The sequence below is a fragment of the Nerophis ophidion genome, linkage group LG09 (genome assembly GCF_033978795.1).
Source record: "Nerophis ophidion isolate RoL-2023_Sa linkage group LG09, RoL_Noph_v1.0, whole genome shotgun sequence".
NCBI classification, from domain to species: Eukaryota; Metazoa; Chordata; class Actinopteri; order Syngnathiformes; family Syngnathidae; genus Nerophis; species Nerophis ophidion.
Window position 1 is genome coordinate 47,032,412 of NC_084619.1, and position 72,089 is coordinate 47,104,500.

General features: G+C 41.6%; 1 protein-coding gene across 5 annotated transcripts; it reads left to right on the top strand.

Annotated features, from left to right (window-relative positions):
• Positions 1–9,253: 9,253 nt before the first annotated feature.
• Positions 9,254–57,892, top strand: si:ch211-195b21.5 (uncharacterized). Of its 5 annotated transcripts, XM_061911076.1 has the most exons (12): positions 9,254–9,628; positions 24,386–24,504; positions 24,599–25,157; positions 31,499–32,072; positions 32,425–32,492; positions 32,682–32,778; positions 32,874–32,992; positions 54,723–56,568; positions 56,669–56,734; positions 56,824–56,943; positions 57,265–57,384; positions 57,591–57,892. In XM_061911076.1, the coding sequence occupies exons 1-12, from the start codon at positions 9,431–9,433 to the stop codon at positions 57,809–57,811; spliced, it is 4,107 nt and encodes a 1,368-aa protein (XP_061767060.1). In that variant the 5' UTR covers positions 9,254–9,430; the 3' UTR covers positions 57,812–57,892. The 5 variants fall into 5 exon arrangements, with proteins under 5 accessions (XP_061767060.1, XP_061767061.1, XP_061767064.1 ...); XM_061911080.1 differs by lacking the exons at positions 54,723–56,568; positions 56,669–56,734; positions 56,824–56,943; positions 57,265–57,384; positions 57,591–57,892 and adding an exon at positions 35,766–36,674 and having other exon boundaries at positions 9,258–9,628; XM_061911077.1 differs by lacking the exons at positions 24,386–24,504; positions 24,599–25,157; positions 31,499–32,072; ... (1 more) ...; positions 32,682–32,778; positions 32,874–32,992.
• Positions 57,893–72,089: the final 14,197 nt, after the last annotated feature.

Here is a 72,089-nt window from a genome sequence, read left to right on the forward strand (position 1 = left end):
AGATCGACCGCTAAATTGAGAGCTTTGCCTTCCGACTCAGCTCCTTCTTCACCACAACGGATCGATACAACGTCCGCATTACAGAAAACACTGCACCGATCCGCCTGGCGATCTCACGATCCACTCTTCCTCCACTCCTGAACAAGACTCCTAGGTACTTGAACTCCTCCACTTGGGGCAGGGTCTCCTCCCCAACCCGGAGATGGCACTCCACCCTTTTCCGGGCGAGAACCATGGACTCGGACTTGGAGGTGCTGATTCTCATTCCGGTCGCTTCACACTCAGCTGCGAACCGATCCAGTGAGAGCTGAAAATCCCTGCCAGATGAAGCCATCAGGACCACATCATTTGCAAAAAGCAGAGACCTAATCCCGCGGCCATCAAACCGGAACCCCTCAACGCCTTGACTGCGCCAAGAAATTCTGTCCATAAAAGTTATGAACAGAATCGGTGACAAAGGACAGCCTTGGCGGAGTCCAACCCTCACTGGAAACGTGTCCGACTTACTGCCAGCAATGAGGACCAAGCTCTGACACTGATCGTACAGGGAGCGGACAGCCACCATAAGACAGTCCGGTACCCCATACTCTCTGAGCACTCCCCACAGGACTTCCCGAGGGACACGGTCAAATGCCTTCTCCAAGTCCACAAAGCTGAGTTGGACAAACTCCCATGCACCCTCAAGAACCCTGCCGAGAGTATAGAGCTGGTCCACAGTTCCACGACCAGGACGAAAACCACACTGTTCCTCCTGAATCTGAGGTTCGACTATCCGGCGTAGCCTCCTCTCCAGTACACCAGAATAAACCTTACCGGGAAGGCTGAAGAGTGTGATCCCACAATAGTTGGAACTCACCCTCCGGTCCCCCTTCTTAAAGAGAGGGACCACCACCCCGGTCTGCCAATCCAGAGGTACCGCCCCTGATGTCCACGCGATGCTGCAGAGTCTTGTCAACCAAGACAGCCCCACAGCATCCAGAGCCTTAAGGAACTCTGGGCGGATCTCATCCACCCCCGGGGCCTTGCCACCGAGGAGATTTTTAACTACCTCAGCAACCTCAGCCCCAGAAATAGGAGAGCCCACCACAGAGTCCCCAGGACCTGCTTCCTCATAGGAAGACGTGTTGGTGGGATTGAGGAGGTCTTCGAAGTATTCCTTCCACCTATCCACAACAACCGCAGTAAGTTGAGGTCAGCAGAACACCATCCGCACCATACACGGTGTTGACAGTGCACTGCTTCCCCTTCCTGAGGCGGCGGACGGTGGTCCAGAATCGCTCCGAATCCGCCCAGAAGTCGTTTTCCATGGCTTCCCCAAACTCCTCCCATGTCCGAGTTTTTGCCTCCGTGACCACTGAAGCTGCACACCGCTTGGACCGTCAGTACCTGTCCACTGCCTCCGGAGTCCTATGAGCCAAAAGAACCCAATAGGACTCCTTCTTCAGCTTGACGGCATCCCTCATCGCCGGTGTCCACCAACAGGTTCGAGGATTTCTGCCCCGACAGGCACAGGCCACAGCTCCAATCAGCCGCCTCAACAATAGAGTTGCGGAACATGGTCCACTCGGACTCAATGTCCAGCACCTCCCTCGTGACATGTTCAAAGTTCTTCTGGAGGTTCGGAATTGAAGCTTTCTCTGACAGGAGACTCTGCCAGACGTTCCTAGCAAACCCTCACAATGCGTTTGGGCCTGCCAGGTCTAACAGGCATACTCCCCACCATCGCAGCCAACTCACCACCAGGTGGTGATGGGTAGAAAGCTCCGCCCCTCTCTTCACTCGAGTGTCCAAAACATGAGGCCGCAAATCCAATGACACAACTACAAAGTCGATCATGGAACTGCGGCCTAGTGTGTCCTGGTGCCAAGTGGACATATGGACACCCTTATGCTTGAACATGGTGTTTGTTATGGACAAACTGTGACGAGCACAAAAGTCCGATAACAAAACACCACTCGGGTTCAGATCCGGGCGGCCATTTTTCCCAATCACGCCTCTCCAGGTTTCACTGTCGTTGCCAACATGAGCGTTGATGTCCCCCAGCAGAACAAGGGAATCACCCGTAGGAACACTCCCTCAAGTGTACCCGAAAAGGGTGGGTACTCTGAACTGTTGTTTGGTGCATAAGCACAAACAACAGTCAGGACCCGTCCCCCCCACCCGAAGGCGGAGGGAAGCTACCCTTTCGTCTACTGGGTTGAACTCCAACGTGCAGCCTTTGAGCCGGGGGAGCGACAAGAATTGCCACACCAGCCCGTCGCGTCTCACTCCCGGCCACGCCAGAGTGGAAGAGAGTCCATCCCGTTTCAAGAGAAGTGGTTCCAGAGCCCTTGCTGTCCGTAGAAGTTAGTCCGACTACATCCAGCCGGAATTTCTCTACTTCGTGCACTAGCTCAGGCTCCTTCCCCCCCAGTGACGTGACGTTCCACGTCCCAAGAGCTAGCTTATGTAGCCGAGGATCGGATCGCCAAGAGCCCTGCCTTCGGCTGCTGCCCAGCTCACATCGCACCCGACCTCTATGGTTCCTGCTTTGGGTGGTGAGCCCATTGGAGGGGTGACCCACGTTGCCTCTTCGGGCTGTGCCATGAGAACAGGCCCGGCCACCAGGCGCTCGCCATCGTGCCCCACCTCCGGGCCTGGCTCCAGAGGGGGGCCCCGGTGACCCGCGTCCGGGCGAGGGAAATCTGGGTCCATGCTTTTTCTTCTTCATAGAGGTCTTCGAGCTGCTCTTTGTCTGATGTAAATAATCAAATGTATTTCTAATATATATACTTGGTCTTATGCAATATGAACTCACTATATTCTCTGCTCGCTGCAATATCCTAGTAAGTCAGACTTACACTGTTTCAATGTCCATTTCTCTAATGATGCAATTGTTGATGACTGAAGTGCTGATATCAACCAAACCCTCCTCATTCTACCCCCCGGATTGTAAATAATGTAAATAATTCAATGTATATACTCTGATGATTAACTTGTGTGATGACTGTATTATGATGATAGTATATATTTGTACCGTGAATTGATTAACGTGGACCCCGACTTAAACAAGTTAAAAAACGTATTCGGGTGTTTCCATTTAGTGGTCAATTGTACTGAATATGTACTTTACTGTGCAATCTACTAATAAAAGTTTCAATCAATTAATCAATAAAAAAGAAGAAAAAAATTATGGTAGATAACTGCAAGATCATCCATCCATCCATCCATTTTCTGCCGCTTATTCCCTTTGGGGTCGCGGGGGGCGCTGGTATCTTTCTCAGCTACAATCGGGCGGAAGGCGGGGTACAACCTGGACAAGTCGCCACCTCATCACAGGGCCAACACAGATAGACAACATTCACACTCACATTCACACACTGGGGCCAATTTAGTGTTGCCAATCAACCTATCCCCAGGTGCATGTCTTTGGAAGTGGGAGGAAGCTGGAGTACCCAGATGGAACCCATTCATGGGGGGAACATGCAAACTCCACACAGAAAGATCCCGAGCCCAGGATTGAACCCACAACTACTCAGGACTTTCGTATTGTGAGGCAGACGCCCAAACCCCTCTTACCCCGTGAAGCCTGCAAGATCATATATAAACTGAAATCAGATCAAGACATGAACGATATTAGTTTAATGACACTGGTTAAGGGGTTAAGAAGGACATTGGAGAGGTGGAGATGGCGAAGGTGCTCATGGACGGACGGCTTTTGATTAAATGTCAAAATGGAGAGCAAAAGAACAAAGCAATGCGATTGCAAAAGCTGTGCAATAAGATAATAAAGGGAAAAATCAAAGTGGGAGAACGAAAAGGGGGCAAGAGGAGTCGTAACAGGAATCCCGAGCGGTGAAAATTTAGATGATTTGAAATGTGAAATAAAAGGGGGAACTGTCACAATGATGAAGAGAATGATGGCATTTAGAAACGGAGAAAAGACGGAAAGCGAATCTCTGCTAGAGCAGTTTGTCCAGGAAGTCCTCCAGGAAATGAAAATGATTGGGTTTTTAAGCTTCTACGTTAGAGCTTACGTCCCACCCCCAGTACGGTGTTTCAAGTGCTAAGATGAGATGTGGAAGGTGTGGAGAGGAGCATGAGTATGGACAATGTGGAATTCATGAACAGGTCAAGTGTTGTAACTGTGTAACTATGATCACACAGCAGCGTATGGGGGCTGTGTCATAAGGAAACAGGCAACCGGAGTACAGCAAATCAGAGTAGAAAGAAATATTACATACGCAGAGGCAGTTAAAGTAAGAAATCAAGAAAGTGGAGAAAAGACAGTAGTGAGAATAGTTCAAGTAATAAAAAACAAGAGGCAGCAAATACAGGAATTTCCATGGACAAACTAGTTGAGTGAAGTGAAGTGAATTATATTTATATAGCGCTTTTTACTCAAGTGACTCAAAGCGCTTTACATAGTGAAACCCAATATCTAAGTTACAATTAAACCAGTGAGGGTGGCACTGGGAGCAGGTGGGTAAAGTGTCTTGCCCAAGGACACAACGGCATTGACTAGGAAGGCGGAAGCGGGGATCGAACCTGCAACCCTCAAGTTGCTGGCACGGCCGCTCTACCAACCAAGCTATACCGCCCCATGGCATTACGTAATCAACTGAACAGAACGGGCAAGAAATAAGACTGAGAAGATCAAAAATAATCGTCAACGCAGCAGCAAAGTTTTTACATGTAAAAGAACTATCTTGGAACAGGTGCAAGGTGAACTCCAGAGAGTAGATGAGACGAAGTCATGTTACCACAATCCAACGCCATGTAAATTGTTCAGTGGAATGCTAGAAGTTTAATAGCAAACATACAGGAATTAAAGGGATTTATTAATAATATGAAAACTAAACCATATATAATATGTATTTAAGAAACATGGCTGAAGCCAAAATTTAACTTTAAAATAAAATAATATATAACAAAACGTAAAGGAGGAGGATGTTCCATATTCATTAAAGAAAACATGCATTATACAAAAGTAAAAGTAACGCAAGAACTAGAAATAGTAGGGGTAGAAGTATGGAATAATAAAGAAAGGTACAAAGTGCTAAACTTCTATAATCCATGCAAGAAATTACAAATACATCAACTAGAAACAATAGTCGAGCACTGGAGTGGCAATATCATTTGGTGTGGTGACTTTAATGCACATAGCACAGTGTAGGGTGAAAGGGATAACCGGAATGAGGGAAACATTGGAAGTATTTTTGTAGGAAAAAGAATGGGTGTGTGTGAATGATGGATCAGGAACAAGGTTAGATGTAGTTATAGGTAAAGAAACAGCAATAGATTTAACACTGGTGTCACAAGGGTTAGCAGGAAAGGTGGAGTGGGCAGTAAATAAAGACAGCAATATAGGAAGTGATCACGACCCAATTTTCATTCACATAAACATAAACCAAAGGACAGAAAGCACTAAGAAAGAAGGAAGATGGAAGTATAGTCATGGTGATTGGGGTCAAATGGCTATAAATCAAGCTATTGAAAAACTAAATACAGATATTACAACGTGCATAATGGAAGCAGCCAAACAAAGAAGTAAGATAGTGCCATGGTGGACACAAGCGTGCACAGACACAATAAAAGAACGGAATAGAGCATTTAGAATATAAAGAAGAACACATAATTTTCAAGATATAATCCAGTATAAAATGCACCAAGGTAAAGTAAGTTACGTTATTAAAAAGACAAGAAAACACTATTGGAGAATATTTTGTGAAACACTAAATATAACTATTCCTTTAGGCCAAATGTGGGGAATGATCAAGAAAATGTCAGGGATCAAAAATTAACATAAAAATCATGTGATGAAAGATGGGACACCGTGTGTGGTTGAAAATAAAGAAAAAGCAGAACTTTTAGCAAAAACATTTGTTAAAGTGCACAGTAATGATAATTTGAGAAATGTAGAAAAAGTAATGAGAGAAGAAACAATTAGTTTAAATATTGGGGAAATGATGGAAGATAACGATAATGGCTTAAGCAACACTATAGATATGACATTTCATTTGAATGGAATGGTTCGAATATTTAAAAAGGCTAAAAATACAACCCCAGGAAAAGACCATGTGAGTTATCAGATGATCCAAAACTTAGGTAGCGTACGGGAGCCTATAAAGGACTGTATATTTCACCTTAGGGGAATGACTCCAATTATTTAATTTTTATTTACGAATCTAATCTAAGAGAGAGTGAGAGGAGACGGCTTATAAAGTTCAACAATTTACTGTACACCCAAATAAAAATACAATAATCAGACATTAATTACACTCATACACTCTTCCCCACTCACACGCTACCTCCCCAATAGAACAACCCACATTAATCCAATCACACAACACACACACACACAGTCCAACCTGGGCCCCTTGGCTGGGCCAGAAGATTGTCCGTTGCGGTCCTGGTGAATCGGTGGTGCATTTAGAGGTAGTGAGTTGCAACTGCTGGATGCAAAGGGGGCGTTGGAGAGGGGGGACACCTCCCGTTGTGAAGTAGAGATGAGGGGGGGAAAGCACGCCTCAGTTAGTCCAGTCTGGAGCGAGAGTAGAACCAGCCTCGTCCTGGGTCACCTCTCTGTCGACTGGTCCGTAAGCGCGTGCAATGGACACGCCGACCTCGGGTGTCCACGTCCCTCGCAGCGATGTAGTAACAATAGCACGCAACTAAACTCGCTATATGTCTAACACTCGCTCTCCAAACAATACAGTCACAGGGGAGAGGGTCTATATAAACAAACTTAGGTAACGTGACTAAACTTGCCGTTAGTTAAGTCACGGTGCAGCACACAAACACCAGTGCGAGCTGCGGTTAGCTTCCTAGCCGTTAGCATGCACTTCACATACACTAGCAACGTGAAGCGCCCAAACGTCCTAAACTTAAACAAGTATAAATGGTACACGGTCACTTATCACTCTGAACTAATAATAATCCTACTGTGGTTTCTTTCCCATCGAAACATAGTAAATAGAAATAATAATAATCCCTTAACAGAAATTATCTCCTAAATGGAGAACTTAAAGAAACAATTACACAAACATGCAAACCTTCAGAACAGGTAGCATCGGCAAAGAAGTGGTCTTGAAATTATATAATAGGACAGTGGTTCTCAACCTTTTTTTCAGTGATGTACCCCCTGTGAACAATTTTTTAATTTAAGTACCCCCTAATCAGAGCAAAGCATTTTTGGTTGAAAAAAATAGATAAAGAAGTAAAACACAGCACCATGTAGTCAGTTTTTGATTTATTAAATTGTATAACAGTGCAAAATATTGCTCATTTGTAGTCGTCTTTCTTGAGCTATTTGGAAAAAAAGATGTAAAAATAACTAAAAACTTGTTGAAAAATGAACAAGTGGTTCAATTATAAATAAAGATTTCTACACATAGAAGTAATCATCAACTTAAAGTTCCCTCTTTGGGGATTGTAATAGAGATCCATCTGGATTAATGAACTTAATTCTAAACATTTCTTCACAAAAAAATAAATATTTATAATCAATATTTATGGAACATGTCCACAAAAATTTTAGCTGTCAACACTGAAAGGCCTACTGAAATGAGATTTTCTTATTTAAACGGGAATAGCAGGTCCATTCTATGTGTCATACTTGATCATTTCGCGATATTGTCATATTTTTGCTGAAAGGATTTAGTAAAGAACATCGATGATAAAGTTCGCAACTTTTGGTCGCTAATAGAAAAGCCCTGCCTTTACCGGAAGTATGTGCGCGTGACGTCACGAGTTGCAGGACTCCACACATATTCACATTGTTTATACTGGGAGCCAGCAGCAGTAAGAGCAATTCGGACTGAGAAAGCGACAATTTCCCCATTAATTTGAGCGAGGATGACAGATTCGTGAATTAGGGTATTAATAGTGAAGGACTAGAAAAAAAAATAATAATAAAAGCGAAAGCTCCGGGCAGCGGCAGTGCGAGCGTTTCAGATGTAATTAGACACATTTAGTAGGATAATTCTGGAAGATCCTTTATCTGCTTATTGTTTTAATAGTGTTTTAGTGAGATTTTAAAGAATGTAAAGACATACCTCAAAGTCGGATGGCTGCGGTGAACACGCAGTGTCTCAGAAAGAAGCCGAGGAGCCTAGCTCACAGCTGTTTTTTTTGACAGCTGCTGCAGGACGACAAATAATCCACTGATGTCTACGGTAAGATATATATCACAATTTCCCCATCCAAAAACATGCTGGTTGACGTAGAGAAAACATGTTCGCCTGACCGCTCTGCTTCACAACAAACAAAGAAACACCGGCAGTGTCTCGGTGCTAAAGACAGCTGCAATCCACCGCTTTTCACCAACGGCATTGTTCTTTATAGTCTCCATTATTAAATGGACAGATTGCAAAAGATTCAGCAACACAGATGTCCAAAATACTGTGTAATTCTGTGATTAAAGCAGACGACTTTTAGCCGTGAGTGGTGCAGCGCTAATATTTCCTTACAGTCCGTGACGTCATGCGTACGCGTCATCATTCCGCGACGTTTTCAACAAGAAACTCGCGGGAAATTTAAAATTGCAATTTAGGAAACTAAAAAGGCCGTATTGGCATGTGATGCATGCTTGGGCTTCACGATGGCAGAGGGGTTAGTGCATCTGCCTCACAATGCGAAGGTCCTGCAGTCTTGGGTTCAATCCCAGGCTCGGGATCTTTCTGTGGGGAGTTTGCATGTTCTCCCTGTGAATGCGTGGGTTCCCTCTGGGTACTCCGGCTTCCTCCCACCTCCAAAGACATGCACCAGGGGATAGGTTGATTGGTAACACTAAATTGGCTCTAGTGTGTGAATGTGAGTGTGAATGTTGTCTGTCTATCTGTGTTGGCCCTGCGATGAGGTGGCGACTTGTCCAGGGTGTACTCCGCCTTTTGCCCGATTGTAGCTGAGATGGGCGCCAGCGCCCCTCGCGACCCCAAAAGGGAATAAGCGGTAGAAAATGGATGGATGTCATGTGTTGCAATGTTAATATTTCATCATTGATATATAAACTATCAGACTGCGTGGTCGGTAGTAGTGGGTTTCAGTAGGCCTTGAATATTGCATTGTTGCATTTCTTTTCGCAGTTTATGAACTTACATTCATATTTTGTTGAAGTATTATTCAATAAAATATTTATTAAAAAAATGTTAATTGTTGCTTTTTTTTTTAGAATATTTAAAAAAAAAATCTCACAACTGGGTTAAATAAAAGAATATAGAGTAGAGATCCACCTCGGTCCACACTCCGTTCAGTAGGTGGCGGTAATGAACACCACAAGGTTGCTTGCCAACCACCATTAAACAAAAGAAGAAGAAGGGTCTTTTCATTCTGTCTGACTGGCCTAACAGCTTCGTCATAACACCTTTACGTTACGTTGGATTTAAACTTTATATTCGGTTATGTTTTCCGGTTCCTGGTCTTTCATTAGATTTATTTGACACACACGAGCATGTACCGTCCCGGTCAGCCAGCTGGCGTCCCGCGGCCTTTCGGGGTACCTCAACATCACAACAGCCTGTACAATGCCGGGGCTCCTTGTCTGCCTCCGGGACATTTTCCTCCTGCACCGTGTGGAACATTTTCGTCCTCGCCTATGCCGGGGAATCCATTTCTACTCAACAGCCCTCCAGGACCTCATCCAGTCAATGTACGTTCACAACTCGTAAGCTAATGCGAGCAGCACAAGGCTGCAGAGCGGGGCTTTTTCTACTGAATCGTTTGGAGTCAATAGTTCCATAAATCTTAGGACTTTGGAGCTGGTCTTCTTTTTTTGTTTTTACGCAGCTTCTAAAGGGACATGGATGTTTTGCGAGATTTCGCAAAAAAAAGTTGTTTCCTATGTCAGTGAACCAGAAGTAAAACAGACACAGCGATAGTGAACCGGAAACGAAACAGACACAGCGATGGAAGAGCGGGAGAATGCGGTAGCCTACACATCATCTGTGTGCTGTTGTGGAACCATGATACGATTTGATGTTTTTATATGTTAGGCCGATTCTCAAATAGAAATCAATAAACGTATCCCACGGATGATGGGTAGGCTGCTCCATTGCCGTGTCCATAGACATCTTATAAGTAGACGCAGCATCGAGCGCTACTGGCGCTGACGAGACGCGGGGCCGCCATCTTGGAGTGGTGATCCGCTCCAATCAGTGCAATTCATCTAGCACAGGGGTCACCAATGCGGTGCCCGCGGGCACCAGGTAGCCTGTAAGGACCAGATGAGGCGCCCGCTGGCCTGTTCTAAAATAGCTCAAATAGTGTTACAATATGATTGTTACGTTGATACTCCAAAATATTAATACATGTTGCAGGGGGGAACATTTTGAGTGAGACACATAATACTGCTCTAACCGTCCACTCTTTATGGTTGGGAATATAACAGACTAGAGTGAAACAAATAGCAGCACTTACCAGTGACCTGCCTCTATTTATTTTTTTATTTTTTATTTATTAGCAAGCTGGTCTTGCTTTGGTCGACATGTTTAATTCTAAGAGAGACAAAACTGAAATAGAATTTGAAAATCCAAGAAAATATTTTAAAGACTTGGTCTTCACTTGTTTAAATTTCATTCATTTATTTTTTAAATTTGCTTCTCATAACTTTCAGTAAGAAAATTTTAGAGAAAAAATACAACCTTAAAAATGATTTTAGTATTTTTAAACACATATACCTTTTTACCTTTTAAATTCCTTCCTCTTTCCTTCCTCTTCTTTCCTGACTATTTAAAACGATGTTCAAGCAAATTAATTTTTTTTATTGTAAAGAATAATAAATACATTTGAATTTAATTATTTATTTTAGCTTCTGTTTTTACGACAAAGAATATTTGTGAAATATTTTTAAACTTATTATGATTAAAATTCAAAACAATTCTGGCAGATCTAGAAAATCTTTAGAATGAACTTTAAAATCTAACTTCAAAGTCTTTTGAATTTCTTTTCAAATTGTTGTTCTGGAACATCTAGAAGAAATAATGATTTGTCTTTGTTAGAAATAAAGCTTGGTCCAATTTGTTATACATTCTAGCAAAATGCAGATTGGGTTTTAACCTATTTAAAACATGTCATCAAAATTCTAAAATTAATCCTAATCAGGAAAAAATACTATTGATGTTCCATAAATTTTGTATTTTAAAGAGTCGAAATTAAAGATAAACTATGTTTCAAAATTAAATTTTCATTTTTTTCCTGTTTTCTCCTCTTTTAAACCGTTCAATTAAGTGTTTTTTTCATCATTTATTCTCTACAAAAAACCTTCCGTGAAAGGAAAAAAAATTACGTCGGAATGACTGACAGAAATACCAATTTTATATATATATATTAGGGGTGGGCAAATTTATGCTTTAATTACGAGTTAATTCATCAATCTATTAACGCCGACAATTATTTTATCGCACATTTGCGTATGTTGTTTACATGCTTTTATTTTGTTAACACCTTTTCTTAACAAGATGGCATCGCCCGGACGGGCTTCGGCGTCGAGGAGCTCTTGGTAAAGATGGAACATTTGGCAAAAATACCGGACAATTCTGCAAATTTCATGGCTTACAGCGAGGTCACTCCGGGATCACTTACGACCGCCAGACAATTCTGAATGTGGATAGACTGAATGACGCGTGCTTGCTAGACCGGCTAGCTAGCATGGGAATACTTTGCCGGCTACATCCAGCGGCCTTTGAAGCAGCGGAGTATATGTGTTGTCCGTCTATTTATGAATAATGCAGACGAGGAGTGTTGGCTGAGTTCTTAACGTTTACTTTCAGAGCGTGCATATCACAACATACAAGATGCCGTCATGGCGACACACAACCTTTCCCGGGCTACCGCGCATGCTCGTCACTCCTGTTGCATGCTGGGTAGGGTAGTTCTTTTTTTCCCTGGCTCATAACGTCACAATATAGTACCATGTATATGATGCGTTCAATTTATCAAAGCACCAAGCAAACAATCGGAAAATTCCCATCATATCATTTCCTAGATATGGTCATAATTATTTTAAGTGCACTACGCAGAATAAACACAACATTATTAATATTGCTACTACAGATAATTTGATCAAAAATTCCCTAAAACAGCCCACTACCTATAATATAGGTTTTTTAAACATAAGATCCCTGATAAAAAAAATGTTTCTGCTGTTACCTCAGAAATTGCCTGTTCAGATGTTATGATTGTGGCTCAGATATTTGTATGTAGATTATATTTATTTTCCATAACAAACAGGATAACTTAAATACCCTGGCAGTGGTAGCAATAAGCTCAAATGTTTGTATTTACATTTTTTGAGTTGATTTTCATAAAATATGCTATTTAACTACTACTGTTTAACAAGGACTGATTTAAATTGTGTTTGCACAACAAATGTTTTGGCACTTTTGTTCATGTGGGAGAATATTCCAATAAAGGTGCACTACACACTACTTTTGAATTCATTATTGGGCTTTGCGTATACAATGCAGTTAATCGCGATTAATCGGAGAAATAGTGCGATTAACTTCGATAAAAAATTTTAATCGTTGCCCAGCCCTAATATATATATATATATGTGTGTGTGTGTATTTATTAAAGGTAAATTGAGCAAATTGGCTATTTCTGGCATTTTTTAAATTGTGTTCAACTGGTAGCCCATGGCATTAATCAGTACCCAAGAAGTAGCTCTTGGTTTCATAAAGGTTGGTGACCCCTGATCTAGCAGGAGCAATGAACTGCCAGCACATTCGATTAACCTTACCTCACTGAATACCACTGATTTTCACACGGGTTTTTGTCTTACAAGTAGCTATGATAAAGGACACATGTTATGGCATGTTTTACTATTAATAGTTTGCCTAAAGACTTACTGAAATGAGATTTTCTTATTTAAACGGGAATAGCTGGTCCATTCTATGTGTCATACTTGATCATTTCGCGATATTGCCATATTTTTGCTTAAAGGATTTAGTAGAGAACATCGACGATAAAGTTCACAACTTTTGGTCGCTAATAGAAAAGCCCTGCTTTTACCGGAAATATGTGCGCGTGACGTCACAAGTTGCAGGGCTCCACACATATTCACATTGTTTATAATGGGAGCCAGCAGCAGCAAGAGCAATTCGGACCGAGAAAGCGACAATTTCCCCATTAATTTAAGCGAGGATGAAAGATTTGTGAATTAAGATATTGATAGTGAAGGACTACAAAAAAAGAAAAAAAAGCGACATCTCCGGGCGGCGGCAGTGTGAGCGTTTCAGATGTAATTAAACACATTTACTAGGATAATTCTGGAAGATCCCTTATCTGCTTATTGTTTTAATAGTGTTTTAGTGAGATTCTAAAGACATACCTCGAGGTCGGGTGGCTGCGGTGAACACGCAGTGTCTCTGAGAGAAGCTAAGCTCACAGCTGCCTTTTTTGACAGCTACTGCAGGAGGAAGTCCCATAATCCACTGATTTCTCCGGTAAGACTTAATATCACAATTTTCTCATCCAAAGACATGCTGGTTGACGTAGAAAAAACATGTTCGCTTGACCGCTCTGCTTCACGACAAACAAAGAAACACCGGCTGTGTCTCGGTGCTAAAGACAGCTGCAATCCACCACTTTCCACCAAAAGCATTGTTCTTTATAGTCTCCATTATTAAATGAACAAATTGCAAAAGATTCAGCAACACAGATGTCCAAAATACTGTGTAATTATGCCATGAACAGAGACGACTTTTAGCCGTGTTTGGTGCCTCGCTAATGTCCCCTTTAACACGTGACGTCACGTGTATGCGTCATCATTCCACGCCGTTTTCAACAAGAAACTCGCGGGAAATTTAAAATTGCAATTTAGTAAACTAAAAAGGCTGTGTTGGCATGTGTTGCAATGTTAATATTTCCTCATTGATATATAAACCATCAGACTGCGTGGTCGGCAGTAGTGGGTTTCAATAGGCCTTTAACAGTAATATAACATTCTTATATGCTATAAGTGACCAGACATGAGAGATCAAAACTGGGAATATAATCCCAGAGAAGGGGGAAACACAGTCAGATATTTTTAAATTCAAGAAAAAATATGATTAGGTTATATATACATGCATATATCCTACATAAACAATGTATGAAGACATTAGATATCTATATATCTTAGGGACCTATAGACTGTATCTCTGTTGCTGCAGCAGCAAATAGTTTATTCTGTTTTGACACTTTGTATTGATATTTTGTATTACATTCTTCCCTTAAATGATAATGTTTACAGTGATTGTTTCACATGTATTTTTTATGTATCTCGCTTTGGATAAAAGTGTCTGCCAAATACTTAAACATAAACATATACAAACACCTGAAGGTCTTTATATCAGCTAAAACCGCCAATCTGTTTCACTGGATTCAGAATAAAACCAAATTGTGTCTTACCCAACAATGTTAGTATTTGAATATTGTTACTTGAAGACTTATTCCTGGTTACAATTATACTGTTAAGAAAATGTTGTCTTATACTTTGCTTAAAATGAGAATGCATCATAATCAGTACTGTTGAAGATCTTTGCTCCTTCTCATCCATCCATCATCTTCCGCTTATCCGAGGTCGGGTCGCGGGGGCAACAGCCTAAGCAGGGAAACCCAGACTTCCCTCTCCCCAGCCACTTCGTCTAGCTCTTCCCGGGGGATCCCGAGGCGTTCCCAGGCCAGCCGGGAGACATAGTCTTCCCAACGTGTCCTGGGTCTTCCCGGTGGCCTCCTACCGGTTGGACGTGCCCTAAACACATCCCTAGGGAGGCGTTCGGGCGGCATCCTGACCAGATGCCCGAACCACCTCATCTGGCTCCTCTCGATGTGAAGGAGCAGCGGCTTTACTTTGAGTTCCTCCCGGATGGCAGAGCTTCTCACCCTATCTCTAAGGGAGAGCCCCGCGACACGGCGGAGGAAACTCATTTCGGCCGCTTGTACCCGTGATCTTATCCTTTCGATCATGACCCAAAGCTCATGACCATAGGTGAGGATGGGAATGTAGATCGACCGGTAAATTGAGAGCTTTGCCTTCCGGCTCAGCTCCTTCTTTACCACAATGGATCGGTACAACGTCCGCATTACTGAAGACGCCGCACCGATCCGCCTGTCGATCTCACGATCCACTCTTCCCTACTCGTGAACAAGACTCCTAGGTACTTGAACTCCTCCACTTGGGGCAGGGTCTCCTCCCCAACCCGGAGATGGCATTCCACCCTTTTCCGGGCGAGAACCATGGAAGGTGCTGATTCTCATTCCGGTTGCTTCACACTCGACTGCGAACCGATCCAGCGAGAGCTGAAGATCCCGGTCAGATGAAGCCATCAGGACCACATCATCTGCAAAAAGCAGAGACCTAATCCTGCGGTTACCAAACCGGAACCCCTCAACGCCTTGACTGCGCGTAGAAATTCTGTCCATAAAAGTTATGAACAGAATCGGCGACAGGACAGCCTTTGCGGAGTCCAACCCTCACTGGAAATGTGTTCGACTTACTGCCGGCAATGCGGACCAAGCTCTGGCATTGATCGTACAGGGAACGGACCGCCACAATAAGACAGTCCGATACCCCATACTCTCTGAGCACTCCCCACAGGATTTCCCGAGGGACACGGTCGAATGCTTTCTCCAAGTCCACAAAGCACATGTAGACTGGTTGGGCAAACTCCCATGCACCCTCAAGAACCCTGCCGAGAGTATAGAGCTGGTCCACAGTTCCACGACCAGGACGAAAACCACACTGTTCCTCCTGAATCCGAGGTTCGACTATCCGGCGTAGCCTCCTCTCCAGTACACCTGAATAAACCTTACCGGGAAGGCTGAGGAGTGTGATCCCACGACGGTTGGAACACACCTTCCGGTCCCCCTTCTTAAAGAGAGGAACCACCACCCCGGTCTGCCAATCCAGAGGTACAGCCCCCGATGTCCACGCGATGCTGCAAAGTTTTGTCAACCAAGACAGCCCCACAGAGCCTTAAGGAACTCCGGGCTGGTCTCGACCACCCCTGGCGCCTTGCCACCGAGGAGCTTTTTTACTACCTCAGCGACCTCAGCCCCAGAAATAGGAGAGTCCACCACAGAGTCCCCAGGCACTTTTTCCTCATAGGAAGACGTGTTGGTGGGATTGAGGAGGTCTTCGAAGTATTCCTTCCACCTATCCACAACATCCGCAGTTGAGGTCAGCAGAACACCATCCGCACCATACACTGTGTTGATAGTGCACTGCTTCCCCTTCCTGAGGCGGCGGACGGTGGTCCAGAATCGGTTCGAAGCCGTCCGGAAGTCGTTTTCCATGGCTTCCCCGAACCCCTCCCATGTCCGAGTTTTTGCCTCCGCGACCGCTGAAGCTGCACACTGCTTGGCCTGTCGGTACCTGTCCACTGCCTCCGGAGTCCTATGAGCCAAAAGGACCCGATAGGACTCCTTCTTCAGCTTGACGGCATCCCTCACCGCTGGTGTCCACCAAGGGGTTTTAGGATTGCCGCCCCGACAGGCACCAACTACCTTGCGGCCACAGCTCCGATCTGCCGCCTCGACAATAGAGGTGCGGAACATGGTCCACTCGGACTCATTGTCCAGCACCTCCCTCGTCACATGTTCAAAGTTCTTCCGGAGGTGGGAATTGAAACTTTGTCTGATAGGAGACTCTGCCAGACGTTCCCAGCAGACCCTCACAATGCGTTTGGGCCTCCCACGTCATTCCGGCATCCTCCCCCACCATCGCAGCCAACTCACCACAAGGTGGTGATCGGTAGAAAGCTCCGCCCCTCTCTTCACCCGAGTGTCCAAAACATAAGGCCGCAAATCCGATGACACAACTACAAAGTTGATCATGGAACTGCGGCCTAGGTTGTCCTGGTGCCAAGTGCACATATGGACACCCTTATGTTTGAACATGGTGTTTGTTATGGACAAACTGTGACGAGCACAAAAGTCCAATAACAAAACACCACTCGGGTTCAGATCCGGGCGGCCATTCTTCCCAATCACGCCTCTCCAGGTTTCACTGTCGTTGCCAACGCGAGCGTTGAAGTCTCCCAGTAGGACAAGGGAATCACCCGGGGGAGCACTTTCCAGTACTCCCTCGAGTGTTCCCAAAAAAGGGTGGGTACTCTGAACTGCTGTTTGGTGCATAAGCACAAACAACAGTCAGGACCCGTCCCCCCACCCGAAGGCGGAGGGAGGCTACCCTTTCGTCCACCGGGTTGAACTCCAAGGTACAGGCTTTGAGCCGGGGGGAAACAAGAATTGCCACCCCAGCCCGTCGCCTCTCACTGCCGGCAACGCCAGAGTGGAAGAGGGTCCAATCCCTCTCGAGAGAAGTGGTTCCAGAGCCCTTACTGTGCGTCGAAGTGAGTCCGACTATATCCAGCCGGAATTTCTCGACTTCGCGCACTAGCTCAGGCTCTTTCCCCCCCAGTGACGTGACGTTCCACGTCCCAAGAGCTAGCTTCTGTAGCCGAGGATCGGACCGCCAAGTGCCCTGCCTTCGGCTGCCGCCCAGCTCACATTGCACCCGACCTCTATGGCCCCTGCTATGGGTGGTGAGCCCATTGGAGGGGTGACCCACGTTGCCTCTTCGGGCTGTGCCCGGCCGGGCCCCATGGGAACAGGCCCGGCCACCAGGCGCTCGCCATCGTGCCCCACCTCCGGGCCTGGCTCCAGAGGGGGGCCCCGGTGACCCGCGTCCGGGCAAGGGAAATCTGGGTCCATGCTTTTTCTTCTTCATAGAGGTCTTCGAGCTGCTCTTTGTCTGATCCCTCACCTAGAACCTGTTTGCCTTGGGAGACCCTACCAGGGGGCTTTATTCACCCGGACAACATAGTTCCTAGGATCATTGGGACACGCAAACTCCTCTACCACGATAAGGTTGCAGCTCAACTCCGTGGTAATATTATTTTCACAAAATACAACCAATAGTACGTTAATGTTATATCTTTCTTGTGAACAGTTATCCCCAGATTCCTCTTTTTAACAGTCCGCTCATTTGAGCAGGAAAACGCTGAACACCAGCTCGGCATCTTTGTTTTCTACCTGTCATCTGTCAGTTTAGGCTGCTCGCCGGCTCCTCATCCCCACTTCAAGATGGCGGCCTAATTCCTCGCGTCACAGCAGCCAATGCTACGTCTACTTATAAAATGTCTATGGGAGCCTACCCATCATCTGTGCTCTCTTGTGGGACCATAATTCGATTTCATGTCTTTATATGTTGGGACAGTACTAAAAGAGAAATCAATCAACTTCTCCCACGTAAGATGGGTAGGCTCCTCCATTGCTGTGTCTGTTTCACTTCTGGTTCACCATTGTTGTGTCTGTTTTACTTCCGGTTCACGACATAGAAAAAATCCTTTTGTGAGATCTCCCAAAAAGTATTGCAAGATCTCCCGAAAAGTATTGCGAGATCTCCCAAAAAGTATTACGAGATCTCCCAAAAAGTATTGCGAGATCTCGCAAAACATTTTTTTCCCTCCATGACCCTTAAGGGGCTCTGTAGTTTTTTACTGATCTGTATTGTGTTTTTTAATTCACCAATTGATTAACATAGTCTGTCTAACTTACTCAAATTAAAATGCAGTGGTACCTCAACTTACCTACATGACCGAGATAATTTAAAACACACCTATCTCAAATCAGCCCTGTGCATTGAAATAAATTCAATCCATACTTGGTCCTCCCAAATCACCACCATTTTAGTACGCATGTAGTATGTTTTTTCAAAAGAAAAACAAACTTTTAGAAAACAAATGTTGTTTGAAAAACATTACAATAACATGCACTACAAACAAATGCAGTAGATTTCTGAACTAATTTAATGTTGGTCATATTGTAAAAATATTGTTCAGTTTTTAACTTGCAAAGCAGACTTTAGTAGGTGTCTTCTAAAGTTAAAGTCCCAACAATAGTCACACACTAGGTGTGGTGAAATTATCCCTTGCATTTGACCCATCCACCTTTTTCACCCCATGGGAGGGGAATAGTGAGCAGTGGTGGCCGCACTCAGGAATCATTTTGGTGATTTAACCCCCATTGCCAACCCTTGATGCTGGGTGCCAAGCAGGGAGGTAATGTGTCCCGTTTTTATCATCTTTGGAATGATTAGGGGTTTGAACTCAAAACCTTCCAGTCTTAAGGCGTACACTAACCACAAGGCCACTGAGCAGCTCTACAGGTGCTTCTCTCTCATGTAGCAATGGGGAGTAGGAAAGCGTTCTGAATTTTGCACACAGATGTCTGAGTGGCGAACCGGAGAGGTCAGAGTTGACAGAAAACGATATGTATGTTTGTGTACCAAAGGTAGAGCTGGGCGATATATCGATATACGCGATACATATTGCGGGTTTGTCTTTGTGCGATTTAGAAAATGACTATATCGCGATATCCGAGTATACGTTCTCACGTAATTGTTTTTAGCTGCGGGCATTACACTACAGGCTCTTCCCACTCCTTCTTGTGTCTCCTTCTCACAGAGTGTAAGCGCACCTTCTCACACACGTAAAATGCTGTCACGTCATCTTGTCACATACGTATACGCCCTTGCAAAGCAGAGATAGCAGACTGGCTAACGTTAGCTGTGATGCTAGCGAAGCCGTGCGAGTGGTAATAGGATAGAAAGAAAGTGCGAATCTGGTAACAAATGAAGGAAGAATTAATTCCCAAGAAAAACAGCACAGGAATATGTCAAATAGACAACTTTAATTTGTCAAGTGTGGGGCACAAGCGTTGCTACCAAAAGCAGCATTACTGCTAATATGTAGCATCATTTGAAAAGTCACCTGCTAATAACTGTTTAATAAATACAGTTTTGGTCAATTGACATAATTGTGATTTCCTTCTCTGTTTGAAAGTAGCACCATGGCACATAGCACCAACCACCCACACCCCCTCCCCCCTCCGTGCGTCTGTTGAGGGGGCGGGGGTGTTTAATAGGCATGTGATTTTTCCGTCTAAAGTCGGAATTCCTTTTTTTTTAATCTCGGTGGAAAAAAAAGATCTTAATGTTTTTCCGTTTTTTTTCCCGACCCTAAGTCAAGATTCGTTTACTTGCCGATTCGTCTTTTGTAATCGAGACGTAGCTTATATTACGCCGTAGTTGATTGGTCGATATGTTCCTTGTGACCAATCAGGACATCTGTTATGAATTATGACGTCAGTACCGCCATTTTCCAAATGTAAACGATGTCGGCTCTCGAGAGAAAGGACGCTTCACGCGTAAAAGAAATTGATAAACATGTCAAAAATAAGTACTACCAGCACCGACAACGCTCCCGACCGGATCGTTAGCTGGCCGGGGCTATAGTCCTGGGCTCGGGCTCCGGTGGCATGCCCGTGCCCATAAACCTCTTCGCGACTTGGGCGATAGATCGCTCGTCCCCGAACTGTGTGCCGAAGTAAGGTGGACATTACAGTGGACACTACAACCTGAAATGTGGACATTTAATGTTCCATAATGTTAGATAAACAACGCCCTCAGTCATTACGGTCAAGCAGTGTATGTATTTTTGCCTTAATGCTAACTGTTAAGCTAACTAGCCGGTTGGCTAACGCAAAAAAGCCAAAAGCAAATATTACTGGTGTTTGATTTCAAGGCAAAATAGTTTAACAACACTTGATAATCACGGAAAAAATATACGCGTTAACAAGCGACGTATCTCTTGAATGAAATGGCCATGTGTTTGTCGTATATGTAACGACTGGTTAGTTACATGCCAACATCCTCCTCAGCCAGCTCTGCCTCAACACCAACCAAAACAGCAAGCGCCACAACTCCACTCAGGCCCCCTGATTCTCAAAAAAAGAGGTGTCAAGTCGGTCCAAGCAGTAAGGAGAGAAGTACAAACGTATTGTGCTTCAACTGCAAGAAATATCTCTGCAAAGAACACACTAAAAGTGTCACTTTTTGCCACACTTGCATGTAAACACACACACATACACATGCAAGTTCTTGCACACACAGACTTTTACTCAGATTTTGTTTTTTATTAGTTTTGGAACCAGTAATCTATTTCTATTGGTTTGATTTGCTTGATTAGTTGTTGTATGTTCGATGTTGAAATTCTGTTGCTTTAAAAAATACTTTTTAGCCTTTTTCTTGAAGTAAATATATATTGGTCGAACTTGACCCGTAACACCATGGATGTCACTATAGTTAAAATTATTAAAGTGAAAAAATAAATAAAACAAATGTATTTAAGAGATGTGTTCTAATACCCCTCAGTAATATTCAGGTAACACAAACATTTTTTTATTTATTCGATTCTCTTGAGGTTCGTTTTACCATTTTTTAAAATTGAAATCGAGGGGTATACTGACAAAAAAAGGCCCAATGGCCCACACCAGAAATATTAAAACCAATATTTTCATGGATAAGGAAGCCTAACAAGGTAACCAAGAGATGAGAAACAAATTGGATGATAGATAATTGTTTTTAGTGTATTTTACAGTTGATTTAAGACATGGGTCAAAACCGACCCGTTAACATAAGAGATGGTAACAGAAAGCTAACACAAGAGGAAGGTTAAATGAGTCCACTTTCTATATCTAATCTCTGGATGTGTGGGTGGTTGAACTGACCGCCGTAAGTCAATCACTTTAGTTTTACTGGTGTTCAAATGCAGGTGATTACGTGCACTGCAAGTATTTAGTATATTTTTAATTGTATTATTTAAAAGAACAAAGATGTTCAATGAATCCAATATTATATATTGTATATACTGATTTAATGGTTGTTTGTTGAAAAATAGATGAGAAGAGGACATTGAAAAAATAATTGTTTATTGAACCGCAGTGGCAATATTGTGGGGGAAATAAAATCACAATTTGATTATTTTCCAAAATAATTTAAGCTTTAATCAGCACCCCCGATGTTCAGGGTATGTTCTATTAATGATGTTTTCATGTCTTTAAACACTAACATTTTTTCTTCAAAGGGTGCTCTTTTTGTTAATTTTAGCATGTTAAATTGGTGAAAAACCAGGAGCTTGTCCCCCCCACCAGGGCGCCGCCCTGGACCTGGCTGGGGGCCTTTGTCCCCCAGACCGCCGGAATTTTTTTCAGTCTTTTTCATTGTGGTCAAATCACATGCCTGATAATATAGCCTGGAATAGTCATGAATGCAAGGGATTCTGGGTAATTGTTATGTTGTGTTACTGTGAAGATGTTCTCCCGAAATGTGTTTGTCATTCTTGTTTGGTGTGGGTTCACAGTGTGGCGCATATTCGTAAGAGTGTTAAAGTTGTTTAAATTACAACCTTCAGTGTAACCTGTATGGCTGTTGTCTATATGCCTAATCTCGTACGTGTGACAATAGAAGCAGCGAGATGCATGCATCCGGCCGGCACGCAGATAGCATGGTGTAAAGGCGGGCAATGACATGTTGTAGAGGACATTAAAAGTAAAGCCATCACGGCCCGCCCTCAATATTGTAGTCCGAGTGAAAATCGGAGAATGTTAACCTCGGGTGATGTCCGGGAGAGGCACCAAAATCCGGAAACCCTCCGAAACAATCGGGGGGGTTGGCGATTATGCACATTGCAGCTGAGCCACGTCAGAGTGGCCAAAGAGCTGCATGCGGCTCCGAAGCCGCGGGTTGCCGACCCCTGTACTATGCAAATTTGCGTCCCTGGAAATGCGTCTAATTTTGAGAAGCTCGCCAAAAGGTCGAAACATAATTGCTGAAATGCTCAGTATTTGTATAATTGTTCAATCAGACATTCTGCCTCTTATCTATACCTTTCTGTTTAAGTCAAAATAGCTCTAATAGTTATGAACGTTGGAGACCCTCCTCTACATGATAAGACTACTCTGCTATTTTGAAGGACATATTGCTAAAAACCTGAATTAAAGACATAACAGATAACAGCGTCAGCAGTGAACAAGTGTGAAAAGTCAAGCTCTTTAAAAAAATGATTGTAATTTTGTCCCGTGCGTAGAAAGACAATAGTGGCTCTTACCTGGTTAAAATAAATAGAGTTTAATTTTACTATATGCCGAATGCTATAAAAGCTGTGGGCTGAAAATGGACACTCTTTGGGCCGCGCTGTGGCAATGCGACACGTTAAGTTACATTAAGGGGAAACCCTGAATATAAATCACCATAATATTTTTTTCTTACAATTATATACACCCTCATATGTCACTTGTCTTTTCTCTCATATTTTATAAAACATACCGGTATACTGTATTTTATATATAAAAATACAAGACAATTAAAAAACAAAACAAAAAAATATTCTCAGTGGCAGCCCTTTTTTTCAACCGTGAATACCAAATTCATGTCGACGCATATAAATTTAGAGATGGCATCTGTAATATCTCTTTGTCTGCAGGATTCCTTGACATAAACTCAACTCTGTTAGGCTTGTTTGGTGTATTTTTCTTTTCATCACCTCAGGGTTTGAGGTAATATATTATTTTGTCACATTTTGACGCTGTATATGTGGTGTTCTTCATGCCATGTCCTCAAGTGATTAAAAAATAGTAGATGTCTTCAAGTCTCTCAGAAATTGTTGGCGGCATGTTTTAAAGATTACCCTTCCTAAATCTTTCCTCATTTCGGCACCAATACCTCTTCGGGTTTTGTTGTTTTATCTTCCATTGTGGTTTCCACTTTTGCAGTGCTGTTTCCATCCGTACTCCTCCCTGCTGTAGCCCTAAAGTTCTGTCAAGTGATTTAAAAATGCTACCAGAAAGTAGCATCGTTGCTGCAGTTACATTTTCCGCAGCCCAGACGTAAAATTACTGCATAAAAATAAATAATTACTTGTACATTGCCCAATAGACATTTTATGACGCATTCAAACTGTAACGACTTGCTGGTGGTAATGTTTCATGTTTGTGTGGTTTTCATTTGATGTTCATTTTTCCCATGGTTGCAAACACACCATCTGTGCCTGACACCAGATTGTCGGAGAATGAGGATGTGTTGTTCTGTGTCTCAGAAAGCACAGAGACAAAAGTGTTTGTACGTAGGTAAAACCTGTCTGATTTGGGCCGGTTGTTATGCAATTGACAATAAAAGTTAAAAAATAGTCTTTGCGTTACTTTTTCTGTAGCCTACAATACATTGTGTTACTTTAATTTGTTTTCATGTAAAACAAAAAACCCAATTAATTTTCAAGTTGTGGCGGCTAGGATTTCTGCGCCATGATTAGTGACATGTATTGTAATATCGCACTGCACTACTTAAGTTTGTTGTTGGCACTATTGCGAGCCATGAGTACTGCTATCCGTAGGCTGCACCGTATTTGTTTACTGAGCAGAGGCATGTTACGTGAGATATCGGTACACTTCTACACTGAACCAAATGTTCTGCCTCAAAAACTCCCGTTACGAATGAAAGTACCATTTTATCCTAATTTTACATGGCAATTAATATAGTATAAACATTGCTTGAGTATCACCATTCATGCATTGTGAATATTCTCAGCCCCACTGTAGCAGCTTCCCCATGGACCCTAATACAGCGATTTCTGCAGGAGGCAGCCAGCCGCTTGCCTCTCCAACGCCATGGAATCCCCCTCTTGCCGAACATCGACCAGACAACAGGTATGTGTTAATACGCATTTGATTTAAGTCCAATTTGGAACATTCTTAACGATGTTCTTCTTGATTTTGCTGTTGATTGGTTGCGTCTTTTCAGTGCTCGTGCTGGTGAAGAGTTCTTGAGATGTATTGCCCAAAATAAACCTCTTCCCGACTACCTTAAAGGAAACATGGCCTGCAACCTGGCAGATGCGTTAAAGTCGGCAAATATCCTAAAAGAGGCTGTCAAATCAGATCGTGTTTATCAGAAGCATTTGACCAGAAGCAAAAGCCGGAGCAGAAGTCGAAGCCGTGGCCGTAGCCGTGGAAAATCTCGATGCAAGAGTCGTGGACGAAGCCGAAGCAAAGGAAGGAGTAAAAGTTGTGTTCGTGGTAAAAGTCGTGCAAGAAGCAGAAGTCGAAGCCGAAGCAAGAAAAATCGGGCAAGGAGCAAAAGCAGACATAGGCGGTCAACGTCACAAAGTAGCAGTAGCAGCAAGAAACAGCATGACAAAGACAACAAACAGGAAAGGAGTTCCAAGCACAGCAATGGTGGTGCTAGTTGTAGTAATAGTCTCCAAAGCAATAGTTTGTTGGAGGGACTAAAACTGGTCATGAACAACAAAGACCTGGAAGAGCGGCTGCCCACTCTCAAAGATGCAGTCCTCACAATTCAGGTACATATTGTCTTTCTTTTGTTTATTTTACATTTGTAGTTTCATCTGTTATACTGTACAGGCCACACCCAGAGTCACATGCTTTTTCACTATGTATGCCTATTCAATGCGACCATGCTTTTAGCTACTAATCCTTTCCAAGCAAAACCAAATCATGAGAAATCCGAAGCAAGTTTTCCCATCATAAATATTGTACATTTAAAAAAAAGACTTAAAAATATGACCTCAAAATATATTATAAAGATTGTTTATAGTATTCCATGCAGAAAGCAATGTGCAATGCTTATAAATGATGAATGAACTGCATACATGAACATTTAACATAGCTTTAACCTTTATTGAAGACTCCTAGCGATCAGAGGACACAGCTAGCTATGGATGGTACGTTCTAGAGTTGTCCAGATAGCAATATTTTGGTACCGGTGGTACTTTTAGATACTTTTCAAAACAAAGAGGACCTTAAAAAAGTTTAATGTTTGGCTTCATTTTAACACCACAATCTTGCGATACATTAAACATATGGTTGTTATTGCACTCAAAGAACAATTTAAGAAAGATTAAAATATGAATTAAAAAGCATTAAACACTTTAGGCTTTTCTTGTTGCACTAAAAGAACAATTTACAAGTGTATGTATTACATATAGCCTGCCATAATCTATGATTAGGTTAGAATAGAATATAAAGCTTTACTGACATTATATTAAATGATTTATGGTTGCCACTCTTTGTCTGTGCATTAGGAAAAAAAACATCCATCGATCCATTTTCTACAGCTTGTCCCTTTTGGGGTCGCTGGCGCCTATCTCATCTGCATTCGGGTGGTAGGCGCGTACACCCTGGACGAGTTGCCACCTCATCGTCGGGTCAACACAGATAGACAGACAACATTCACACTCACAATCATTAGTAAATACTAAAAACAATACTGTGGCTGATTCTACACAGATAAGACATGTAATAGGTAAAACACATTTTTAAAATTAAAACACAAATTGTATGAATTTGTTACAAAATTCAGTCATTCCACTTGCTTTAGTTTGCGCTACATGGGCGATTTTAACTGCTAATATTTGGCATCAAGCCACACACCTGTCTACGTATCTGTATGGGCAAAACAGGGAAGATAAAACAAATTTTGCAAGTCAAATGGCTATACAGTCTTTCCACCTTTGGCGAGGCATGGTTTGAAGCACAGCTTTCAGCGTGGCGCTTCCGTGTTAAAAGGGTCACCTTGGTCGATAATTTTGAAGCCCGAATACGTCCATCCATATTGCGCTTCACACACCCTCTTTATTAACCAGAAAAATTGCCCATATTTGCCATTTTTGTTCGCCATGCTGTTTTTTCTTGTGTTCTCTGTGAGTGTGCGTGTGCTGATACATTAAGCATGCTCCTCAGCTCTGTACTTTTTCACCGCACGACAGCATGCGGATGAAAAAAAGCACCGGTATTTTTCAAAAGCAGTATAGTACCGTTTTCAATTCTTTACTACTGCGGTATTTTATGAGTACCGGTATACCATACAACTTTAGTACGTTCACAATTGAATTGGTACAGTACCAATTACCGGTACTTGGGAATCGATATCGGTATACTACGTTCCCAATTTTTGGTACTTTGGTGTGTGTTAATGTTTGTGATTTAAATAAATAAAGCAATGTATTACGACATTTAAAAATGAACTAAATAATAGATATTGTCCAGTTGGTATATTTTGTTTCGTTATCACATTTCTGAGTCTCATTTGCAAGTACGACATTAAGTTGCAATTCCAGTTGAGAGTCCAAGACGATCGATGGCACTAGTGCATACCATATTTTCCAGACTACAGAGCGCACCGGTATATAGGCCGCACCCACTAAATCTAAAAAAAAATATGCATTCATCCATCCATCCATTTTCTACCGCTTGTTCCCTTTGGGGTCGCAGGGGGCGCTGGTGCCTATCTCAGTTACAATCGGATGGAAGGCGTCGTACACCCTGGACAAGTCGCCACCTCATCGCAGGGCCAACATAGATAGACAGACAACATTCACACTCACATTCACACACTAGGGCCAATTTAGTGTTGCCAATCAACCTATCCCCAGGTGCATGTCTTTGGAAGTGGGAGGAAGCCGGAGTACCCGGAGGGAACCCACACATTCACGGGGAGGACATGCAAACTCCACACAGAAAGATACCGAGCCCGGGATTGAACCATGACTACTCAGGACCTCCGTATTGTGAGGCAGACACACTAACCCCTCTTCCACCGTAAAGTCCATACATACGTTGTGAAATGAGTTATTTACACAGAAATGTTCTGTAAATGTTTATTTTTATACCTTAAATGTTTCCATGCGGTGGCATGCGACTGATCAAACAAAAGACAAGTTATCGTCATGGAGCCACTAGCTGCGGAAGCTTTCTCTCTAATCAGCTAAACAGACTCAATAACTCCACACATTCACGGGGAGGACATGCAAACTCCACACAGAAAGATACCGAGCCCGGGATTGAACCATGACTACTCAGGACCTCCGTATTGTGAGGCAGACACACTAACCCCTCTTCCACCGTAAAGTCCATACATACGTTGTGAAATGAGTTATTTACACAGAAATGTTCTGTAAATGTTTATTTTTATACCTTAAATGTTTCCATGCGGTGGCATGCGACTGATCAAACAAAAGACAAGTTATCGTCATGGAGCCACTAGCTGCGGAAGCTTTCTCTCTAATCAGCTAAACAGACTCAATAACTCCACTGTCATGTATTGATGAATTTATTGAGGAAACTGAAACAATACAAAAATAATGCTGTTATAAGTGTTAATAACACTAACCTAAACACTCGTAAATGTGTTAGCATATTAGCTAATGCTAACGTCGCTTGCTTGATTACGTTACAATAGCACGTACAAATATGCATGGAAGCACGCCTACAAACATCCCACATGGGCCGGTTTAGTAAGTACAAACAGCTTTAGTTATATTGTAAAACTTACAAACGATGCTTTGACTGATGAATGAAGAATCCATAGGAGTAGAACTCTATGGACGGCTAGAAGACACCACAGCACTTCTACTTCCAGTTAAAATGGAAGGACACTGCGGCACCCGCAGAGAGCGAACTCGTCCAAAAGATGGAACCAGAGCAGAAACAATAACACACCTTTTCAGTGTAGTTTCTTTTTGTTTTTTAAAACTATTTACATTATAGTTGTCAGCAAAGAAAAATCCATAAATTAGCCACACAGTTTTCTAAGTTGCAGAGTTCACAGTGTCGGAAAAAGTAGTGGCTTATAGTCCAAAATTCACAGTAGTTCGTAGTGTTTTGGCTAATCAGTTCAGTCTTTGCTAAAAAAAAATGTTTTTGCGCTCTAAACAGTTTAAATAATTAGGGCTGTCAATGTTAACGCATGTGAATAATTAAAATTAATTATCGCATTATAAAATATGAATGAAGTTTAATCACATTCGGGTTAAGGCGATGAGACGCGGCCAATTTTGCTTCCAAACAGAACTTTAGATAAAACTGATTTATTTTAATATTATTGTTTTTTGTTTAGTTTTTTTGACTTTTAATGAATGAAATAAAAACTAATTAATTATTCTTTTAGGGAACATGCATATTAGGTTGATTGGCAACAATAAATTGACCCTCGTGTGTCAATGTTGTCTATATATGTTGGCCCTGCAATGAGGTGGTGACTTGTCCAGGGTGTACCCCGCCTTCCGCTTGAATACAGCTGAAATAGGCTACAGCACCCACCGCGACTCCAAAAGGGACACGCGGTAGAAAATGGATGGATGGATGAGGTAACTTGTTGGTATTGCAGCAACAAACGTTCTGATCATCAGTGCACATCAAGTTTAAAAGACCATCTTAAAGCAAAACACGCACTTGAAGATGGCGCCGATAGCACGAGTGCTAGCTACATTACAACAAGCAGAGGACAACGCTACTCTGGCGGTTTACCTGCGTCAGTCATTTAGTATTAAACCTCCTGTAGCCCATGGAAACACGTTAATCCGATCGCGTACGGTTTTTGAAAAGTCAGCCTAACACATTTGGATTATGTGATTAGAAACCTCTGGAGGGTGCTGTGCAGTAGGAGATGACCCTTAGTATCACAAATGCAGCCCTCGAATTATAACTTTTTAAGGTTAAGGCAAGTTTTGCCTGAAGGGATGGCTCGTATTTAGTGCACCAAGGCAAGTTGGAAGGGCACAAGGGCAAACATTTTCTTTTGAAGCAGGGGCTCCAAAGCACACACACGTATATATATATATATATATATATATATATATATATATATATATATATATATATATGTGTGTGAATGTGAGTGTGAATGTTGTCTGTCTATCTGTGTTGGCCCTGCGATGAGGTGGCGACTTGTACAGGGTGTACCCCGCCTTCCGCCCGATTGTAGCTGAGATAGGCGCCAGCGCCCCCCGCGACCCCAAAAAAAGGGAATAAGCGGTAGAAAATGGATGGATGGATATATATATATATATATATATATATATATATATATACACATATATACATATATACCGTGGGGCAAAAAAGTATTTAGTCAACCACCGATTGTGCAAGTTCTCCCACTTAAAATGATGACAGAGGTCTGTAATTTTCATCATAGGTACACTTCAACTGTGAGAGACAGAATGTGAAAAAAAATCCAGGAATTCACATTGTCACAATGTTCTTAAAGCAACCGCAGCACATACATATATATATATACAACATATCCCCCTTTTTTAACTTTTGTTTTTCTTTCCTTGTAAACAAAGCAAAATCACACTGTATATGTGTTATCTGTCTAATTATAAAGAATGCAGACGAGGCGTGTTGGCTGAGTTCTTGACGTTTACTGCTGGGTGACGACATGCAACAACACTTTTCGGGGCTACCGCGCATTCTTGTCACTCCCGTTGCATGCTGGGTAGTGTAGTTGTTATATTCCCTAGCTCATAAAGAAGTGATGTTAACTCAATAAAGTGTATTTCTTTTTTTAGCTTTAACTTTTCATATTTTAGCATTGTAACCACATTTGCAAACAACTTTTCTCTTCATAGAATTTTCTTTCAATAAAGAAATTTAGTGCAAAAATGTCAAAACATCATAACAAACAGTTATGTCAAATAGTAGCAAAAGTGCACTTTTTGGATAGCTGTATTATTTTCAGTTTTGTGCCCAAAGGACCTATTTTATTTAACACTATATTATTATTTATACACCTATAGTGATCACAGAGACAGGTTGTTTTTGTGTTACTGTATATATTTGTTTTTCTGAAAAATCCCACTTAATATACTTTGGGCAACAACAGTCAATATTTATTTATTTTATTTTATTTATTTTTTTTAGGGGGGTAACAGTCAATATTTGTTAGATTTTATTTTTTTCTTATATAATAAAAGTGAGCTTTTGTTAGACCAAATGTTGTTTTTTTCCACGTTCAACAACCTATATGGACTCGATAAGAGAATCAATAAGGAATCTGTTAGATAAGAGGATTCGATAATAGGCTCGAACCGGATAATTTCTTATCAAATATCATCCCTAGTTATGATTTTGGTTTACAGAGTAAAGAACTAAAATATAAGGTTTTGGGGATTGTTTTCTCTAAACGCATACCATCCATCCATCCATCCAGTAATTTTCTACCGCTTGTCCATTTTTGTGGTCGCGGAAAGTGCTGGACCCTATCCCAGCTGTACTTGGTTCAAATCAGTTTAAAAAAATGCTGTTTCTCAGAAAAGTTAACAGTTTAACTTTTAATAATGTAAATACCTCACAAACTTATGTTTAGCTTCACTGACTTCAAAGATATTTTCTGGGTGAAGGTTTAATAGCTAGCAACTAGTCTATTGTGTATACTGCTTTCCACTCGAGTGGATTTGGATAGACTGCAACCCCCCACGACGTTGAGTGGGACTAGTGCTAAAGAGCTTATGTTTACGCAAGGTTTTGATTGTGTGTTTGTTAGCAACATAACTCAAACAATTATGTATTTATTTTGCAGAATTTTCAGGAAATCTAAAAAAAAAAAAAAAAAAAAAAAACTTCTCTCACTTACATGAACACACTTGACTTCCTGCCTATGCCGTCCAAAAGTGTGTGCCTTTAAAGACAAACGTATGTTTTTGCATCTGGGCAATAGGCCTAAATTTAGAGATAAGTATGTGTTCATGTGGCCATGGCCTAAAACTGAAAACTTTTTTATCAGTTTCCTGCTAAGTGTTGGCATCAATCAAGATGTAGTGAAAAAAACACATCTTGACCTCTGCTTATATAATTCCGCAAATGTGATGCATGTTTTAAGGAAAATGTTTTCTATCTACAGGCCTCTGATAAACGCCAAGAAATGCAACATCACAAAATGGAGACTTCAACGTCGTCAGAAAATGAGAGCATGGTCCTGCCTCATGACAGAGTAGGCAGTGACTTCTCCTGGCTTCAGCCCCAAAGTCAGATGTCGACAAGAGCTGATGAATATGAAGACGAGGAGTCTTTCTTGTATGGGAATGAAGACGCAACAGACAAAATTTCTGCCACTCTCCCAACTGGAGACTTGGTCAAACCAGACGGTGACAAAATGAAGAGCTGCAATCTGGGTAGCGAATGGCATTTTGGGAATAAATCAAATTTCAGTATTTCGGGTGGTCAGCTATACCCGAGCCAAGCCTTTCCTTCTCTGGACAACAAAGAATGTGAAAAGCTAAAAAATATATTAAAAGGTTTGCACAAAACAGAAAGTAATAATTCAACGGAAAAAACTGCCTGCCACACTGAAGGAAAACCGTTGATTTCTGCGCAAACTCTCAGTTCAGTCCCATTGGTCGCTCTCTCTGGATTACCACCTCAGCACAAACACAATCTGCGCCAAGCTTTCAAGTCTTTACAGTCACTCATTAAAGGTGAGAGGATTTATGGAAACAGCTACTCATCTTATTCATTGGTACCTACCTCATGTACTTTATACAATTGAAAAAACAACAGGCTAAAGTGTGACTAGGAATGTTGTTTTATACTTAGGAAATTGTTTATAGAGAATTTGCTTTCTTCGTGCTGGTGAAATTATGAATATTTTTTTATTTTTCTCGTTAATTTTTGACTTTTTTTCCTCAGGTAGTGAAAAATAAATTTTTGTGCCGTCTGGCCATGAGGGTGGACTAAATCTGTTAAAGGCTGTTGCCACCTGATTCGTTATATTTGCCTTATTATGATTTTTATTGTTGACTTAGAAGATTTTGTGTTTACCTTTTCTAGTAACCAGAGAGAAACGGGAAAAGAGCGAAGAGGTTGGAACATCTCAGTCATCCTGTACTCAACACAAGGTACAGGATTTTTTACACCTTGATGATAATCGGTCACTAAAAATAACCCTCGGGCTCAACAGTACCTTTCTTAAAAAAAAAAAAAAAAGAGAAACAAATAGTGCTTGTTTGCACACAACCAAACAGGTGCACTAAACAATGCAACTTTATATCGGTGGTTTGATCTAACTTGTTACCTTCTTTTTCCAGTCTGATGAGGAAACCGAAAGGAACAAAGTGAAACAAAGCAAAATACATCAAGTTGAAGTGTTGATGAGAGAAGTCGGGACATTCTTCAAAGAGGACGGTAAAGTATTTTTCTAAGGTCTACTCTTTAGCACACTATCAAATTGATTCATGTCATTCAGTCACTCCTTGGTTTGTCTTGTTTATTTGCTGCAGGATTTGGTTTCCTTTCACCAGTGATTGGTTTTTACTGCCAGATGTGTGAGGAGTTCATCGGCGATTTGAATGATGCTGAAAGTCACGCAGCCGCCCACTGCCAACGAAACATCGGCCGTGTGAGTCCCTTTACCATCGCAATTAGGGGCGCCTTGATACGTTTTCACTTTCAATACTACACCGAAATTGCAGCTTTAATGGATTTTTTGCCCATGTGTGATCGGTATCCATTTTTTTATGTCAGGATGAACAGTCCAATTTAGTCTATTTGTTTTTCAAATCCAACCCAGGTCTCTTTTGTATGTGAATTAGGGATGCCATGGTATGAAAATGTCTTACCACGGTTATCATCATTATCGCTGTATATTTGAATGTGCTAAAAATTTTCTAAAAATATTTATACTGAAATCAATCATTAAACAAGTTTTATTTAAAAAACACAACTCATTCAAAATGATTTCCTTTGCAGGAGAAACATTATTGTATATAAAAACACTGTTTCATTGACCTCAAGTAGAAATTGAATATGCATATAGCAACAAAAGAATTATAAGCAAAGTAATATGGAAGAAAAAAGTAACAACATAAATAACTACAATAAATGTGAAAATTGTGCAAGATAGCAATTTATGGACATAAGAGATTCAAAAATAAAACATTAGGTAAAAATGTTGAAAGATGGCACCTGATGGCCATAAGACATAACTGCACTTTGAGTCCATACGCCTCTTTGATCAAGAGAAATTATTCAAACCGATAACAATGGTAGGTATGAAAAACACTAAACTATTTCCTATTAATGTGGAGGGGGGGGTGGCCTGTGGGCCTGCTGCGGAACCGGGTGTGCCAGGACCGGCCTCAAAGACAGCGACAGGTGCGTATATGGCCCAGGTGGGCCTTGTTATCTAATCACCATCTAATTTCTAGATTAGATTTCCTCTAATTGCCTTTATTAGCAGCAGCCGGGATGAGACACGTTGTTAGAGCTGGAGGGAGAGCGAGAAAGACGCAGAAACCGAAAAGCATTTGCTGGAAAGCAAAACACATACACGTCATGGAAATTAAGTGTTGTAACTCTGATCTGGGCTCCCCTGCCATTGTGTGGTGGTCTGCAGAACCCACTGGAGGGCAACCTCCACAATTAATATCTGCAATTGATTCATGATTGGTAATAGTTTTTTTGCGTCACTTTGTTACCACAATAATTTATAAAGTTAAGCTCATGGCAAAGTAAATTGAATGACGCAGACATGTTTTTTACTGCATACTTTCTAATGTACTTCTGTCTTGAAGGCTTATGTAAATATAATTATTTGATACTGGTTTGTATTAACAAATGTGCTGTTTTAGACCGCAATGTTGTTCAATTAAGGACACTTGCTACAAATGCTGACAGGCCAACTTGTACACAATCAAAGCGCTCCCTTCTAAGCTGCCACTCCCAACAAGTGGCGCTAGCGCTGCCGCCCAAATTGGAAGGAACACTGTACCTTAACATTTGGTCCAGAAGCCGTGTGGCCATGGATGCATACTGTAGTACTACTAAAATTTCAAAAATTCTGGCAGGTCTGCAAATAGCTAGCTTGTGTGCTTAACTGTTATATAGCTGCTAGCTTCGAGTAACCAGTACAGTTCCAATACAGCCAGTAAGTGTTCTACACACTCCCTAAGGCGATAGTGATGATGATGAAGTTAACAATTCTAAAACACACTTTTCATAGAAATTACTCATTAGGCTCTCACATTTTGTGTTGACAATAGCGGTCGACCAGGTATTTCAATATCAACTTAAAGGGAAACTGCTATTTTTAGGAAATATTGCCAATCGTTCACAATCTATATGGGAGACAAGAACACGTCTTTTTTTTTTTTAGGATTTTGAAGAAGCTTGGAAGATGCAACTAATTGGAGTCACTGTTGTAACCTTCAAAGCCCTCTAAAACAACTTCAAAACCCTCCATTAATGTTTTATATACACACTGCTAGTCTATATATAATATAATAACCGGCATGTTCATAACAATGTGTAATATGTACAATATTCCCTGTATTTTGGTCATTTTAATCATTGCCTGAACAGATTTCTTCCACGCATTTCTGTTTCTATAGCAGCACCCGTACGACTTCTTACAACAAGTGTCTGTCCTAGTTCTGGAAACATACGCGAGTATTTGTTCTTACCTTGTTAGATTTGGTAACAGACAAAGAAGATGACTATTTTTGGTCAAATGATGATTCACAACCTTATCTTTTTTAAGCTTAATATACTGAGGATGAACTGTTGCTTATAGAAGCCAGCACAAAGGAAGGGTGAAATGTTGGAGCAGACTGAAGCCGAGAGAGTGAAGTTGGCTTGACTCGAAACTGTAAATGTGGAACTTGACATAAATGAAGTGCTTACCCAAATAAACTGGAAAAACATCCCCGGCCAGCTTGACCAAACGTACAACTGTCCATCGAGTGAGTCACACTTTAAATATTTATCATGATACGCACAGCATACCATGCGGTTTATTACGCTACAGCACATACGCTCTTACAATAACAATGTTGCTAGAGCTTGGTTATTATACAGCTTACAGCTTTGAATGCATTTTTATAGTGATTTAGAGGTAAAATTGATTGCCCCTATTAGCTGCATTTCTAGCTACCAGGAACAAGCTCATTTTAGTTCGAACTTTTGTCTTGTCTCTCATAATGATTGGGAACAATATTAAAAATTCCCCCCAAAAAAGTGCAGTTCCCCTTTAAGAGAACTATTTTTAGTAATAAGAACACGGTGGACCAAGACTTGATGAATTGATCCACATTGACGAGTTGTCAACATAAAGTGTACAATACAGAAACGATTCATAGTAGTAACCTTTAAATTTTTGTTTGTGTCTTTGGCAGAAAACGCAGGCGAATAAACATAGCGAAGATGCTAAACAGCGCTTAAGTCTGAAAGACAACAGGGGCCACAGTGGTTCTGAAAGAGGAGACAGAGGGAAGGACAGAATCAAAAAGGAGGATGATTACATTGCTCATAGGCATGAGCAGAAGAATCCTATGTGGGAGGAGATCAAGAAGGAGAGGATGCTCATTACTGTCTCTCGTTGTGTTACATCGCCAAATGTAGAGGAGCAGAACAAGGATCTGCGTGTTGAAAGCCATGCCAAAGTTAGGGAGGACATGAGAAGTATAGGAATATCCAGTGAGAAAAAGCTAAAAGATGCAAAGGAAAAACATGAAAGTAGCGACGACAGCCACGATGACAAACAAAAGGTTTTAAAAGAAAAGTCACACAAAAAGAAAAAGGACAAAAAGAATAAGAAAAAGAAAAATAAGTCGTAAGTTATGTGTCAGAGGTTTTGTTATTCCTTTTAAGAATTTACAATATCCTTTTTATGTTAAAAATCAGCAACTTGTTTTTGTTGGCTTGTTTACTAGATTAGGAGATACATCTACGATTGTAGCTGATAGGCACCAGCGCCCCCCGCTACCCCAAAGGGAATAAGCGGTAGAAAATGGATTGATGGATGGAGATACAGTACATCAGCTGTGTGGGTATTGATTAGTCAGGTATGAAAGAGTGCAAGGCAAACAGCCATCACTTTGATGTCTGAACTTCCTGTAAAAAGATGAATCATCATTATTGTAAATACCAACAATAACCAACATTGTAACATAAGTCCAAAAAGAGAAAAATAATTATAGGTCACCTTTAAACAACATAAACAGATCTCTAAGCTCAGTGTATCGTAAATTCAAATACTGTATATTCCTCCCTGTAAATAAACCGTTTTTCACAAGTTTTAGTGACCTGTGTTTCAGATTTTGTCATCCTTTGCTGAACCTTCCATGTATATATCAGAAGACAAAATGTTTTATATTTTGAATTGTTTTGCCTTTGGTGTCCACATTGGGGTCATATCGTTTTTGAAAAGATCAGTCGTGTACTCACTTCTCTAATAAAAAAATATAACATGTTATTTTCTTTTGCAGTGCACTTCTGCTAACCCCTGCATCTTTTTTCATATGTCAACCTGGATTTTCAGTTTTTCAGATGTTTCTGTTCATACAATCCACAAACTCCACAATGATTACAAGGAATGCTGTCATATACAATAAACAAAGGGACTTCTAGATTACAAACAAGTTTGTTTTGCGATCAAACTTATTTACCAGCGAGCAGTCAACCTCTAAACTATCTAGGGGGGACTCTGTGGGTGGTCACAGCGAGGTGTGAGAGGCAGGCATTTATTTTACTATGTTTCTTTATTTAAAAAAAAAGAAATAAAATACACAAGCTTCCTTAAAGAGGAACATTATCACAATTTCAGAAGGGTTAAAACTCATAAAAATCAGTTCCCAGTGTCTTATTTTATTTTTTGAAGTTTCTTTTCGAAGTTTTACCCATCACGCAATATCCCGAAAAAACTGCTTTAAAGTGGGGAAAGACAAGGAAACAATGTTCCCCCAAAAAGAGCCTAATTAGGCCCCATAGTATCCAAAAACCAACCATTTCCCCCCTGAGTCCCAGAGAACCCTGAATAGTATGCACGCACAAATTCCTAGCAAAAAGTCAAGTGAACAACACAGCAAAATTTTCATTTCTTGCCTGTGGAAATGGTTCCAACATTTATTTTGAAAGAAGGTATTAGAGTTCTTGGGATAGTCTCGTCATAAAAGGAAAGAAATGCAGAGAAAGGTTGCTGCTCATTTGAATCTGTCGCTCTCATTGAGTGAGGTAGAGTCAACACGATCAGGTCTACAGTGACCACTTGGTCAATGTCTGTATGAATTTAAAAATGTTTACGATTTATTTACTTTTCTTAACCTCCATGCACTGTAGTACTTTGGAATGTGTGTTTAATTGGTTTTTCAATGCAATTTACACCTTGAAAGATGTGTATTGTTAAACAATGTCGCCCTTTGAAATGAATGAAAATCTATTTAATTGGTGCACAATTTTAACATGTAACATGCCGTTTAGAATTGAAGGCCTACTGAAATGAAAATTTCTTATTTAAACGGGGATAGCAGGTCCATTCTATGTGTCTAACTTGATCATTTCGCGATATTACCATATTTTTGTTGAAAAGATTTAGCAAAGAACATCGACGATAACGTTCGCAACTTTTGGTCGCTAATAAAAAAGCCCTGCCTTTACTAGAAGTAGCAGACGATGATGTCACCGGTGTGAGGGCTCCTCACATTGTTTATAATGTGAGCCTCCAGCATCAAGAGCTATTCAGACCGAGAAAGCGACAATTTCCCCATTAATTTGAGTGTGAATGAAAGATTTGTGGATGAGGATATTGATAGTGAAGGACTAGAAGAAAAAAAATAAAGTAAAAAAAAAAGGCGATTGCATTGGGAGCGATTCAGATGTTTTTAAACCCATTTACTAGGATAATTCTGGGAAATCCCTTATTTTCTATTGTGTTGCTAGTGTTTTAGTGAGTTAAATAGTACCTGATAGTCAGAGGGGTGTGTCCACGGGTGTGTTGACGCCAGTCTCTGAGGGAAGTCACGGCAGCTGCATGGACTGCGCAAGCTCCGCTGATCTCCGGTAAGAGGCGACTTTTTACCACAATTTTCTCACCGAAACCTGCCGGTTGACAAGTGGTCGGGAACCATGTTCGCTTGACCGCTGTGATCTGTAGTAAAGCTTCACCTCCGGGAATTTTAAACAAGGAAACACCGTGTGTTTCTGTGACTAAAGGATAAAGCTTCCTACCTCCATCTTTCTACTTTGACTTCTCCATTATTAATTGAACAAATTGCAAAAGATTTAGCAACACAGATGTCAAAAATACTGTGTAATTGCGCGGTGAAAAGACACGACTTTTAGCTGCAAGTGGTGCTGGCTAATATGTCCCCTCCAACCAATAACGTCACAAACACGCGTCATCATACACGTCATCATTCCGCGGCGTTTTCAAATTGTAATTTAGTAAACTATTGGCATGTGTTACAATGTTAATATTTCATCATTGATATATAAACTATCAGACTGCGTGGTCGATAGTAGTGGGTTTCAGTAGGCCTTTAAAAATAAAGTTTTAGATAAGAAATATTGTACGAAAAACAATACAATAGAATGTAGTGCAAACAACTATAGTTTTATGTTGTAATATACAAAGCGCGGCAATTGCGTTGGACAGTCCGACTATCAGCAGCTTCTCCATATTTTAATAAATAAATGTCCGTTGTTTACATTTTTTTTACCACGTTTTTGCTGTTATATCCTTTGTTGACTCATTCTGCCTCATTATGGTGCCAATCAGCTTCGTAGTGATAAGCTCATACTGCTTTGCCTAGTCTACACGCACACCTCAATAGTGTTTTGGATGATGAATATCATTCAGTTTTTATCCTTCTCTCTCACTTTTGTCCTTCCCGATGTTGAAAAAACAATTATGTCTTGCTAGTGAATGCGTGGGTTCCCTCCGGGTACTCCGGCTTCCTCCCACTTCCAAAGACATGCACCTGGGGATAGGTTGATATGCAACACTAAATTGGCCCTAGTGTGTGAATGTGAGTGTGAATGTTGTCTGTCTATCTGTGTTGGCCCTGTGATGAGGTGGCGACTTGTCCAGGGTGTACCCCGCCTTCCGCCCGATTGTAGCTGAGATAGGCGCCAGCGCCCCCCGCGACCTCAAACAGGGATTAAGCGGTAGAAAATGGATGGATGGATGGATAGTTATTAGCTAACTGTTAGCTAATGTCAGTGAGTAAAACAGGATGTTTTGGTCTGATTTTACAGGGTCTACTGTGACACTCCCCATGCCAATTAGCAGAGGTGTGAACTCGAGTCACATGACTTAGGACTTGAGTCAGACTCGAGTCATGAATTTGATGACTTTATAGTTGACTTGACAAAATGTAAAGAGACTTGCAACTCAACTTAGACTTTAACATCAATGACTTGTGACTTCACTTGGACTTTAGCCTTTTGACTTGACAAGACTTGCTACTTTCCCCGAAACTCAAAGATTAAAAAGTTATTCAGGAGTGCTCCGTATTTTTCATTGTGTACGCGTGTGTCTGTCAGCTTGTGTGCTGTCTGTACAATATCCAATCAAATTAGATCCACGTTGTTTTCATCCCACAGCATTCATCCAATCAAATTGCAGGACAACCAATGATGAAGCGCTGTCAAACAATGCGTCTGCGAGTAAAAATTATGCCAAAAATAGTTTTGTTCAGGTATTAAAACTACGTGTTGGTCAAAAAAAAAACTAATTGCAGTGTGCAAAACATGCGGTCGAAAATTACAGAGACGCAACAATTTACAACTTCGTTCGACATTTGAAGTTGCACAAAAAACGATAAGTTTTGAATGTAAGATAATGTTTATTGGCTAAGTAACGTAACTTTTATTTGCTGTGTGGTTAAATCAGTGAGGCTGTAAACTCACTGATAACGTTATAACCTTAGACAAAAGTAGACGTAGCATCGAGCGCTACAGCCTACTGGCGCTGACGAGACGCGGGGCCGCCATCTTGGAGTGGTGATCCGCTCCACTCAGTGCAATTCATTTGGCAGGAGCAATGAACTGTCAGCGCATTTAATTAATCTTACCTCACTGAATACCACTGATTTTCACGCATTCGGCGTGTTTTAATATATAATATTCTTATATGCTATAAGTGACCAGACGTCCGATATCAAAACTGGGAATATAATCCCAGAGAAGGGGGAAAAAACGGTCAGCTCTTTTTAAATTCAAGAGACAATAAGATTAAGTTATATGTACATGCATATATCCTACATAAACAATGTATGAATACATTAGATATCTATATATCTTAGGGACCAATAGACTGTATCTCTGTTGCTGCAGCAGCAGAGAGTTTACTCTGTCTTGACACTTTGTATTGATAGTGTATTACATTCTTCCCTCAAATGATAATGTTTACAGTGATTGTTTTGTATGTGTTTTTTATGTATGTCGCTTTGGATAAAAGCGTCTGAAAGTCTTAATATCAGCTAAAACCACCAATCTGTTTCACTGGATTCAGAATAAAACCAAATTATGTACGTCTTACCCAACAATGTTAGTATTTGAATATTGTTACTTGAAGACTTATTCCTAGTTACAAATTATACTGTTAAGAAAGTATTGTCTTATACTTTACCTAAAATGAGAATGCATCATAATCAATGGCGGCTGGTGAATTTTGTTTTAAATAGGGCTGAAAGTTTGTAAACCAAAGCTTTTAGGGCCAATGCTGCATCTACTTATAAGATGCCTATGGTTATAACGTCATTGCAAACACGACAATCTGTTGATTCCACTGTAGTTCGCTACCTTATTCATACTTTTTGTCAAGTGATTTTTTTAAGCAGGGTTGCATGAAGTACCTACACATAACGTTACGTTAGTGAATGTATTACACACAGTAACGTAACGTTAGACGGCGGTCAGCAGCACCGCGTATTTTAGCCACCTACAAAAAGACGAATAAACGTTAGTTAAAATGTATACTATATTAAGAATATGTGTACATATGTTAAGGGCCATGACATCTAAAAAGTACAACTCTGTTCATTGTTATGTTCATGTATTTCTGTTTTTCATGTGTTCGCACATATCAACAGTGTGAGATGAGATCAATGAGATAAGGTAAGAACAGGATTGAAACTGCTGTGGAACTAGTTACTATGAAATATGCCATGGAAATACAATGTTAATATTTTTGTGCAAATAAGTACAGTTGCACTTGTTTTTTCAACTGTACTTGTTTTTTCCAATGTGTTTATTCTGTAAATGAAAGAGTTGAATGTTTAAAATGACTGGTTAATAGGGCTATTATGAAGTGCAATGTCAGCACTATTTTTTTTCTTCCTACAATTTCAAATGCACGTGTTTCAATAAATAAATACAGCATTTGAAAAGCATTCACAATCTGTGTAAATAAATTAGTCTTTGGTTAAAAGGACTTGAAAGGACTCGAAACTCAAACTGCAGGACTTGGGACTTGACTCCGGACTTGCCTGTCTTGACTTGGGACTTGAGGGAAAAGACATGAGACTTGGTCCCACCTCTGCCAATTAGCAGGGGGAATGCTCGTAATCATTGAGAAGTTGACACATGCTTAAAATAAATATATTTTTAGGAAAGCCTATGTATATGAGACAACCAACCCCAAGATCTAGGGTCATTGTTTTTACAGTGCGTTACTGTAAATGGAAAAATGGTGCCACTTTTTTTCTTTTTACAGTGAAATTCTGGCGACCAAGCTGCCAGTTTTTGACGGTAAAATCAACAATCAATTTTTTTTTATTTTGCGGTGTACAGTAGGGATGGGAATTGATAAGATGTATTCCGGTTCCGATTCCGCTTTCAGTTGTGCTTAACAATTTGGTTCTATATTGGTTCTCTTATCAATTCTTATTTTGGGGAAAAAAAAAAAAAAGGTGGATTAGCATCAATTCTGCTTACCGGTAGTTTACAGGTAACATGACCTTACAAAGAATACAGTGAAATCTTAAAAGGCACATACGTAACATTTTAGAAAACAAATATAAGAAATAAATAATCTTATGTAGAAGTAAAAACTAATAAATCATCAAATTACAGCATTTAGTAAACTGTGATATAAACGCATTATATGCAAATTGTATGTAATTGCCAATCTTTTATTTGTTATAATTTTTATGATAATGGTTTACAGTGTATGAAATCTTAGAAAATGTGGGGTTTCATAAAGGCTTGATATATCTCACTATGCATGTGATCAGTTAAGATCACGTGTTAGTTTCACATTTGAAATTGAATTGCTGACATGAATGGACTTTTACACAATATTCTCCTTTTTTATGTTTCACCTGTATATGATGTAAATTAATGAGTGAAAATCTGGTTGGCATACTTGCCAACCTTGAGACCTCCGATTTCGGCAGATGGGGGGCGGGGGCGTGGTTAAGAGGGGAGGAGTATATTTACAGCTCGAATTCACTAAGTCAAGTATTTCATATATATATATATATATATGAAATACTTGACTTAGTATATATATATATATATATATATATATATATATATATATATATATATATATGAAATACTTGACTTAGTGAATTCGAGCTGTAAATATACTCCTCCCCTCTTAACCACGCCCCCGCCCCCCATCTCCCGAAATCGTGGTTAAGTGGGGAGGAGTATATTTACAGCTCGAATTCACTAAGTCAAGTATTTCATATATATATACATATATATATTTACAGCTCGAATTCACTAAGTCAAGTATTTCATGGCTTCACGGTGGCAGAGGGGTTAGTGCGTCTGCCTCACAATACGAAGGTCCTGCAGTCCTGGGTTCAAATCCAGGCTCGGGATCTTTCTGTGTGGAGTTTGCATGTTCTCCCCGTGAATGCGTGGGTTCCCTCCGGGTACTCCGGCTTCCTCCCACCTCCAAAGACATGCACCTGGGGATAGGTTGATTGGCAACACTAAATGGTCCCTAGTGTGTGAATGTGAGTGTGAATGTTGTCTGTCTATCTGTGTTGGCCCTGTGATGAGGTGGCGACTTGTCCAGGGTGTACCCCGCCTTCCGCCCGATTGTAGCTGAGATAGGCGCCAGCGCCCCCCGCGACCCCGAAAGGGAATAAGCGGTAGAAAATGGATGGATGGATGGATATATATATATATATATATATATATATGAAATACTTGACTTAGTGAATTCGAGCTGTAAATATACTCCTCCCCTCTTAACCACGCCCCCGCCCCCCATCTCCCGAAATCGGAGGTCTCAGTATGTATATATATATATATAGATATATATATATATATATATATATATATATATATATATATATACTGTGTATGTATAAGAGAAATACTTGAATTTCAGTGTTCATTTATTCATACATATACACACACATAAAACTCATCTACTCATTGTTGAGTTAAAGGTTGAATTGCCCATCCTTGTTCTATTCTCTGTCACTACTTTTCCAACCATGCTGAACACCCTCTCTGATGATGCATTGCTGTGCGGCACGCACAAAAGTGCTTTCGTCAAATGCACTAGAGTCTGGAATCTTCCATCTCTCCCTAGCATGGCCCAAAGGCTATTCAGGTCCAATCGCAGTTACGGCTTGGAACTTTCAAGCGTATTTCTTCATCTTACTCGTCGTCGGCGTCGCCATGGCTGTATCTTCCTCGTTCTTCTGCTTCGTCTCCTTGTTGTGTGCACAGTTGTGCACTGCACTCTCTAAAAGCCCTGTATGTTATTGTCACATATGCATGTACAGTAGATGGCACTATTTTCCTGTCTATGAGTGTCACAACATTGCTGTTCATGGCAGACGAACTGCTTTACGGTAGACGAAATCGTGACTGCTGTTGTTGTGTGTTGTTACCGCGCTGGGGGCACATTAAGGAAACTGCCTAACAATAAACCCACATAGGAAACCAAGAACTCGCCCTTGATTGGTCCGATCCGGTGGCCATGTACTGCTTGCCTGTGTATCGGCTGGGGACATCTCTGCGCTGCTGATCCGCCTCCGCTTGGGATGTTTTCCTGCTGGCTCCGCTGTGAACGGGACTCTCGCGACTGTGTTGGATCCGCTTTGGACTGGACTCTCGCGACTGTGTTGGATCCATTATGGATTGAACTTTCACAGTATCATGTTAGACCCGCCCGACATCCATTGCTTTCCTCCTCTCCAAGGTTCTCATAGTCATCATTGTCACCGACGTCCCACTGGGTGTGAGTTTTCCTTGCCCTTATGTGGGCCTACCGAGGATGTCGTAGTGGTTTGTGTTGTGGTTTGTGCAGCCCTTTGAGACACTAGTGATTTAGGGCTATATAAGTAAACATTGATTGATTATTCTACAGTTATAACGTCATTGGGCAGGCACGCTGTTCATATTGTGGGAAAGCGGACGTGAAAACAGGCTGTAGACACGTCACTCAGGTTCGCATGGAGCTGGAGGGGGAGTGGCCTCCAGCTCCGCCTGATTTTCGGGAGAAAATTTGTCCCGGGAGGTTTTCGGGAGAGGCGCTTAATTTTGGGAGTCTCCCGAAAAATCCGGGAGGGTTGGAAAGGAAGCTGGTTGGAGGAAAACATGGAGCTTTTCTCTGACTACAATTGAATATTCCATCCATCCATCCATGTCATACCGCTTGTCCCTCACGTGGTTGCGGGGGGTGCTGGAGCGTATCCCAGCTGCCCTCGGGCGGAAGGTTGGGTAAAGTTAAAGGTCCAATGATTGTCACACACACTCGGTGTGGTGAAATGTGTCGTCTGCATTTGACCCATCCCTATGTTCACCCCCTGGGAGGTGAAGGGAGCAGTGAGCAGCAGCGTGCGCCACGCTCAGTAATCATTTAGTGGTACACCCTGGACAGGTCGCCACCTCCTTGCCGGGCCAACACAGATAGACAACATGCACACACTAGGGCCAATTTAGTGTTTCCAATCAAGTGACCTACAGAAAAAAAGCAGTCATTTTGCCCCCTAAGCGAGAGTGAACCTCCCCCTGTAAAAGGTCACCGCCCCCATCCCATAGAAAAGTCTATATGCAGCATTACACAGTTAATAATTATATATTTAGTTAGATAGATAGTACTTTATTGATTCCTTCAATAGAGTTCATTCAGGAAAATTAAAAATTCCAGCAGCAGTGTACAGAGTTCAGATCAACTTTGACATCTCAAGACAAAAAATGTTGTCTGTCTATCTGTGTTGGCCCTGCGATGAGGTGGCAACTTGTCCAGGGTGTACTCTGCCTTCCACCCGATTGGAGCTGAGATAGGCACCAGCGCCCCCCGCGCCCCAAAAGGGAATAAGCGGTAGAAATGGATGGATGGAAGACAAAAAAATGCAATCTGAAGAATAAATGTAAACAATTTCCCTAACAATAATGATTTAACTCCTACAAATGTAGTGGAAGTGACATGGAGGAACAATTGGGGGAATACATGAGCCATCCATCCATCCATTCCTACCACATTCTCTAAATTCTCTCTCCATTAACTAAATGTCTGTGGAAGTATTGGTGATGAAAACTTCTTCCATCATCTCTTAGGAATGTGAAGTCTTGATAAGGTCCTCGGCTAAGTAATTCAGTTCTTAATGTACTGGTTAAATGGCGTGGCCAGTCAGAAGGATCAACGGGTGCAGCTTTGGTAGATTCACATGCATCTGTTGAAGCTGGGGATGTTTTCTTCAGGTTGTTGGATTCTAAGATTGAGTCTACTGCTACTGCTTTATCATTCTATAGGAAAGTTAATAACACAATAAGAACTTTGAATGTAGATGTAATAATATTGATTATTTTGGTTGAATTACAAGATCAACATTTTCAACTTTGACCGTTTTGAGTGTTCACTATCCCCTGTTAATATACTGAGTGTATATATAATGGTATACTCTAATTATATAGCAAAGTATATATAATATGGGCTTCACGATGGAAGAGGGGTTAGTGCGTCTGCCTCACAATACGAAGGTCCTGAGTAGTCTGGGATTCAATCCTGGGCTCGGGATCTTTCTGTGTGGAGTTTGCATGTTCTCCCCATGAATGCGTGGGTTCCCTCCGGGTACTCCGGCTTCCTCCCACCTCTAAAGACATGCACCTGGGGATAGGTTGATTGTCAACACTAAAATTGGCCCTAGTGTGTGAATGTTGTCTGTCTATCTGTGTTGGCCCTGTGATGAGGTGGCGACTTGTCCAGGGTGTACCCGGCCTTCCGCCCGATTGTAGCTGAGATAGGCGTCAGCGCCCCCCGCCACCCCACAAGGGAATAAGCAGTAAAAAATAGATGGATGGAGTATATATATAATATACATATATGAGTATAATAAAATGCCATTTTGCAACACATAATAAATGTATCATGGCATAAACTAGTCCTTTTTCCAGTAATGGAGTTATAGTAACTATACTTACCTATTGCTAGGTAACAGATAACAGCACTGGAAGCTACTTTAGTATGTGGATGCAAGCAAATATACATTATTAATAGCCGTTATTTTCTCTTGCAGAATGTTACTAGTAATAAATAACTTTAATTGTTCATTTCAATGCAGCCAAAGCAAGACAACTATTTCAGATTATTAAACTAAGGTGTCCTGGAATTATTTAAAAAGTATTGTGGCAAAAATTGGTCTGATATTGATTTAGATGTATTACCGTTGAACATCCATCCATCCATTTCTACCGCTTGTCCCTTTCGAGGTTGCAGGGAGTGCTGGAGCCTATCTCAGTTACATTCTGGTGGTAGGCGGGGTACACGCTGGGCAAGTCGCCACCTCATTGCAGGGCCAACACCGAAACAGACAACATTCACACTCACATTAACACACTAGGGCCAATTTAGTGTTGCCACTCAACCTATCAGTCAATCAATCAATCAATCAATGTTTACGTATATAGCCCTAAATCACTAGTGTCTCAAAGGGTTGCACAAACCACAACACAAACCACAAGGTGGGAGGAAGCCAGAGTACGCAGAGGGAACCCACGTATGTATATAGTTGAAAACGGATTGTTACTACAGTCTTTTACAAATAACGAACACTCACATGCATCTACATGTTGAGTCTGTCTCTTACCAGAAAATGTGCTGCTCCTGCTTGCAGTATGAATAGATGCTGTAGTGTCAAATACTAATTGGCACAAATGTCATCTCTGCATGCATTGTAACTTTAAAGTACTTTTTCTGAAATTATACAAATATTACATTCATATTGTAATTGGTGATAAATTAAACATAGAAAATGGAAAGAAAGTGTCTTGCAATCATATTACAGAACTGAAAAATGTACATGTTTCTTCACAGTTTCAGGTGAACACAGTGCCTGTGTTTTCTCCTCCTCCTTTCTTCGCTTTATAGCCAGCTCCGTAAAACTTTGATACCCACCTTTTCATCCTAAAAGATTATCAGTCAGATAAAATTTCTCTAATTGCCTTCTTCAATCGCGATGTTTCATGACAACGCCCTCCACAGGCAGTAGCAGAAGTAGATCAGTCAGGTTCATGGTGCAAATAGCAGCACGTCCTAGGTCATAGTTTTAATATTTTTTTTATTGCTAATATAAGCTATGTTTTGTTAGTACCTGTTGTTGTATTTGCGACAGACGACTGCTGCTGCCTGGTATGAGGTCAGTGCAATTAAAAAAATGTGACATTTAAAATTATAGCATGCTGTTAAAATGTTTTCGCATAGTGTTTGTATGTCCTTCTCTTGATGAAATAGCAGCCTTGCAATTATTAAAAGTAGCGCTGTTGCAATCTCTTGTAAAAAGACTTTCTGCCACCATGGGGGTCATGTTACTTTTCATTACGTCATTACTGCGCATGTTGCGTAATGACGTCATCCCTGCTCACAACAATTATAAAGTAATCCATCCATCCATCTTCTTCCGCTTATCCGAGGTCGGGTCGCGGGGGCAGCAGCCTAAGCAGGGAAGCCCAGACTTCCCTCTCCCCAGCCACTTCGTCCAGCTCTTCCCGGGGGATCCCGAGGCTTTTCCAGGCTTGCCGGGAGAGATAGCCTTCCCAACGTGTCCTGGGTCTTCCCCGTGGCCTCCTACCGCTCGGATGTGCCTGTAACACCTCCCTTGGGAGGCGTTCGGGAGGCATCCTGACCAGATGTCCGAACCAGCTCATCTGGCTCCTCTCGATGTGGAGGAGCAGCAGCTTTACTTTGAGTTCCTCCTGGATGACAGAGCTACTCACCCTAGCTCTAAGGGAGAGCCCCACTACCCGGCAGAGGAAACTCATTCCGGCCGCTTGTACCCGTGATCTTATCCTTTCGGTCATGACCCAAAGCTCGTGACCATAGGTGAGGATGGGAACGTAGATCGACCGGTAAATTGAGAGCTTTGCCTTCCAGCTCAGCTCCTTCTTCACCACAACGGATCGATACAGTGTCCGCATTACTGAAGACGCCGTACCGATCCGCCTGTCGATCTCACGATCCACTCTTCCCTCACTTGTGAACAAGACTCCGAGGTACTTGAACTCCTCCACTTGTGTCAAGATGTCCTCCCAAACCCGGATATGGCACTCCACCCTTTTCCGGGCGAGAACCATGGACTCGGACTTGGAGGTGTTTATTCTCATCCCAGCCGCTTCACACTCGGCTGCGAACCGATCCAGTGAGAGCTGAAGATCTTGGCCAGATGAAGCCATCAGCCACCAAACCAGATACCCTCAACGCCCTGACTGCTTCTGTCCATAAAAGTTATGAACAAAGGGCAGCCTTGGGGGAGTCCAACCCTTACTGGAAACGAGTCCGACTTACAAGATGTGGATCAAGCTCTGACACTGATTATACAGGGAGCGAACCGCCACAATAAGACAGTCCATTACTCCATACTCTCTGAGCTCTCCCCACAGGACTTCCCGGGGTACACGGTCGAATGCCTGTTCCAAGTCCACAAAGCACATGTAGACTGGTTGGGCAAACTCCCATGCACCCTCAAGGACCCTGTCGAGAGTATACAGCTGGTCCGCAGTTCCACGACCAGGTCGAAAACCACACTGTTCCTCCTGAATCTGAGGTTCGACTATCCGGCGTAGCCTCCTCTCCACTACACCTGAATAGACCTTACCGGGAAGGCTAAGGAATGTGATCCCACGATAGTTGGAACACACAATCCAGTTCCCCTTCTTAAAGAAAGGAACCACCACCCCGGTCTGCCAATCTAGAGGTACCGCCCCCGATGTCCACCCGATGTTGCAGAGTCTTGTCAACCAAGACTGCCCCACAGCATCCAGCGCATTAAGGAACTCCGGGCGGATCTCATCCACCCCTGGGGCCTTGCCACAGAGGAGCTTTTTAACTACCTCAGCAACCTCAGCCCCAGAAATAAGAGAGCCCACCATAGATTCCCCAGGCACTGCTTCCTCATAGGAAGACGTGCTGGTAGGATCGAGGAGGTCTTCGAAGTATTCCCTCCACCGATCCACAACATCTACAGTCGAGGTCAGCAGAATACCATTCCCACCATACACGGACGGTGTTGACACTGCACTGCTTCCCTTTCCTGAGGCTGCGGACGGTGGTCCAGAATCACTTCAAAGCTGTCCGGAAGTCGTTTTCCATGGCTTCCCCGAACTCCTCCTATGTCGGAGTTTTTGCCACTGCGACCGCTGAAGCCGCACACAGCTTGGCCTGTCGGTACCTGTCTGCTTCCTCCGAAGTCCTATGAGCCAAAAGAGCCAGATAGGACTCTTTCTTCAGCTTGACGGCATCAACCACCTTGCGAACACAGCTCCAATTGGCCGCCTCGACAATAGAGGTACGGAACATCGTCCATTCGGACTCAATGTCCAGCGCCTCCCTAGTGACATGTTCAAAGTTCTTCCGGAGGTGGGAATTGAAACTCTCTCTGACAGGAGACTCTGCCAGGCGTTCCCAGCAAACCCTTACAATGCGTTTGGGCCTGCCAGGTTTGTCCGGCATCCTCCCCCACCATCGCAGCCAACTCACCACCAGGTGGTGATCGGTAGAAAGCTCCGCCCCTCTCTTCACCTGAGTGTCCAAAACATGAGACCGCAAATCCGATCACACAACTACAAAGTCGATCATGGAACTGCGGCCGAGGGTGTCCTTGTGCCAAATGCACATAAGAACACCCTTATGTTTGAACACGGTGTTCGTTTTGGACAATCTGTGACGAGCACAAAAGTCATATGAATAAAACACCACTCGGGTTCAGATCCGGGCGGCCTTTCTTCCCAATCACGTTTCTCCAGGTTTCACTGTCGTTGCCAGCAAGAGCATTGAAGTCCCCCGAGTACTCCCTCGAGTGAATCCAAAAAGGGTGGGTACTCTGAGCTGCTCCTTGGCGCGTAGGCGCAAACAGCAGTCAGGACCCGTACCACCAACCGAAGGGAAGCTACCCTCTCGTCCACTTGGTTGAACTCTATCGTGCAGGCCTTGAGCCGGGGGGGGAACAAAAATTGCCACCCCAGCCCGTCGCCTCTCACTGGCGGTAACACCAGAGTGGAAGAGAGTCCAGCCCCTCTCAAGAGAACTGGTTCCAGAGCCCTTGCTGTGCGTCGAAGTGAGTCCGACTATATCTAGCCGGAACCTTACCACTTTGTGCACTATCTCAGGCTCCTTCCCCCCCAACGAGGTGACGTTCCACGTCCCAAGGGCTAGCTTATGTAGCCGAGGATCGTAGCGCCAATTGCCCTGCCTTCGGCTTCCACCCAGCTCACACTGCACCCGACCTCTATGGCCCCTGCTATGGGTGGTGAGCCTAATGGAGGGGGGACCCACGTTGCCTCTCGGAGCTGTGCCACCAGGCGCTTGCTATCGTGCCCCACCTCCAGGCCTGGCTCCAGAGGGGGGCCCCGTTGACCCGTGTCCGGGCGAGGGAAATCTGGGTCCTTTTTTTTTTAAATTTTTAATAGAGGTCTTCGAGCTGCTCTCTGTTTGATCCTTCACCTAGGACCAGTTTGCCTTGGGACACCCTACCAGGGGGCATAGAAGCACCCGGATAACACAGCTCCTAGGATCATTGGGAGACGCAAACTCCTCTACGCGTTAAGGTGGCAGCTCAAAGAGGAGTATAAGGTAATCGTTTAAAAAAATGGAAAGTGATTCCACGGAATGGATGTACTTCGAACCAGTTCTGAACAAGAACCGGTTTTGATTCTAAAGGTCCCTGTACAATCATTAACTTTTTCCGCATTTTGTTACATAACAGTCTTATTCTAAAATGGAATCAATTCAATGTTGTTCTCAAAATACTATTCCTTGCGGCATCCATTGCATCGGTCGCCCTTCAAAAAACTTGTGAAGTGAATTATATAGCGCTTTTCTCAAGTGACTTAAAGCACTTTACATAGTGAAACCCATTATCTATGTTACATTTAAACCAGTGTGGGTGGCACTTTGAGCAGGTGGGTAAAGTATCTTGCCCAAGGACACAACAGCAGGATGGCGGAAGTGGGGATTGAACCTGGAACCCTCAATTAATGGCACGGCCGCTCCACTATAAGCGGACTATACAAAAAATACATCTGACGTCTTGCCCTTCATAATGATTGTAAACAAATATTTTTAAAAAGTGCAGTTCCCCTTTAAAGTCTCAACATAAGAAAATTACTTTTTTACCAATGTCAGTAACATTTGATTTGATCCAGTCTTTTCTCTTCTCAAGTTTTTCAAAAATTGACTTAGGTGATCAATATATATAAGTGTGTGTGTGTGTGTGTGTGTGTGTGTGTGTGTGTGTGTGTGTGTGTGTGTGTGTGTTTACTAAATGGGGACGTCGCTCTGTTTCCAAAGTCACCTTTAGGGGACCTTTGACGGTATGGGGACAAAAAACAAGGTCCCCGAAAGGGAAACCTTTATAAATATTAGTCAGATCCATTCTGAAGATGCCCAAGTGATTTTTAAGCTCTGGCCCATAAAACATGTTTGCTGGTTAGTTTGACTGTGAGACATTTGCACAGCAGCCCCCTGTAACTGGTACTGCACTCGCTGTTCTGCTCATATCCCTCCCGTGATTAGTTAACACTTCCACCTGGTCCCCATAACGAAGGAGATGTCGGCTGATGGGACATGAAAATAGGCTGTTTAAACCAAAAGCTAAGCACACTTTTCTTATAAATGGAGGTTTTTGACTATCATTTTTACAAGAGCAAATTGTTCATAACCAAGTTAAGCCAAAAAATTAGGTAAAGTAGTTACGTCTTGTGAGTTAGCATAGCATACGATAACTAATTTGACCTGATTCGCTGGAGAAGTTAAGCTAAGTATAGGTTGGAAAATGAGCATGTTTTAATCCATATATATTGATATATTTTACTACAAAGAGTTAAGGATGTATTTTTGGGGGGGCACCTTAGCGAACCTTTTCCAACAGGTGCATTTATTTAAGAACATCAGCCTTGCTCCTAGAAACCTTTTGAATCACTTTGTGTTACTTTTGTTTGTCATTTGGATTGGAACTTATATATTTTACTACAAAGAGTTAAGGATGTATTTTTTGGGGGGCACCATAGAGAAAACTTAACCAACAGGTGCATTGAATTAAGAACATTAGCCTTGCTCCTGGAAACCTTTTGAATCATTTTCTGTTGCTGTTTTTTTTTTTTCATTTGGACTGGTTTATAGTCAAAGTAGCTCTAATTTAAAGGCTTACTGATATGAGATTTTCTTATTTTAACGTGGATAGCATGTTCATTCTATGTGTCATACTTGATCATTTCGCGATATTGCCATATTTTTGCTGAAAGGATTTAGTAGATAACATCAACAATAAAGTTCGCAACTTTTGGTCGCTAATAAAAAAGCCTTGCCTGTACCGGAAGTAGCAGACGATGTGCGCGTGACGTCACAGGTTGTAGGGCTCCTCACATCCTCACATTATTTACAATCATAGCCAGCAGCAGCTAGAGCTATTCGGACCGAGAAAGCGACAATTTCCCCATTAATTTGGGCGAGGTTGAAAGATTTGTGGATGAGGAAATTTAGAGTGAAGGACTAGAAGAAAAAAAAAGGCGATTGCAGTGGGAGCGATTCAGATGTTTTTAGACACATTTACTAGTATAATTCTGGGAAATCCCTTATCTGCCTATTGTGTTGCTAGTGTTTTAGTGAGCTAAATAGTACCTGAAAGTCCGAGGGGTCTGGCCACGGGTGTGTTGACGCCAGACTGTCTGAGGGAAGTCACGGCATCTGCAGCAGGACAGAAGCTCCGCTGATCTCTGGTAAGAGCCGACTTATTACCACAATTTCATCACCGAAAACTGCTGGTTGACATGTAATCGGGATCCATGTTCACTTGACCATTCTGATCCATAGAAAAGGTTCACCTCCGGGAATTTTAAACAAGGAAACACCGTGTGTTTGTGTGGCTAAAGGCTAAAAGCTTTCCACCTCCATCTTTCTACTTTGACTTCTCCATTATTAATTGGACAAATTGCAAAAGATTCAGCAACACAGATGTCCAGAATACTGTTTAATTATGCGACTAAACCAGACTACTTATAGCTTCGATCGGGCTGGAAAATAATGTCCGCTACAACCCGAGATGTCAAACGCACGCGTCATCATACGAGTCATTAAACCCGCGACGTTTTCAACACGACACTTCGCGGGAAATTTAAAATTGCAATTTAGTAAACTAAAAAGGCCGTATTTGCATGTGTTGCAATGTTAATATTTCATCATTGATATATAAACTATCAGACTGCGTGGTCGGTAGTAGTGGGTTTCAGTAGGCCTTTAATTAAGAAGATCAGCCTTGCTCCTAGAAACCTTTTGAATCACTTTGTGTTGCTTTTTTTTGTCATTTGGACTGGAACTTATATATTTTACTACAAAGAGTTAAGGATGTATTTTTTGAGGAGCACCTTAGAGAAAGCTTAACCAACAGGTGCATTTAATTAAGAATATTAGCCTTGCTCCTAGAAACCTTTTGAATCATTTTCTGTTGCTTTTTTTTTTCATTTGGACTGGTTTATAGTCAAAGTAGCTCTAATTTAATGCTAATTGGTTGTCTATAGCAGTGGTCCCCAACCACCGGGCCGCAGAATAATTTTTTATAAATTTTTGTTAAAAAAATAAATAAAAAAATATTATTATTATTATTTTTTTTAATTATTAAATCAACATAATAAACACAATATACACTTACAATTAGTGCACCAACCACAAAAACCTCCCTTTTTCATGACAAAGAAAGAAAAAAAAAATTGGATTCTCCCCCCCCGGGCCGCGGGACAAATTATTAAGCGTTAACCGGTCCGCGGATACAAAAAGGTTGGGGACCACTGGTCTATAGGGACTTCTAAGAAGTGATTTGTATATGTATGATGGACATTGGAGATTTAGGATATTTAAAAACCTCACATTGATTTTGTTTCACACATTTTAGATGAAAGACAGATGTCCTGGCTCAACAAGTCGTCCAGCGTGTGACAGCACAACAGTAGACCACATGGACTTGGACATAAACAGCATAACACCTGATGTCACTGTAACAGAGGAACCCTGCTCAAGTCTGGAAACAATTGACACCGTAGTTGTTTGTGCTCCCCTCAAAAAACATGGAAAAAGAGTTTACAACAAAAGACATTATTGCTTGTATTGCAGTAAACCTTATGCCAAGATGGCAAGGCATCTAGAAAGTGCACACAAAAACCGATTGGAAGTAGCCACAGCTCTTAGCTTTCCAACGAGTTCCATAGAGAGAAGGAAACAGCTTGAGTATATTCGCAATAAAGGGAACTATGTTCACAATGCTGCTATTATGGAGTCAGGAAAGGGTGAACTAGTGCCATTCAAACGACCATCTAAAGAAGCTAAAGGAAATGATTTTATGCACTGTGCATATTGTCAAGGACTGTTTACCAGAAAGGTACTGTGGAGACACATGCAAAGTTGTTGCCTCAAACGTGCATCAGTCACCCGAAAACCAGGAAGGAACCGGGTCCAGTCCATGTGCACATATACTGGGCCTGTGCCTTCAAGTATATCTAAACAACTGTGGAGACTAACAAATGCCATGATTCCTGATCCAATCACAGAAATAATAAAAGATGACCAAGTCATCACAGATGTTGGGCAGCACCTGTTGAACAAAAGGGGTATGTCAGCAAAAAATCAACAATGTGTCAGAGAGAATATGCGGGAATTAGGAAGACTGATTCATAATGCCAGAAGAGGAACTACCTTGAAAAAAATTGAGGATTTTGTGAATCCTAAGAACTACTTGGAGATGGTCAAAACTGTCAAATGTACTTGTGGCAATGATAGTGACGCTAACAAATTCTGGATTCCATCACTCGCAGATAATCTTGGGAATTCCCTGGTTAAAGTCAGCAAACTCTGTAAAGCACACGGTTTGATAATGAATAATGGAGAGCTGGTAAGGAATGCCACTCAGTTTCAAGATGTCCATCGTGAGAAGTGGAACGAGTTGATCTCTGCAACAGCCCTGAGGAATATAGCCGAAGAAAAGTGGAATGCACCACAACTTTTGCCCTTAGCTGAGGATGTTCAAAAAATGCATCAATTTCTCAGTCAAATGCATGATGAGTGCAGCAGTGCGCTATCTGAAAATTCTTCAACAAAGGCCTGGTCAGACCTGACAAAAGTATGTTTGACACAGATCATCCTCTTTAACAGACGAAGACAAGGAGAGGTAGCAGCCATGCCCTTGTTGGCTTTTTTATCAAGAGACACAACTGATACTCATGAAGATGTTGACTGGGCGCTCTCTGAAGTGGAAAAAAAACTGTACAGACATTTTTCAAGGATTGTCATCAGGGGAAAACAAGGCAGACCTGTTCCTATTCTCTTGACTCCAAAAATGGTGTGTGCATTAGAACTTCTCGTTAAGTACAGGGAATCTTGTGGGGTTCTCAAAGACAACAGTTACCTTTTTGCAAGACCCAGAGCGATGACGCATTTCCGTGGCTCTGACTGCATACGAGACTATGCAAAAGCATGTCATGCAAAGTGTCCTGTGTCACTTACATCCACAAAACTACGAAAACATGCTGCCACCCTTTCAACTGTGCTAAATATGACAGACACAGAGATGGACCAGCTGGCCAACTTTCTTGGCCATGATATTAGAACCCATCGCAAGTTCTATAGACTCCCTGAAAAGACACTGCAGCTGGAAAAAATCAGCAAAGTTTTGATGGCACTCGAGCAAGGTCGATTATCAGAGTTCCATGGTAATAACTTAGATGAAATCACAATTGGTGGAAATGGTATGTTGTCATCTTTGTTGTTTCCTTTGTCAATATTTTTTTCCATCCTTTTGTTTGGTTTGAACTCAATTATAAGCTTAACATGGTATGTCTCTCACAGAAAGTGGTGTGGAAACTGAAGAAGATCTAACCATAGAGGACAAAAACTGTTCATTTCCTGATAGTGGTATGCAATGTCAATACTCATTTTTGTGGTTTATTAAATGTGGCCTACGGTAAGCATGATACTGACTGTTTATTACATTGAACCCACAGAAGATGGGGCCTTTCCAACCACTGAGGAGGAAGCAATCCCACCCTCCACGAGACTGACACAACTTTCAAAAGAAGGGGAGGTATCATCAGGAGATCGTGCAGTGAGACATTCTTCCAAAGGTAAGCTATATACATGCTGTTTTTTTAGTCAAGTTTTATCAGTCTTTGTTTTCTCACAAAATAATGCAAATACATATGTATGCATTGTTTTCTGTGGGTTAGAGACATTATAGCAAAAAAATGTATAATTTAATTTATTAATCTTCTTTTCTTTCTTTTATTTTCATACATATATTTTGTATGTTCACTATGACACTATGGTAAGCATGACACTGAATGTGTATAACTTAATTTCTTAACCTTCTTTTATTTCTTTTATCTTCATACACATATTTTGTATGGTCAGCATGACACTGAATGTTTATTACATTGAACCCACAGAAGAGAGTGCCTTTCCAACCACTGAGGAGGAAGAAATCCTTCCCCCCAATAGACTGACACAACTTTCAAAAGAATGGGAGGTATCATCAGGAGATCGTGCAGTGAGACATTCTTCCAAAGGTAAACTATATACAGTACATAAACAGTTTTTTTAGTCAAGTTTTATCAGTCTTTGTTTTCTCACAAATAATGCAAAGGCATATATATGTATGCATTGTACTCTGTGGGTTAGAGACATTACAGCAAACAAATGTATAACTTAATTTCTTAATCTTCTTTTCTTTCTTTTATACTCATACACATATTTTGTATGGTCACTTGCAAAGCTGCCCAGAAAAGGCGACCCTGGACACAGAAAGAGGTGAAGGCTGTCGAGAAGCACATGAAGCGATTCATCCCTTCTGGTATTGTACCAGGAAAGAGTGACTGTTTAAAATGTTTGAGGGCGGAACCGGAAGCTCTCCAAAACCGTGAATGGCAAGCATTGAAGTTCTATGTGTACAACCGCATTACGGCCTACAAAAGGAGATTGCAGGTAAAAGAGTAGATTAAGAGAGTAGTAGAACATTTTTTTATGTTCTTTATGTTCAATATTGTTAAAAAAAAAAAGTAAAAATAAAAGTTTAAATGAGTTTGTATTCTATTTCTGTGGTCAAAGGTAAGATAAGATAATCATTTATTGCTTCTACAACAGGGAAATTTGGGTTACTTTGTTTACGTGTTTCACATATTGGTAAAAGAGAAAATTAATTTTCTTGAAAAGTGAAACATGTTATCCTGGCACTAATAGTGCTGTAGTTCTGTTTGGTATACATCCTTAGTTAAAACTAATATATTTATTTCCTTGTCCCCACAAGTGATGATGAAAAACTTGGTCTTCATTCCAAATGATAACGTGTGTGTACAACTGATTAATATATTTTTGCTTTTTTCATGACATATTTCAATGGTTAGGATAATATGGTGAGTTGTTATCAATAGCAACTGACATGTATTTTTATCACTTTGTAGTTCAGGTTCTTCATCACATACACCGCTACCCATCCTCCGTTTTTATTGGTACCGTTGATGTAATTAAGTTCATATCCTTCCAGATGGCTATTCCTTTTTTATCATCAATCCATGTTTCTATGACAGCAATCAATTGTTCCAAAAAAGACTTGATGTTGTTATAATTTGCATACAAGCTCTTGCCATTGAAATGAATAACTGACAATATAATGTTGCTATTATATTGTTCATATGTATGATAAAAACAATTGTTACCGATGTGGGAGAAAAAATTGTATCTGGAGATATCCATCCATCCATTTTCTACGATATATCTTCTCCAAATCCTGGCGTTTTTGGTCTTTGTTGCAGATATTTTTCAGTTCCATATTTTCTTGTTCACCAATCTTCAATGTTGTTAGACTGCATGTATGTGGATGCGCTCCTGAATCCAGGTCTTCTTGTATAGTGGTCCCTTGGAACATAGTAGTGTTGGTGTTGAAGGTTTGTTTTCCATCAGACTCCATTATCATCGTCGTTGTCGAACCAGTGTCAACTTTAATATTTGTCCAGGTCCCTAATGTCTTTTGACAACAAGTATTCTTGCTCCTGGACCGCCATTCAGCTTGATATAGATTTTACAGTTGGCGCTCCAAATTCCCTGAATTCTTCCCTGCGTTCTCAAGTAATATCAAAACTATCACAACAGGAAGATGTGGCAGTGTTTGAAGATGTTTCGACCAGCACGACATCGTTTTTGGCGACAGGCCTCCCTGGGCTGCTTAGTACAAGTACAATGTTCGCCAGAAGCTACAAGTCAAACAAACACAAGAACAACACAAGTCGGACCTCCCTATATTCCCGTAAGTTGTATTTGCTTGATTTAATAATGTTCTCTGTATAGTTTTGGCGTAAAGGCGCAAGTCTTTTGTTAACTATAGGAAGCTAATTTTTTTTAATTGAATGAATGTAAGCATTGCCACCCTTGACTTTCCAATCAGTGTTATCAGAATAGTTTCATTGTGAACATACAATCACGTAAGAAATAACAGTTATATAGTCCACTATCTACTGTTTTTAGAAGTCGTTGACATTCTATTTCAATATTGTTTGTACTGTATATTTTGTGGCAGGAACTTAAGCACAGGTGATGAAGAGATTGACTATGATCCTCCTCTTTACTACAAACTCACATCAACAGTCCACTAAACACCTAACAGACCTGAAAAGTAGGTTAAAACAATGTCTTGAAGTGTATCACTATATTGCTGCTAGCTGCACTAAAGGAAATACCTTATGTGTTATTTTAATAACATCTTTTTGTATATAGCAAAAATTTCCTAATAAAAACCTACAGTAATTGTTGGAGGAAGAAGACTGGACACAAATGGGCAGGAAATCAGGTGATGTCGAAAAGGGTGAAGCCTGAAACAGCAGCCATATATCATTTGTCCTCAGGCCTGTTGCCACAATTTAGAAACATACTGTATTACTATATTAATGATGCCTGTCCTTGGGCATGTCATGCTGGAGAAACCCACTACTACTACTACTACTTCTAATATCAATAAAGATAATCCATCCATTTCTACCGCTTGTTCCTTATGGGGATGCGGAAGGGGGGGGGGGGGGGGGGGGGGTGCTGATAATAATAATTATAAGGGTATTATTATGTCATTATGAGGAAACATAAACTGTAATAATAGTAATAATAATTTATGCCCTAAAACACGTTGTGATGGGGCAGCACGGTGTTACAGGGGTTAGTGCATGTGCTTCACAGTACAAAGGTCCTGGGTTCGGTCTTCGGGCTTCGATCCTCAGTTTGCATGCTCTCCTAGTGACTGCATTGGTACTCCAGCTTCCTCCCACCTCCAAAGACACGCACTTGGGAATAGGTTGATTGGCAACATCAAAAAACACTACAAAACTAGTGTGTGAATGTGAGTGTGAATGTTGTCTATCTGTGTTGGCCCTGCGATGATTTGGCGACTTGTCCAGGGTGTAGCCTGCCTACCGCCCGAATGCAGCTGAGATGGCCTCCAGCACCCCCCAAGACCCTAATAGGGACAAGCAGTAGAAAATGGATGGATGGAGATGCATACAGTATTACTATAATAAAGATGATGCTAATAATAATAATAAAAATGGGTATGTCATGATGGAGAAACTTACAGTACTACATCTACTAACTATAGTAATAGTAGTAATAATAGTAATGATAATAACGGTATCTGTCTTCAGACAGACATGTAATGATAGAGAAATATACTACTACAATAATAATAATAATGATATCTGTCTTTAGGCAAGTCATGAAGGAGAAACCTACAGTGCTACCACTACTACTTGTACTGATAATAAAAATAACAGTGGTATCTGTCTTCAGATATGTAATGATAGAGACACATACTGTACTACCATAGTAATTAATAATGATAATGGTATCTGTCTTCAGACATGTCATGATTGACAAACCTATAGTGCTACTACTTATCTACTCAGTGGCCTAATGGAGTGTCCGCCCTGAGATCGGTAGGTCGTGAGTTCAAATCCCGGCCGAGTCATACCAAAGACTATAAAAATGGGACCCATGACCTCCCTGCTTGGCACTCAGCATTAAGGGTTGGAATTGAGGGTTAAATCACCATAAATGATTCCCGGGCGCGGCACTGCTGCTGCCCACTGCTCCCCCCACCTCCTAGGGGGTGATCAAGGGTGATGGGTCAAATGCAGAGAATAATTTCGCCACATCTTGTATGTGTGTGATAATCATTGGTACTTTAACTTTAATAATAATGATAATATTAATAATGGCATCTGTCTTCAGACATGTCAGGATGGAGAAACCTACAGTACTACCACTACTACTACTTATAATAGTATCTATCCTCAGACATGCAATGTTAGAGAAAAATACTACTATAGTTATAATGATTATATCTGTCCTTGAGCATGATGGAGAAACCTGCTTTTACTACTACTAATAATAATAATGATATCTGTCCTCTGTTATGTTGTGTCATGATGGAGAAACGTACTCGTAAAAATAAGTAAAATGTATTTATACAGCACTTCTCAGAGAGATCTTACAAAGTGCTTCACATGGTGAAAATACAAAGGACAATCACAGCAAACATACATGATGCAACAACAGAAACACTACAAAATGAAATAATAAATATAATAAAAAAAATACGAAAAGGGAAATTGAATAGTATAGGAATGAACACTTAAATGTGTTTTTAACCGGTTTTTAAAAATGTCTACAGAAGGTGCAGTTCTCAGCTCATAGGGGGAAAATGATGCCACCATTAAGGGGCAACTGACTCAAAGGCTCCATCTTTATCGCCTTTACTTTTTTATCTTGTACGAGGTACAAAAATTAGAAGGTGGTCAGCAGACGGCAGTAACCTAACAGGACAGCGAAGAAACAACAGATTTATCAAATAAGCTGATGCTCGGCCATTGAATACATTGTAGGTAATGGATAGGATTTTGGACTAAATCCTGAAATGAAGAGGTAGCCTGTGCAAGGATGCTAATTTATGACATCTTGACCAGAGCCTAGCGGCAGCGTTCTGTACGCATTGCTAATATAATAATAATAATAACAATTGTAATTATAATTATAATGATGATGAATGTGAGTGTGAATGTTGTCTGTCTATCTGTGTTGGCCCTGTGATGAGGTGGCAACTTGTCCAAGGTGTACCCTGCCTATCGCCCGAATGCAGCTGAGATAGGCTCCAGCATTACCCGCGACCCCAAACGGGACAAGCGGTAAAAAATTGATGGATGGATGATGGTGGTATCTGTCCTCAGACATGTGGTCAGGTTGGAGGAACAGTAACCAAAACAATAAAGACCAAGTACTGACTCATGAGAAAATCCAGAACCAGTTACCTCAGCCACCAGACATACAGTATATGTAACATTTGGCAAATATCATTTATTTTTGCACTTTTAATCTGATGCTTGTATTCTGAAGGATGTGATTGTGTGTTTGCTTTTTTAATAAAATTTTAACATTCGAAAATGTGTGCTTTTGTTTAGGTTGGGTTACTTTATTAGAATCCAAAGGTAAACTTGTTCTGCAGCCAGCAAGATCGAACATCATCAATCAGTCAATCGAAGTTTACTTATATTGCCCGTAATCTCTTAATCATAAATGTCTCAACTACATCCTCGGCTCGGGGTGCAGATACGTCACCATCTGATGCATAAGAAATGGTCGAGCCCGGGTCCCGACTTCATGTGAAAGTCCAGTCCATTGGGAAACCAGCAGTGGATCATTTAAAGGCCTACTGAAACCCACTACTACTCAATGATGAAATATTAACATTGCAACACATGCCAGTACAGCTTTTTTAGTTTACTAAATTACAATTTAAAATTTCCCGGGAGTTTCGTCTTGAAAACGTTGTGTAATGATGACGTGTACGCAAGACGTCTCGCGTTTTTAGGAAGTATGAGGGGTGCACACACACAGCTAAATGTCGTCTGCTTTAACGGCATAATTACACAGTATTTTGGAGATCTGAGTTGCTGAATCTTTTGCAATTTGTTCAATTAATATAGGAGAAGTCACAGTAGAAAGATGGAGTTGGGAAGCTTTAGCCTTTAGCCACACAAACACACAGTGATTCCATGTTTAAAATTCCCGGAGGTGAAAATTTACTATGGATCAGAGCGCGGTCAAGAGAACATGAATCCAGATCAAATGTCAACCAGCAGGTTTCGGTGAGAAAATTGTGGTTAAAAAGTCGCTTCTTACTGGAGAAAAGCTGAGCTTGGGCCGTCCGTGGCTGCCGTCGACTCCCCTGAGACACTGGCCTCAAGACACCCGTGGACACACCCTTCCGACTATCAGGTAATATTAAACTCACTAAAACACTAGCAACACAATAGAAAGATAAGGGATTTCCCAGAAATATTCCTAGTAAATGTGTTTAAAAACATCGGAATCCGTCCCAATGCAATCTCGTAGTTTTTTTTTTAAACTTGTTTATTTATTTTTCTGGTCCGTCGTTATCAATATCCTCAAACACGAATCTTTCATCCTCGCTCAAATTAATGGGGGAATTGTCATTTTCTCGGTCCGAATACCACTCTGTTGGAGGCTCCCATTAGAAACAATGTGAATATGTGAGGAGCCCTCAACATGTGACGTCATTGTCTGCAACTTCCGGTAGAGCAGGGGTCGGGAACCTTTTTGGCTAAAAGAGCCATGAAAGACAAACTATTTAAAATGTATTTCCGTGAGAGCCATATAATATTTTTTAACACTAAATACAACTGAATGCATGCATTTTTAAGTAAGACCAACATTTTTAGAGTACAATAAGTCTCTTATTCTTTTTAATAACATTGTTATACTGACGCTAACCATCCATCCTATAAGTAAAGTACTTCTTACCATTAATGCGACTTCTTTAACAGTTGGGGTAGAAAATGGATGGGTGTAATAATATGCACGAGAATGTTTTATATTTTGAATATTATTTTTAACACTGTGACTACCAGAGGAATTATTCATCACTTATTGTGTTCAGCAATGCCTGCTAAGATTTATCTGAGAGCCAGATGCAGTCATCAAAAGAGCCACATCCGGCTCGAGAGCCATAGGTTCCCTACCCTGCGGTAGAGGCAGGGCTTTTCTCTTAACACCGACAGTTGCGAACTTTATCGTAGATGTTCTCTACTAAATCCTTTCAGCAAAAACATGGCAATATCGCGAAATGATCAAGTATGACACATTGAATGGACCTGCTATCCCCGTTTAAATAAGAAAATCTCATTTCAGTAGGCCGTTAAAGTCAAAGTACCAATGATTGTCACACACACACACACACACTAGGTGTGGTGAAATTTGTCCTCTGCATTTGACTCATCCCCTTCATCACCCCCTGCGAGGTGAGGGGAGCAGTGGGCAGCAGCGGTGCCGCGCCCGGGAATAATTTTTTGTGATTTAACCCCCAATTCCAACCCTTGATGCTGAGTGCCAAGCAGGGAAGTAATGGGTTCCATTTTTGTATAGTCTTTGGTAAGACTCGGCCGGGGTTTGAACTTACAACCTACCGATCTCAGCGCGGACACTCTAACCACTAGGCCACTGAGTAGGTTTTGGATGGAGACAAGTCAGCAGCGCAGATACGTCACCAAATGATGCAAAGACGAGTGGTCCATCCTGGGTGCCGACTTGGAACAGCTAGCGCTTGTCCGTGGAAGCTGATCCAGGTCACCTGATAACCTCTCCACAAAGGAGAGGGGGCAGAGCAGAAAAGAGACAGCAGATCAATGGTCTCTTTAAAGGCTATAATTTATAAATGAGTTTAAAGATGGGACTTTAATGCTTCTACTGAGATAGCATCTCTAACTGTTGCCGGTTGTGCAATCAGGAATACTGGAGCCTGCATAGAAAACGCTCTAAAGCCCGCAGACTTAAGAGCGTTAAATCACCATAAATGGGGTTAAATCACCATAAATGATTCCCGGGCGCGGCACCGCTGCTGCCCACTTCTCCCCTCACCTCCCAGGGGGTGAACAAGGGTGATGGGTCAAATGCAGGGAATAATTTCGCCACATCTAGTATGTGTGTGACAATCATTGGTACTTTAACTTTAACTTTATTAGCACACACCCTCTGGTCCCCCTTGTTGAATAGGGGAACCACCACCCAAGTCTGCCACTTTTTCGGCACTGTCCCAGACTTCCATGCATTGTTGAAAAGGCGTGTCAACCAAGACAGCCCCTCAACACCCAGAGACTTCAGCATTTCTGGACCGATCTCGTCAACCCCTGGAGCTTTGCCACTGTGGAGTTGTCCAACTACCTCAGTGACTTCACTCCAAGAGATTGACGTCGAACCCTCATCATCAGGCTCTGCTCCTGTCAGGGAGGGTGTGTCTGATGTCGTTGGGTTCAGGAGTTCCTCAAAGTGCTATCTCCGCCGCCCTACGACTTCTTCACTTGAAGTCAGCAGAGTCCCATCCCTGCTGTACACGGCTTGGATGGTTCCCTGCTTCCCCCTTCTTAGGTGCCGTATGGTCTTCCAGAACAACTTTGGTGCCGCCCGATAGTCCTTCTCCATGGAATTTCCCGAACTGCTCTCACACCCTCTGCTCGTCCACAGTCACAGCTGCTGCCCTTCAAGCCTGTCGGTACCTTGAAACTGCTCCGTAGTCCCCTAGGATAACATACCCCGGTAGGACTCCTTCTTCAGTTGGAAGACCTTCTGGCCACAGCTTGCAGCTGCAGCTTTAGCAATAGAGGCTTTGAACATTGCCCATTCCTGTTCAATATCCCCAACCTCCACAGGGATGGCAAAGATGTCCCGCCGGAGGAGGGAGTTGAAGTCCTTCCGGACAGAGGACTCCTCCAAACGTTCCCAGTTCACCCGCATTACACGCTTGGGTTTGCCAGGTCTGTCCAGAGGTTGCCCCAACTCACCACCAGATGGTGATCAGTTGACATGTCAGCCCCTCTCTTCACCCGAGTGTCCAAAACATACGGCCTCAGATCAGCTGATACGATTACAAAATCGATCATTGATCTTTGGCCTAGGGTGCTCCGGTACCAGGTACACAAAAGCATCCTTATGCTTGAACATGGTGTTTGTTATTGCAAGTCCATGACTAGCACAGAAGTCCAATAACAATCCACCACTCAGGTTCAGATCAGGGAGACCGTTCCTCCCAATCACACCGGACCAAGTATCACTGTCACCCCCTGCCGGCGCCCCATACAGGACTCCAAGCAAGGCATGCAAGAAGGCCGAATACTCTTAACTCTTGTTTGGTGCGTACGCACAAACAACGGTCAGAGTTTTCCCCTCCTCCAACTCTAAGGCGAAGGGAGGCGACCCTCTAGTCCACTGGGGTGAACGTACAGGCAGTCAGCCGAGGACTTGTGAGTATCCCCACACCTGCCTGGGCCCTCACACCCTGAGAAACTCCAGAAGTGAACAAGGTCCATCCCTTGTCCGGGAGTGTGGTTTCAGAGCCCTTGCTATGCTTAGAGGTAAGCCCCACCAGATCCAACCGGTAGCACTCCACCTCCCGCACCAGCTCAGGCTCATTAGAAAATTATTTATTTATCTACTTGTTCATTTACTGTTAATATCCGCTTACTTTCTCTTTTAACATGTTCTATCTACACTTCTGTTAAAATGTAATAATCACTTATTCTTCTGTTGTTTGGATACTTTACATTAGTTTTGGACGATACCACAAATTTGGGTACCAAGTAGTTACAGGATCATACATTGGTCATTATTGAAGTCCTCATGTGTCCAGGAATATATTGAGTTAATAACATAATATTAATTTGAAGAAAAAATTAAGATTTTGTGATGCTTAAAAATATTGATGTAATCATAGTAATAATCGACTAGATACGGTCTTGAACTTGATATCATTACAGTGGATGTCAGGTGTAGATCCACCCATGGCGTTTGTTTACATTGTGAGGAGGGTGAGCTACGGTGTATAGTGAAACATGTTTAGCTATTCCTCGACCTGCAGGGATGATACTTTTAAGAAATCAACTTTATTTTTCGCAATGGATTAGTGATTTGGAAGTAGCTAAAATACTGCAGACTGCAGTTGGACGTTAGCCGCTAGCTAGTTAGCCATGTCTTAAAGCATCTCTTCCTGAGGGCATTTCAGTGTTATAACTTCACCTTTATTGTTAGTTTTTAAACCAAAATGCGTCCGTTCTCCCTTTTATGTCTACACACTGTGTCTGCTTGTAAGTACTCTGTCTTTGTGCACTGCCGAACATGCTCCTCTGCTCGTAAAACCAGCAATGTCACGACGTGATGCCGGTGCGGCGTCATGCCCATTAAAAGGAGGGTATGGCGAGACCGGTATAGTACCGAACATGATTCATCAGTCTCACTGTATTTTACTAGTTTCGGTATACCGTACAATCCTAATTGTTGTAACTTATGTGTTATATAGTTCATGTGTGATGATCATTCATAATTTGCATGCTTGATTTAATTGCTGGCCCTGTGATGAGATGGCGACTTGTCCAGGGTGTACTCCGCCTTCCGCCCAATTGTAGCTGAGATAGGGACCAGCGCCCCCCGCGACCCCAAAGGAAATAAGCGGTAGAAAATGGATGGATGGATTTAATTGCTGATAAATTGATCTATTATTATTTACAGCTAAAAAGAGTTAATAGTGAATTGATTTGACTTGTACATGTATTTGATCTTGATTATTTAAGAAACAATGACACTGGATTAATTTGTTTTCTATTATGTAGCCGAACAAAGAGTTAACTAAAATACTGCATGTCCCATAATTCCTTGCTGCACAACCAGATGTAAAAAAAGAGCGGGAGCAGGTGCATTGTGGTTGTTGAGATTGAGCGTTACGAGCCTACGGGTGATGAATGAATGACAGATAAGAAGATATAGGGATCGTTTTGTACCGTTTGTATCCCCATTTTTTATTATATAAAGTAAAACTTTATTTATACATTTATACATTGAAGTCCTGTCCAATATTTGATCGTAGTTAATCTACACTAATAACTGCAAACGTATGCATCGGTCTGTCAGCGACGAGAAGAACAATTCAATGCTCTTCCACCAGATGGCAGAACAACAACATTAAAGGCCTACTGAAACCCACTACTACCGACCATGCAGTCTGATAGTTTATATATCAATGATGAAATATTAACATTGCAACACATGCCAATACGGCCTTTTTAGTTTACTTAATTGCAATTTTAAATTTCCCGTGATTTTCTTGTTGAAAATGTCGCGGAATGATGACGCGTACGCGTGACGTCACGGACTGTAAGGAAATATTAACGCTGCACCAAACACGGCTAAAAGTCATCTCTTTTCATCGCATAATTACACAGTATTTTGGACATCTGTGTTGCTGAATCTTTTGCAATTTGTTCATTTAATAATGGAGACTATAAAGAAATATGCTGTTGGTGGAAAGCGGTGGATTGCAGCTGTCTTTAGAACCCGAGAGACAGCCGGTGTTTCTTTGTTTGTCGTGAAGCGGAGTGGTCAAGCGAACATGTTTTCTCTACATCAACCAGCATGTTTTTGGATGGAGAAATTGTGATATATATCTTACCGGAGACATCAATGGATTATTCGTCATTCTGCAGCAGCTGTCATGTCAAAAAAAGGCAGCTGTGAGCCTGGCTCCTCGGCTTCTCTCTGAGACACTGCGTGTGCACCGCAGCCATCCGACCTCGAGGTATGTGTTGAGTAAATGTGATCTCATTGTAATTAATGCTGTTTCTGTGTATCAAGAGAGAGGCTTGCTGTTGTTGTTTTGCGCCTCCAACAGGTTATATACGGTAGTGCAGGCTCGCCTGTGTTATCATCACGTGATCTCTTCCAGTTCACTTCGCGGGAGAGAATATGATGGACTCACAGAAAGAAGCGCGATGAAGTTGTGTTCTATTTTCCACAGTTACCGATGTTTTGTTTCCCGGTGCTGTGAGGCATTGTACTGAACCATCCTTAAAATAAACCATCATCTTTCTTTTATATTCAACTGGAGTATTCATTGAAGATGAGTGAAGAAAGAAGAAACCCAACAGGTTATGGGCCCAGACATGCAACGGGAGGAAGATGGCAGCGCCTGGTCTTCGATGGAGACGAGGACAACTACGAACTTTAGGAAGTAAAATTTATTGGTCGCATGAGACTTGAAGGTTTAAAGGACACAATACTTTCCTCTGGTGAAGTGGACCCAGAGAAGAATGCAGAATGTTTTGCAGAGCTAATCCAGTTTCTAGACGACAAAAGTCTGTCGTTGGTGATGAGAGACGATGGTCACAAAGCACTACAAATTTTACGGCGCCATTATGCCAGTGATGGTAAGCCAAGAATTATTTCCCTGTACAACGAATTGTGTTCCCTGAAGAAAGTTTCAGAAGAAACTATTACAGACTACACCATTAGAGCCGAAAAGATAGTGACTGCTTTAAGAAATACAAAGCAAGTAATAAGCGATGAGTTGAGCATTGCTATGGTTCTGCGGGGCTTACCGGAACCATACAAACCATTCGTCATTCACATGACACAGAGCAACGATGAAGTGACTTTTGTGGAGTTCAAGAGCAAACTACGAAGCTACGAAGAGACAGAGAAATTTGAACACAAACCAAAATCAGACAACGTAATGAAAGTGGACATAGCGTCAGCAACGTGTTATGGATGTGGGAATCGTGGACATTTTGCGAGAAATTGTCCCCACAAAACAACACCAAAGTGGTGCAACTACCACAGAAGCACAACACATACAGACGAGACGTGCAGAAGAAAAACCAAGCCTAACTCTGCTAAACAAACTATGGAGAATGAAGAAGATTCAAAGGAAAGTGGCACCTCCTTTGTGTTCCAAGCCAGTCATTTGGTGCTTCCAGACGGCATCAAACAAAATGGACTGATGGTGGACTGTGGGGCGACGTCACACATAATCACTGAGAAGAGCAAATTTACACGATTTGATGAGACTTTTAACCCAATCAAACACTACATGGAGTTGGCTGATAGAACAAGGAAGAACAACGTGGCTCTGAAGAGAGGCGATGCAGTGGTTCTTCTACGCAACACGGAAGGGAAAAGTGTCCCCGTCACACTGAGGAACGCCTTGTTCATCCCAATCTACCCACAAGACTTCATGTCGGTGAAAGCAGCCACGACTGATGGAGCTCAAGTGATCTTTGAAGAAGGACAAAACCGGCTCATCACGAAAGAAGGAAACACCTTCAAGTTAGAAGTACACGAGAGACTGTACTACCTCAAAACGGTAAACCATCAAAAACCATACGATGACTCTGTGCATGACATGATGTCAAAAGACAAAGTGAATCTATGTTGTGATGAAAAAACATGGCACGAGATCTTGGGGCACTGCAATGTGAATGATGTGTTGAAGCTTCAAAATGTTGTGACAGGCATGACAGTTACAGGAGATATACAAAGATAGAATGTGACATTTGTACACAAGGAAAATTCACTAACACTAGGAACAAATTACCTGATGTCAAAGCTAGTGCACCCCTAGAGCTGGTGCACACTGACCTGGCCGGCCCCATTGACCCCATTGGATTAGATGGGCATAAATATTCAGTCTCATTTACTGATGATTATTCAAGGGCAGTATTTGTTTACTTCTTGAATAATAAGAGTGAAACTACCCTTGCGACAGAGAAGTTAATTGCAGACGTTTCCCCATATGGCAACGTCAAATGTATGCGCTCAGATAATGGAACTGAGTTCACTGGAAACGATTTTCAAACACTTTTGAGAGAGAAAGGTATCAGACATGAAACCTCGTCACCTTATTCTCCTCATCAAAACGGTACAGCTGAAAAACAGTGGCGAACACTGTTTGAAATGGCAAAGTGTATGCTACTAGAAAAAGAGTTACCAAAAACATTATGGCCTTATGCTGTTCAAAGTGCCGCCCATATTCGGAACAGATGTTATAATGACAGAACAAAGAACACACCATATTTCATCCTAACTGGAAAGAAGCCCAACATTTCAAAAATGTGGGTGTTTGGCTCGGAGTGTTACGCATACACTCACAGTCACAAGAAACTTGAACCAAGGTGTGAGAAAGGAGTATTTGTGGGCTATAGTAAAATTAGTCCAGCATACTTGGTCTATGATCCACAGTCAAGAAAAGTGTCAAAACACAGACTGGTAAAATCCACCAAAAAGAACACTGCAGAAAAAGACACACAAACAAATGCATATGACTTGGACATCCCAGATTGCGAAAGCAATGAAACAAAACTACCTGACACTGTGTCAGAAAAATCAGGGAGCTTCGAAAGTCAAACTGTAGCTCAAAATGATGTTGATAACCAAACACAAACTCTGCAAGTAGAGGAAGATGTGGTGTTAGATGATGCCACAACTAACATAGAGACTAGGATAGAACAAAGAGGTCGTTACCCAAAGAGAGAGAGAATTGTTCCTCCAAAATACTTAGAGGAATATGTAACAAATATTGATGATATCAATGAAAGCCATGACATTATTGATCACTGTTGCAGGGCAGTGTGTGGAGTCGCACAGACGTATAAAGACACCCTGATGTCATCAGAGGCAGCCAGCTGGGAAAAAGTCATGAAAGACGAATTGGCATCTCTCAAAGAAAATGACACATTTGAACTAACAACATTACCAAAAGGGAAAAATGCAGTAGGCGGAAAGTGGGTTTATGCCCTCAAAGAAAACACAGAGAAAGCAAAGCTTTTCAAAGCTAGATATGTTGCCAAAGGATACAGTCAAACTGAAGGTATAGATTATCAAGAAACATTTGCACCAACCGCAGACATTACTTCTGTGCGTGCATTGATGCAAAGAGCTGACCAAAATTACCTCACCGTCCACCAGATGGGTGTGAAAACGGCATATTTACATGCCCTCATTGATGAAGAGATATACCTAGAACAACCAGAAGGTTTTCAGAAAACATCGGACACAGGTGAAAAACTAGTATTTAGGTTGAAGAAATCAATCTATGGCCTAAAACAATCAGGAAGAAATTGGTACAAACTTCTAAATGACCATTTAGAGCAAAACAATTTCAAAAGAAACCTATTTGATCAATGTGTCTACCGAAAACAAACAGAAAATGAAACAGTCATTGTCATCATCTGGGTGGACGACCTGATCATTGCTGCAAGTAGCAAAGAAGCACTTGAGCAATTCAAAAACATAATGAAAGCCAAATTCAACATGAAAGACCTCGGTAAGATATCTTATTTCCTGGGTATTCATTTTGAACAGAAACAGAATGAAATCAAGATGGATCAAAAGATGTACATAC

What these genes read in the sequence shown, in the direction of transcription:
- si:ch211-195b21.5 (XM_061911076.1), top strand. Translation starts at nt 9,431, where the DNA reads ATGTACCGTCCCGGTCAGCCAGCTGGCGTCCCGCGGCCTTTCGGGGTA. An exon ending in TTTACAGTCACTCATTAAAG is followed by an intron (nt 32,073 to 32,424) that starts GTGAGAGGATTT and finishes TACCTTTTCTAG; the next exon opens with TAACCAGAGAGAAACGGGAA. An exon ending in GACATTCTTCAAAGAGGACG is followed by an intron (nt 32,779 to 32,873) that starts GTAAAGTATTTT and finishes TATTTGCTGCAG; the next exon opens with GATTTGGTTTCCTTTCACCA.